Consider the following 72,089-nt stretch of genomic DNA (forward strand, 5'->3'; position numbering starts at 1 on the left):
TGCCTGTTGAGCTAGGTCACACTGCTTCAAGTTGCTCTGGGAAGATACTTGTAGCTTTTAGTTTGTTTGTTTTTACCTGTTGAGCTAGGTCATACTGCTTCAAGTTGCTCTGGGAAGATACTTGTAGCTTTTAGTTTGTTTGTTTTTACCACAGCCTCCCCTAGATGAACATGCCTTTATCTGTTGGAGCCAAAGAGATGGTATTGCTGCCTTTTCTGGAGCCCTGATCTGGCCACTGTGGCTGCTCCCCTGAATGTGTCTTCACAGACACGGCCTTCCATGAGAATGGACTATGTGTTTATTCTCATCTCTGATGTAGCCCTGGCCAGGTGACAACACACAGAAGATACTAGACAGGGAAGCATTTGCTGAATGGATAGATTAATGATTGGATGAGCAAATGAATTGCCACCATTGGCTCTTTCTCAGAACCTTGGCTTCCAGCCTCTTCCCATCTTCTTCCTGTTTCCTGAGCACCAGAAATCTTGCCTGTGTTTCTGGTATTCTGACATAGATAAGACACATGGATAGAAGAGGATTACTGGTGATGCATGGCTCTGTCTTTACCAAGTCTGTGGGGGAGGTTGGAGAACAGTCTTCCTTGTGGCTATGGGCAAGTCTGTGGGGCATTTTCTTGACTGATGATTGACGTGAAAGGGTCCAGCCCACCGTGGGCAGTGCTACTCCCTAGGTAGGTAGCTCTGGGGTGGTATAGGAAAGCAGGCTGAACAGGGCTTCAAGAGCAGACTAATAAGCAGCGTTCCTCTATGGTCTTCATCCACTTCAGTCCCTTCTGACTTTCCTCAGTGACAGACTGCAAGCAATAAAAGGAAATAAACTCTTTCCTCACCAGGTTGCTTTTGGGCAGCGTTATCATCACAGCAGCAGAAAGCAGGCTAAGACATGAGCTTCCCACTGGTAGGAGTTAGAGGTTCAGTGTGTCTGTCACTGCAGACCACGTGATCCAGCCTGTCAGAGCATGAGCAGAGGGGGTGGCCCAGACAGTGACCCAAGAGGCGAGCAGCAGCCACTGGGCACAGTGAGGAGTAAGACCGTCTTCAGAGCCTATCTCAGAACCAGACCCTTTTTCTCGGTACAAAGAGCCAGGCAGATGGAGTCTCGGGTACAGCCGAATATCCCTGGGGATTTCCTCTGGGTCCTTCGAGCACTCAGTGAGTTTTCACTCTTCCCATTAATATTTGATTTCCAACAAAAGAGTAGGTTTTAAGAGGATCTCAACAGAGAAGGGAGCCAGTGTGAGCCCAGATCTGCAGCCTCTTGGTGAGCCTGGTTTATCTTTAACAGATAAATATATTAGGGGGCTGACAAGGGCAGAAAGCCATGAGAGTCTGTGTCCTGTCATGTACACCTGTCCCTCTCTCCCCCTGGCCCCATCTCTACTGTCTACATCTTCCACCCAGAATCCCATGACCAATTCCTACCTGTTATCAAGGAGACCCTCTTCCAAGAAGGCTTCTCTTCTTTTCCATCTTGTCCTAGGTACAGCGAGGCACTTGGGTAATAATTGACTACTTCCGAATCTGTCTCCCCAGCTCTGCCACACCTGCGCTTCTCATGGTGAGCCGGTATGCGGCAGACTTCTCTCAAGTCTCCAGCTACACGTGGTGCTTGGGGCAGAGTGGTTGCTTCCCACGTGGTGGATGGATGAATAAATGAATCAATGGGCGCTGTGATCTCAGCAGAGGGCTAATGGTGGGGAGGTCTGCGGAAATTCGAGGGAAACTGGTGTCTGTTTCTGTGGGTGCAGCAGCGGGGGGGCATCAACAAGAATTCTGAAGACGGCAAAATGTGGCACAAGAGGCAAATTCATGTGTACTCTGCTGAGGCTCCTGAAACAAACAAGGGAGCGTTTAATACACTTAGTCCTCAGAGTTCTGAAGGCCAGGAAGCTGGGCTGCAGCCACTGGTGAATTCAGTGTGGTGAGGGTCCCTTCTGCTGCAATGGTGACTTCCTCAAATGTCTTCACATGGCAGAAGGGACCAGTTCTGCCACCTTTCACCAGGAAACTGATCCCATTCCCTGGCTGTTTCACCTGAATCGAGACCCTCAGATGCCAAGGGCTCCGCATACTCTTTCTGCTTAGACAACATGCCAAGGGCTCTCAGGCAGACTACATAGCACTGGTCAACATGCTTCCCACAAGGCTTTCTTCTCTTGCCAGTCTCACTATGGGGCCTTTTAGCTCTTCTGGAACCCTGGATGAACATGCTTCCATGTGCCGGGTTATTTCTGTTTCTGTAATTCTTGCCCACTTTAGTTGGCATTGTGTGACCACAGCTCAAATCAGTGCCACTCTCAGGGTGTTCTCTCAGGGTTCCCCTTTCCAACTGAGCAGAGCACTAATCACTAATGCCCAGGATTGCTTCCTGTGCTTCCTGTGCTCCTCACTCGGGCTTGCTTTCTTCACCCACCAGATACTCTGCGGACCCCTCTGTTCTCTTTGTCATTGTGCTTATCCCCTTTCTGTGTCAGGGCAGGCTACCCTTCATCTCTTCTTCACACGACATTACAAATCAGTTCCACAATGCTCAGAACTAAAGGTAATCTTTCCCTCTCAGATTCCTAAAAGAGGTATTGATGTACACGCTGGAACATTTGCACCAAGGGAATTGGAAAACGCTGTAGAGTCTCTCTCAGGTTTTAAAATTAGTCCACATGGTCCTCTCTATGAACTATCATCTTGACCATCACCAGCACAACCACCATCATCATTACCACTGCCATCCCCATCATTACTACATCATCACTGTCACTATCACCACCACGACCAATATCAACACAACTACTACCATTACCATCACCTCTGTCACCAGCATCACCACTACGACTATCACCACCGCCATCACTATGACGAATACCATCACCATCAAGATCATCACCCACCACAGACACTACCATCACTGCCGCAACAACTGCCATCACCACTGTTGACACCACAGCCATCACTATGTATGACTCCTGCTGTCACCACCAGCATCACCACCACCATCACCGTCATCCAAACCACAAAGCATCTTCTCTGCCTTCCCTGGGACAGAACAAAAGGCAATGTTGGATACTAGGATGATGCAGATAAGCAAACTCATTCTTGCTGTGCAGGCTCTCCCAGCTTCAAGAGGGGTGTGGCATGAGCCACACTCCCCCCCCCTTCCCGAAACAGTGCAGGTGGTGAGATTTAACTCACTGCACATCTAATTACTATCTCATGTATTTTGAGCATGAACTTTACTCAATGAAATAAAGTTCAACCAGGAAGGAAGTGATGTTGAGCCTCCTCGTGAACCCTTAGCAGAGAACTGTGGATGCCTTTGGACCTGTACAACTGGGCTTCTGCCTCTTCTTCCACCAGAGGCTGCTGACTTGTGAGGAAAGGAGAGTGATTCATGTCTGGTGACAGCGGTTCTCCATAGGGCACAGTTTCAAATGAACCCGATTCAGTAAGGGCTTACTGTGCACCTACCGTGTGACAGCTCCAGGCCGAGCAATGAGAACATGAGAGGGACCTTAGGTAGATGTGTCATGGAGAGGCTGAGTAAGGCCCATAGGTCTCCTGCTCATAAGAAGTAAAGATCCTATTTGGATGTAGAGAGCTGAGCTCTGGCGGCCAGCTCATATTCAGAGCCATGTAATCTCTTGTTAAGTTGCAGCCCCTGCCTTCTGCCCCTGGCTTTCTCCCAGACGCCCTTCCCAAGTGCTCTCCCCAGCTCCCTCCTCACTGTATCTGGCAGGTTACACAGTCCCATGGGGCAGACTGTGCTTCATTTGGAATCACGGCTCATGGGCAGACATTTGGAAGAGTTTATACAAATCTAGGTTTGGGAACAGAAATGCTTATTTATAACCAGACAGCCTACATGGCAGCCTTACAAGGCCCATAAAAACTCTCCATTTGGACAAGATTCCCGGGGCAGAAAATCCAGTGGCCGGCTGTTGGCAAGAAAAATCAACAGCCTACCTGGCAGGCAAGAGGGCCATTCTTCCAAGGGAGGTCAGGACGATGTATTGAGCCCTTCTTCCAATTAGCTGGTGACTGTGTCCTCTGCACAGTTGACTGTACCAGAAGCAGCACCAGGAGTTGAGGTCTACAGCTTCCCGCATGCAGAGGCATTAGTGAAGCAAGTGTCCTCATGGGGATGGACCTCTAGATTGAAGACCTTTCCTGAGCTCGGCTTCCTAACCAAGAAATGCCAGGGATGGGCTGGGGGATGTCAAAGAGGTCCCCATCATAATGGTCTGTTAGTTCACAGATTCGTGCATCGTGAGTGGTAGGGATGCTGGCGTTAAATCCGTTGTGTCAGGTGATGCTGAAGTGTCTGAGATCCTTTTTTTGGTATCTGCCTTAAGGGATATTGAGTTAGGAACACATTCATTTGCCCTGAGTTTTGTGAAACACATTTATGTCATTCACAGTTACCTTCACAGAGAGTTTAGCTCTTTCAAGCAGGAAAAGCTACCAGGAATATTGAATCGCATTTAACTGAGTTAATCACATTATGGACCGAAAGCCCAAAGGCAGAGATGGATTCTGTGTGTGTGTGTGTGTGTGTGTGTGTGTGCGCGCGCGCGCGTGTGTGTGCGTGTGTGATGTACGTGCTTGTGTGATGTGTGCACATGTGTGTGTTGAGATCACTGGTTGCCATCTGGTATATTTCATTGCTTTCCACCTTTTTGTTTTGAGACAGGGTCTCTCACTGAACCTGGAACCCACCAAGTCAGCTAGATCAGCTGGCCAATGATCTCCAAGGGTCCTCCTGTCTTCATCTTTATTGATGATGGGGTTTCGTGTGTGTTGCCATATATGGCTTTTCCATGGGTGCTGGGAATCCAAAATTCAGGTTCTTATGTTTGTGCGGCTTTGTGTATTCCATTGAGGCATTTTTCCAACCACTAAAGACGTGTTCTTTGTATGAACTTTGTGACACCTAGAGCCTAAAGAACACACTAATGGGACGAAAGCAAGTTTGAGATGTGGAAGAATGAATTTGCCCTCAGAAGGTCCCAGTTCATCTAACCCAGAGTTTCATGTTTGGACAGCTTTAAACATGCATGAGAGCTCGAATTGTTCTTTGTGATGACAGTATGCACAGGGAAGATATGCAAGATGCGTTATGAAATTTTAAGCCTTGATCTCTCGGTGACAGCAGACATTCTAAAGGGATTTTGAAGTCACAAACACAAGTAAGTATCTTTATTTAAGTGAGTGTGCCGTTGGCATTTCCCTGACCATAAAAGGTGCCTGCAGCCGATCGTTCGATGTTTGTATGCCTTTCTTTGTTGAATATTTGTTCATGTTTTGCTTATGAAAAAAACTGGGTCATATTATTTTTATGACTGAGTTGTGTATGAGCTTTATGTATTCTGATTACAGGTCCTCTGTTAGATTACTGTATTGCATTTTTTTCGGCTCATGTCTTGATTATTTAGATTTCTAATGGTGGTTTTGTACAAGAGTTCCTTCTCCTCTCTCCCTTCTTTCCCTCCCCTCCCTTTTCCTCTTCTTCCCCTTCTTCTGCTTTTTTCTCTTCCTCCTCACTCTCTTGCTCTTTCTCCTTCTCCTCCCCTCCCTCTTCCTCTCCTTTCACGTCCTCCCCTTCTTTTCTTCTTCCTTCTTAAGTTCTGAGAATCAAATCCAGGGCCTCACATGTGCCAGGCAACTGCTCTTCCTCTGAGCTGCATCCCCCGCCTTAGTGAAGAGAAGTTCTGAGTTTAGTGACGTCTAGATTATCACCTGATGTTTTTCAGGGATCGTTTTCTGTGTCTTATATAGGAAATCTTTTCCTACCCCCAGGTTGGGTGGCTGCTTCCTTGTGTTTCCTTTTAGATTTACCTTTGACATGGTGTTTGTAGTAATTCTGTACCTGGTGAGAGGAAGGGGACCAGGTTCATACACACACGCGCATTCATTTTCTTCAATTGCTTCCACATTGTTGAAAAGATTCTCATTTTACCACCAAATTGCACTGGGATCTTCATTAAAAAAATCAATTGTTCTATTAGTTATGGGTTTATTTTTGGATGTTCCTATTCTATTTCATTGATCTCTTTCTCTTTCCACCAAGCCCGAAACACCTTGATCGTTGTTACTTTAAAGTGAGCCGTGAAATCAAGAGGCGTGGATCCCAAGGCTTTGCTCTTTTTTAACTCTACCTGGCTGTTCTGGAATTCCCACGTAAATTTCAGAATCATCTTGTCAATTTCAACCCAAAAAGGCAGCTGAGGTTTGAAAGGGATTTTACTGCAACTTCACGGTAGCCAGTCCTTTCCTCTGAAGACCTGGAATGCTCTCTCTGGCCTGGCTCCTTCAGAATATTTCTTAGCAGAACTCTGCCATTTTCATTCACAGGACTGACTTATCCGTATTTTAAAAATTTATTCTCAGTCCAGTCATAATTTGACATTGGCATTTGGCTTATAGTTTTGGGAGGGAAAGGATTTAAATTTTTGTCATGAAGAAAATGTTTGAATATACTTTCTCCTGTAGATATGACTCGGGTGTCTAAACTGTCCAATTATGAAGAAGTTGGATATGATTTTAGAAACTCTGAGTGACTGTCCAACTTTTTCAACCACTTTTCTGCACCTCTGTGCTGTCTTCACCTTCCCTGTTAGTCTGTTAATGTGGCAGACGACAGCAACCCTTTTTCAATTGTTAAATTAACCTTGCATTTCTGAGAGAGACCCCATTTTGTCATAATATATTATATTGAAGATTGTGATTTGCTAATTTTAAAGTGATTTTTGTATCTATGCCTATGATAGCCATTGGTGCACTTGGGGGAAAAGGTCACTGTCTGACTTTTGTATCAGGGTAGTATTGGCCTAGTGTGATTAATTGATAATTATTCCCAACTACTTCACTATCTGTGGCCTTTAATGCTCTGTTGGTGATATTTCTACTGCACCCAGAGACCCAGAGTGAGTTCTTCTAGAGGCTGCCGCTCCAACTCTGTCTTTTCTTGCACACGTGACTGGCAAGGACATTGAGATGGCTCAGTGGGTAGCCGTGTTTTACAAGCCTGATGGCCTGAGTTTGATCTCCAGAACCCAAAAGGTAGAAGGAGAAAACCAGCTCCCACGAGCTTTCTTCTGACCTCCACACAGATGCTCTGTGTGTGTGTGTGTGTGTGCGCGCGCGCGTGTGTGCGTATGCACACATGCGCACACACAAGCATAGATAAATAATCAAATAGATAAATGTGTAATGATTTGTTAAGACACAAGGCAGTAGGGCCCTGAACCCTGCCATGGAGCTCGGGAAGTATGTCTCCATCTTCTCTGCCCACCTCACAGAGTTGTTTCTGAAGTTCACTGCGAACAAGGAAGAGTGTGAGGCGCAGAGAAGGGTAAATCTCTACCGAGGTTTCATTTCCCACCCCGCCATGTGATTCAGGATCCCCACACCTCTGCCTTCCCCATAACTCTTTCTTACGCCATTTGTTTCCTTAGTCAGTAGGAGACAGCACAAACTGAGTCTCTGCTGGAGAGAGCTCACTACTCAGCCTCCAACATGGAGCTACCCCCATTGTCTTCACATGTGGGGTTTTCAATCCAGTGACCTGGACACCAGCCCTGGTTCCACTTTGACAGGAGAAAGATTTTGCCACAATAATGAATCTGAATTTAGTATCTTTCCTTAGTATGAACCAAGCTGATATATCTCTATATCATCAATCGTTAATCACTTCGTTAATGGCTAGTTAAAGCATACATTTCTAGCTTCCAAATGCTTTTATAGTGAGATCTAATTCATATGACATTGAGGAAATGAAGGTTCAGAAGCCTTGAGGATTTGGTCCAAGGTCAAGAGCCAATAAATGTTTTAGCCAGAACTTAAATTCAGATTTTTCTTTCCATATTTTATTCCTGTTTCTTGGTGGCTTTTTTGGTATTCAGAAAAAAGAGGGACTGTCTTGGGTGAGGAGGACTAAATGGGCTCTCCATACCCATTCACTGCTCAGACATCCACAGCTCATAGAATTATCCACCACTTTTTCTGTAGAAAAAAGTGAAAAGGGAGAGCTTGGGTGGCTGAGCCAACATCATATCACAGGACAGTTCAATACTGAGGCAACCTCAGAACTTCAGAGCCCAAAGTCCTACTGTGGAGTCTTTAGTATTACAAACACAGAACTGAATGCTTTAGAATCAAAGACAGAATGGGCCCAGCACGGCCAGGTGAGGACCTCAGTGATGGAAATAATGAATCTACAGTGTGGGAAGGGAGTAGGTATAATCCCGAGAAGGATGGTGGTAATGTTGTCATGGGAAGCCAAGAACCATGAGTGTGGATCCTCTCGGAAACAGACTGCAGAGTTAGGGCCCATCTGTGGACTGCAGAAGTCAGCAAAACCGTGAGAGTTTATTGCTGATTACTGAGCTACGGGCAGGGACCTCCAGTCATCTGCCTGATCGGAAGTCACAGGGACTACTAGGTGACTATAGATAGATCAATAGATTTCACTCATGACTAGGTCACGTGGACAGTCCATCTGCGATGTCCTCGGCTTTTATGAGGTGGCCACCCCCCTTCTCAATGAGAGATGAAGAGCAAATGAAGAACAATTTTTAGCTCTTCCCAGAATTAGGACTGACTCAACCTTGTGCTTATTCTAACTTTGATTCCTTTACCGCTAACCAAGTAGATGCTACCAAAAGCCACTAGCAGTAATTATCATCATCATTATTATTACTGACCTACAACATTTAGGGCTATTCTGTCATTGCCCCTCTGTTTTCCGAATTTGGCTAGGTAGGACATAAAGTAGTGTTGGTCATCGGGAGACCAGGACCAATGACAGAGGTGGATACTCAGGTGTGAGGCCAACTCTCAGGGTACCTGGGAGGTATGCTCACCTTTAATAAAAGGCTTTCTTGTTGAGATAACACTTCTTGACTCTGTTTCATTCTTTCACGGAAGTAGAGAAAAGAAGCATGCCTTTCCACAAGAGAATTTACGGAGGCTGTGTGATTCTGCTTCTTAGGGTAAAACAGTCCATCTTCTGGGAAAGCATACATGGATGTGTGTCAAATGTTTATGAACACAAAGCCTGAGCAATCTGTTCCAACCATCTGCTTTCCAGGAGAGGCAAGAATCCTTATACAACAGTTGGAGGATCTTCCCGATCATAAGGTGGTCTTTCTGGAGGACCGCCATGGTAGAAGTCCCATGCATAGTAACCTGAGGCACAGGGTATGTGAAAGGGACTTTCAGAATAGGGGTCAGGAATTTGGTTCCTCAGTTTTTCTGGTCTCTGGATATAGCGGTACCATTACCAGCCTTGGCTTCCGAAGCAGCTGTTTGGAAAGCGCTCGAAAGCCCAATGCATTGTTTCCATGGAGAACAATGGAAGAGAGGTGAGTAGGTTTTCTTGTGCTTGACAGCTAACAAAGCCGACCCTAAGCCACGTCTAGGTGCTGGTTGTGCCTGGCATCTCTGTCCTGGGTTTTAGAGGCAAAGCTGTGGGAGGTATGCTGGATATGTTAGAGAGAGAGCCACACGCAAGCTTTTGAGATTGTCTGTGTTTCAGAGGGTGGAAGGTACTGGAACCAGAGTGTGGGTGCTGGCTGAGGCTGGGCTCAACTGACTCAGCCAATGGGAAGAGAAGGCTGTGTACCTTCCTCTGGGTCCAATATCCCCCCACAAACTTCAGATCAGGTGATGGCTATGAGCCTGCCCGGTGGGTGTTATTATTTTCTACTAAAGAGCCAAAGTGGACACAGGAGCTGGAGCTTTGAAAAGAACGGTCCCAGCTGTGTGTCAGTCACACAAAGGACCAAAAATTGTCCCCACTGTGTGTCATCTGCACAAAGGGCCCAAAATGGTCCCCACTGTGTGTTAGTCACACAAAGGGCAGGGATGGTTCTCACTATGTCAGTCACGCAAAGGGCAGCTTTACTTTCAGATCAGAGCCAGGCAGAAAAATGGCCAGGAAATTATGGTGAAGATCTTAAAGGTGATTTTCCCTACTTCCTCTTCCATGAATTCCTAATCAACACCCTCAAAAGTCCCTGAGGCTTGTCCAGTTCAAACCAGACAGAATTCTATTTAAAACGGAGTCCCGCCGGGCGATGGTGGCACACACCTTTAATCCCAGCACTCGGGAGGCAGAGGCAGGAGGATCTCTGTGAGTTCAAGGCCAGCCTGGTCTAGTTCCAGCTAGTTCCAGGACAGGAACCAAAAGCTACGTACGGAGAAACCCTGTCTCGAAAATCAAAAAAAAAAAAAAAAAACAAAAAAAAAACAAAAATGCCATCGAAGCAGGGCGGTGGTGGTGTATGCCGATAATCCCAGCACTCAGGGCAGGGGGGGCAGAGGCAGGTGGATCTCTGTGAGTTCGAGACCAGCCTGGTCTACAGAGCTAGTTCCAGAACAGGCTCCAAAGCCACAGCGAAACCCTGTCTTGAAAAAAAAAAATGGAGTCCCATTCAGTCAGGCTGTGGCGGCATGTGCCTGTCGCCCTGGTACTGGGGAGGTGAAGGGTCGTTCTCAGCTGCATAGCAAGTTCAAGGTCAGCCTGTGTCAAAGTAAATAAATGAAATTAAATAGATACAGCAACGGTCAAGTTTTATTAAATAAAATGACTACACGAACGCTCACAAGGAAGTCGGCAACACCAGTGGGTTTTTCCCCATTGCACCTTTATTGTCTGCTCAGTTCACTGATCAGAATTACAGATTTCCCAGAATCACACGGCCTGTAGGTGGCGCTCTTTCCTGGGCGCCTCTCACATCTCTACCCAGCCTCTCGCCCCTTTCTGTATTTGTGTCATAATCTGCCAGAGTCCAGGGGATTCTCAGGTTGTTTCCTGTTATGGGGGTGGGGAAGGGAGGTGTGCAAAGCTGGCTCTCTGCAAATCAATAGGCTTTCCATGCTCACCCTGGCTGGGATAAGGAACTGGACAGGCTGGGCTAGGATCTGACTCCACTGTATGCCAGGTAATCTTGGGGAAGATTCCTGGTCTGAGCTCTCCTCCTTCTTCTACAACACAGGTGAGACTCTCCTTTTCCTGGGCTACTAAGAGGGCCCGGTGATTTGTGTACAATGTGTCTTTCCTTCGGGTGGGGAAGGAGACATCTCTGGCCAGAGCCAGGTGCTCACGGGAATTTGATTTATAAAAGAGACTGGTCCCTTAGTGGAGCCTGAGAAGTGACTCCGCCGTGGTGCCGTTTACGGAAGGGGGCAGGCAGAGACCCCATCAGTGTCATTTGAATCCAACCCGGCAGGCTGCTGCCATTTCTGCCAGTGGCGAATGAACACTGACCCTGTCCTTAAGGCGTCCACAGCAGCCAGGCTGGGGCTATGTTAGGAAGCCAGGGAGCAGGGCAAGTCTGTATTTATTCAACCCACCCCTTAGAGAGGAAATAGCTTCATGTGGGTGGGAACCGGCTTTAAAATGTGCAAGGGGTCCTTTACAGAGATCATTGAGCCCCTTCCAACACCCTTGACGGGCCACTAGTCACAGTGGCATCTTTACAGCAGGAGCTGACTGCGCATGGGCTACCCCTGTGGGAAGGCCTCACATCATTCAAATCCCTCCAACTTCTGAAGAGACCTGGCCCCGCCCAGGCATCTCATCAAAGAAGGGGCGGCACACTGAACTTTGAGCTTACCCCGTTTTCATCTCTCACGGTCACAAAGAAAATCAAAATCTGAGAAACAAATGGTTTGCAGGGGTGAATGAGCGACACTGCCAGTGAGCAGCTGACTGCTCCATCCCACGGGTGACCTGCAGGCAGGGCCACACTCCTCTTCCTCAGTGGCAGTCCTTTGAAAACAGGTTGAAAGCTGATCTGTCACTCAGCCCTTGTGCATGCATAATTCTCATTGAAGACAGGGTGCGCTTAAGGTCTGCATGCCCACAATCGGTTTAGATCTCTGACAGAACAACATAAAACCACTTGACAATCTCGAAACATGCACCAGCCAGGACCATGGCTGGTATTACAGGAAAAAAATGTCCTCTGGATGAAAGAGGAGGAGAGGAGAATAGAAGAGAAGAGGGGAGGAGAGAAGAGACGAAGGCAGGGGAAGGGAGAAGAGGAGAGAGAGAAGGGAGAGGAGGGAGTGGGCAGGAGTCAGGAACGAGAGAAGACAGAATGGAGAGGCAGAGATGGGGAGGAGGAGAGCATGAGAGCAAAAGAGACGGACTGGATGAGACACCTGGATGGCTACAGAAAAGACATCCTGCGCTTGATGGAGCAAAGCGATTAAAACCATGAAAAGCTGTGGATCCAGAAGTGCTTCTCCAAATATTTGGTTCATGCTAAAAAATAGAGCACATTTATTAAAAATATATATTTATAAACCTTGTATGTATGAACAGATACACACATCAAGCCAATGAAAAATGAAAAATAAGTTATCTTCCGTATCAAACAGCTGGAAACATTTGATGAATGGGATGCCTGTGAACGGACCACCCCGAGAGCGGGTCCTGGGAGGTGGTCAGCGCTCCAGGGTGAGGCATTTCTTCACCCCTTCGCTCACCACTCATGCCGAAGGCTGGTCTTTCCAGCATCCTGCCAGGTCCCCTGCCAGGGACGCTGAGTTCCTTGTGGCCTGAATGAGTTCCGTTGGATTCATTGTGCTTCAGAGTTGTCTGCTCCTCACAGCAGGATGGGTTCTTTTGGTGACCTGTTAAAAAGTTCGAAGGTGCATTGATGGAGCAGGTGTGGCCCCCTGCAGTGTCTGGTCACCGAGAGGTGGACACACAGGACCCTTGTCTCATGGCCATCCTGAGGCAGCCGAGGCTGCCTGGGGCCATTCACAGTGTGGTATATATGTAGACAAAGATGATGACGATCAGGTTCAGGATGGTCCCAATGATGCCCAGCATGGCCAGAACACTCTCTTCTTTGCTCTCTTTCTCTTGGCCTCCCCGGTCCTCATCATTTCCACCCGTGATTACCATCTTGGTTGCAAATGTCTTTATCTTCCTCGCCAGACTAACCTGGAATGACGAGAAACAGAACAGAGAGAGGTCATTTCTCAGCATCCTAGCTGAGGCCAGGTGGACGGGTGGGGCAACTACAGGATTCAGGACTAGGACCACGGGGCGTAGTGATATCTGCAGCATCAGACATGATCTTGGCACACATCTCTCTTGCTCACTGAGAGATGGCAGAACATGGGGGCTGGACAGACATTTCAGCCAGTCAAGTGCTTGCCTTGCAAATACAAGGACCTGAATTAGATCCCCAGGTCCCACAAAGCCTGGAATCCCAGTGCTGGGGATGGAGACACAGGAGGACCCCTGGGACTCACTGGCCAGTCGGTCTAATCTAATTGGTTAGGATTAGCTTCAGAAAAGTTAGAGATGCAGAGTCTCAAAGGAAACGGACAACTTTCCTAAGGATGACAGCCTGAGGTTGATCACTGGCCTCTACATTTGTGAACACATGTGCAGGTGCAAACACTCATGCCCACCAACCACACACACACGCGCGCACACACACACACACACATGCACACACACACACACACGCACACGTACACACACATACACACAGTGTCAGAACATAAGTTACAAATTTCAAGGATAAGATATTAACAACATAAAGAAGTCTAGGCCTCAGGCCACCCCCTCAGTGTAGCTTGTTCTCCCCTGTCCCATGAAGCAGAGACAGACAGTTATCACAGTCACAGTAGAGCGAGTGGGGAGGTTGTGTATGTTTCCATGCTGGGTCAAAGCCAGGAGAGGAGTGTGAGCTCTGTGCTCAGGAGGGCGTAGGGACACCACCATTGCACACACATGTTCTAAAGCTCTGGCTGAGATAGGAACAGGGAGTAGGGGGCTCCGAGAGGAGGTGATGCTACACCCAGAAAGGCTTTCAGCACTTCCTCCAAGGTGTGAAGGCGGTCCCACTAGAGACTCTCGTGGTCTTTGGTGGGAATACATGCTGGCACGATTGTTCTGGAACACCATTTGGCACGACTTAGGAAAGCAAAGAGACAGTTTGTAGCTGGGCACCTGCTCTCCCAGCTCTGTGTGTGTGTGTGTGTGTGTGTGTGTGTGTGTGTGTGTGTGTGAGAGAGAGAGAGAGAGAGAGAGAGAGAGAGAGAGAGAGAGAGAGACAGGCTTTGTGTACCTGGAGACTGAGGCCAATCATCCAGCTGCAGTAGCAGCTGTCCCAGAGAAGGACTGGAGGCTGCCCAGGTGTGCGTCAGTGACCATGTGGTAACAGAGCCACATGGCTGGAATATTCCATGACAATAAGACAGCATTACTGCAGCTGTCCCTGACAGCGCGGACCAAGCCCAGACTCTGGAGGGGAAAAGCACCTACCCGCAGAATGTGTGCAGCCTAACTATATGTGAAGGCTCCAAACAGCCACTGCTGGGCCATGTGTGTTTTGAATTCTGTAACAAAGAATGATGGACATGAAATCCAGGAGAATGTCTTCCTCTAGCCAACACAGTAAGGAATCCCTGGGGTGCAATGGCCTTCAGAGACTCTGATCACTCTCCGGAAGTTAGGCTGGGCAGTGGACACTGGGCTGTTCACTGTTACCATAGTGAACAATAGGTGTACGTTTCTGCTATTCTCTGAACTCCTTGTGTATTTGTAATAGGCAAGACTAACGTTTATATATTAGGGTAGTTAGTATAGCCATCCAGAGGTCAGCAGTTCAACACTTCCTTGTCTATTTCTACCCCAATTATATTTAAAATATGCTGTCGCATGGGGCCTTTGGGGGATGGGATCTAGGAACAGAACAGATTAGCCTTCCTCCATGAGGAAACTGCATCTTTTGAGCTAAAAGCTTTCCTGTATTCAGGGAATATACGGGTGAGAAACGTATGTACGTGCTGGTTGGTTTTTGTCACCCTGGCACAAACACAGCCATAGCTGGGAAGAGAAACCTCAACCGAGAAAACGCTCCCATCAGATTGCCCGTAGGTGAGTCTATAGAACATTTTTCTTGATTAATGATTGATGTGGGCGGGCCCACTTCATTCGGGGTGCTGGCACTCCTGGGCAGCTGCTCCCGAGTTGTATAAGAAAGCCGGGAAGAACAAGCCAGTGAGCAGTGTTCCTCCATGGCCTCTGCTTCAATTCCTGCCTCTAGGTTCCTGTCCTGACTGTGAGTCTGTGATGGTGGGCTGGAGGCTGAAGGAGGAAATAGACCCTTTACTCCCCAAGTTGCTTTCTGATCACATATTTATTACACTAGAAGTCTAACTAGGACAACACGTGTGAGAAGAAACGTGTGTCGCTCTGTGTGTACAGCTACACATACACTCATACAAACACCACACACACACACACCGCACATACCCACCCAAACGTGCTTCCTCACACACCACTGGTCTTGTTTCTCAGGAGACTCCTAATGTACGGGTCACATGATACCTTAGGAGGACATCCCCAGATCACCATTGGAAATCCAGGTGTTAGGAGGGAGGCCCCCCCATGAATGTCTTCTCACCTCTTCTGTTGTGCATGTGAACCCCGGAAAGGCTCACAGAGCAACTCACTACGCTGAGCACAGGACACTGTCTGTGCGAAGAACAGAGGCCACCAGTGACACCTGGGGAGACTGACTGCATGGAGCCAGGAAGTGAGCGAAGAGGTGCACTCTGGGTGGGTTCTGACCCTGACAACAGTCGGGAAAAGTGGTTTGACTTTTCTTCCTTCCATTTTCAATGCTGAGAAAAGGGACGCGTCCTTAAGTGTAGAGATTAAGTATAGATACACTCTTTAGTGCTAAGACTTCAAAACAACACAAAAACCCAGCCTTCTGCATCCTCGGGGACGTCCTTGGTGACCCACTAAAGCCGCTGTCCCTTACTCCCTCGACTCCTAACACCATAGGCAGCTTTGCCTGGTTTGGAATTTTCACAAATGGATTCCCACAACATTCTCTTTCAGGACTCTGGCTTCATTTCCCTGCATCGCTTTGTAGGGCTCACCTACGGGGCGGGTGTAGCCTAGCTCAAACAGTCTCTCTTAGCAACAATGGTCTCTTGACTCTACATACCGGGGACCGATGGGTCTAGTCTACTATTAACGGAAGGTGGGAAGAGTGGGGCTTGGGGTTGCCATGGCTAGCGCTGCTGGGAGCGCTCTTGTGGCACTCCTCTTCTGGTGCCAGACTGCAACACTGCCTAGGAGAACGGGCCCCATGTGGAAAAGCTGGAGGACCCTTTCAGTGAGCATCCATACACCTGCTCCACAATTCTTGTGTGCAGGCATGTGCTTGCTTCAACACACATCCACGCACCCCCTCTCCCCACCGTCTGTTTCAGAACGTTTCAAAGCAAATTGAAGATCTGATGGCTCTCCCTTTAAATACTGCAGTATGTGTGTTTTAATTCTAGTCCCATATCCACTTATGTTTTTTCTAATGTAAAATTTACATGTATGTAATTTCTTCATAGCTACATGCACTCAGCAGAGGAAAACAGGCATGGGGTATGTATGTGTGTACTTTGGTAGTGTTGTCAAACAGATTTTCAGTGCAGTGGCATCTGCTTGATTGTTGGCAAGTGAGAACTGGCTCCCTTCCCCTTGATTTTGCCCACTCCGTGGTCCAGACATTACGTAAGCCTTAAGAAGGTACATAGAAGCCTACTTCTCGTTCTGCTCTGGGTAAAAGGGTCTCCAAACATCAGACCTTTATGTGCTGGGCGTTGTTGATACTCATTTGCTATCTTCTAGATGCTGAGGATTCTAGAGTACCTGGGCCTCTACGTCAGTGCACAGTGCCCAGGTGAGACATGCTGAACGTATGTGCAGGTCCTGTGAGAAACCTGGTATCTCCTGTCTCTACAGGGGAGGAGCTGACGGCCATGGCTGCTCTCCAGAGATGAGATTAGTGCTGTCCTTATAACCAGAGAGCCATCATGGCAGTCACTCAAGCACAACAACTGCCTGTCATCAAGGCTGCTTGATTTCAAGGCTTATTTTAGCCCCTTTCCTGAGTTAACCCCAAATGGTTCTGACTCAGGAGGAAGTGGAGGGCAAAATCAGGTCGCCTGTGTTTACATCCCGAGGACTCTGCAGCTAACCAGAAAGGTCTTTCTGAGCCACAGGACAGGAGAGAGAGCTGTAATCCTGAAGCTGGTCCCTAGTTGTTGTTGCTAGGACATCAGCCCACCTTTCCCCATAGGAACCACGTCAAAAGGGTGCTGGACTCCCAGGGCTGTAACTGAGGGCCCACTGGAGGGAAGTGCTTAGGACAGTGTTTTCTTATGTAACTGGGTAGGGAACAGGGGACCAACAGTGTTGACTAGAGAGCATGATGCTCTGTCTGGGAGCTCAGCCTAGAAACCCGGGCAGTGACAGAAATGGAGTCAAAACAAGCGCTTCCTCCTTCAGGCTACTTTTTTGACATTATCTGGTCTCTACAATAAAGTATGCAACACACCAAATAAAGAATAACTCATCAATTCCAGATAGAGCTTAGAGGAATGGAGAATGTGAAAACCGTGATCGTCAATAGTCAGGAGAAAGGGGGTGTGTCTGTGACCATGGAGGAGAGACAGCTATCTTAAGACAGAAAGGCTCTAACTAGGAAGACAACTATTAATTAATTCCAAGGAATTATGCCTGAGATGCTTGGTGACCAAATACTACCATAGAAATGAACCACAAAAGCTACCACTTAGGATATAAAGACATATGGTTAGTGAGTGATATGTCATGGCATATGACATATGATATACTATATATCTAACAGGCATTGCATATTAGTATCAAATCAGCAAGAAAGCAATAAGCACACAATAGAAAAGTAGGCAAAATCCTATCTAGGAACTTCTCAAAAGAGAAGCCACAGGGAAACTGGACATGGTTGTCAGACAAATGGAATTTAAAACATTATCAACTACCCTTCAAGAACCATGAGGCTGGTAAGAAAGAAAACTCCAGTCGAGGTAGCAAACACTTAACCAAGGCACAAGGCTTCAGGGACACCAAATACAGGCTTCAGGGAGCATCAGGCCGCCACCTTGGAAAACTGTATGGCCCCTTGTAAAGCAGAGCACACTCAACCCCAATGAGAGACACTTACCGCTCAGGACAAGCCCTGACTACACCTGCATAGGCACACACCAGGACATGTGGACAAGATCTCACATTTGCAGGCAGTAGTGTTCATCTTAACAGGATGCTGAACACCACGCAGATGGCCATAGACCTTCGAGAGTCCTTACACTGATGGTAGGGGGTGAGCAGGAGATGTTAGGATATCACAGGTGCAACGTTGAGAGGTAAAGCACACTGCAGACTACAGAAGGGAGGGTACCATTTAAATGGAAAAAAAAACGCAACATCACACTGTTTGGAGGCATCAACCTGATGCAAAACAAAGCAACGGAATGCCAAGGCAGGAGTAGTGGTTCCCACGGAGTGGATGGGAGGGGTGGCTGCTGACAGATGCTCTGAGGACATCCTAAGCTGTTTCCTAAGCTAGTGGCTGGCACGTGGCGCTTGTGTGTTATAATTTACGTTTCATAAATACGCTCCTTTTATCTACTAATTAACTAATAAATCAATTACTTATGTCCATAAGTGAATTATCCAATTAATGAATTATACTAAAATGAATATAAGAAATTACTAGAAACCACTTGGAGAGTGTATTTGCAGGTGGATGTTCATGAATGGGCAGGGGCAGGCACAGGGGTGCACAAGTTTGTGTATATGCGTGTGGGCCAGCGGTCCCCGGTGTTCATCTTCAGGAGCCATGCATCTTCTTTCTGGTAATAAGGTCTCTCACTGAGACCCAGGGCTTGCATATTAGGCTACACCGAGTGGCCCAGAAGCTCCATCTCTCCCCGCCACTGCGATAATGCACACACCACTATGTCTAGCTTTTAAATATACAAATACTGAGGACTGAATCCAGCTCCTTGTGATTGCACGGCAAGCACTTTACCCACTGAGCCAGCTCCCCAGGCCTCAAATAGAAACAACTTTAAAAACAACAATAGGGTTTTAAGGCCTGCCGTGTTAACTGTCAAAAAAAGCCCTTCCTTGTCACCAGAAAGAGGGTCATGATTCTGCAAAGACAATACTGTTCACAGCCTAGCATCCCCAAGGTGGAGAATTGATGGCCCCTTACTTTTGAGCAGACTCAGCAAGCTGGTCTTCTGCTGGGCTGCTCCTGCTAAACACACTGGAGAGTTTTAATCGCTTGCCTAACTGGGATGCCCGTCTTGGGAAATAAACCTGGAGTACATAGTGATACAGTGTTCCTGTGGTCTGGGTGTGGAGGCTGCAGGAGAACTGGGAGAATAGACCAGAGTGAGCATTCTGTGTGCTTGCTGGAGTCATAGCTGGTCAAGATAGGGGCACCAAGGATGCTCACTGCTGCTCACGGCATTGCCAGCATCCACGCCTTCGTCTATGTATCAGCATCTTGGGTTTCTTCTGGAAAATTACCCTCCATAATGGATGCTATCAGTCATGGAATTGAAGGGATGGCCTGCATCCGGCTAAGCTTACCAAACAGATGGTCTCTTTCTATATTCAACTTTAGGAAGAGAGAAACAGGGTGGGGCCACAGCAAACTGATCCATACATCCTGATAATCAAAGATTCATCCTAGTCACGGTGTCCAGAGGAGATACCACAAACTGCTGCCTCTTGGAATCAGCCAAGCTTGGCTCACCATCTCCTTGTGCATCCGCCCCTCCCCCCAGCAACCTCCATATTCCTCCTATGAAAATACTGAGTTTGCTTAGGCGATTTGGAACCCGTTGTGATCGGTAACTATCCCAGGTAACCAGAGAGCAGTTACTCTTCCAGACGGATATTCCAAGTTACTCTGTTTTTAAGTCTTCATCTGATACCTTCAAGAGGTATCAGATTCCCTGAGAGGAAAGCCTGACCTTTTAACATTGCAAAAACAGCATTATCATCTACAGAGTTCAGACTCGCGAACTAGGCAATGGAGATATTTTAAAAAAAAAAACTGTGGAAAATCTGTTTCTAAGTAAGTTTGCAGCTTCGTGCTGCGTTGTCCCTAGCCATATGCAGCTGCACACAGACTGGAGGCTGAACATGCCTGCTAGAACTCTCTGGAGTGTTCAGTCGTCTCCCACCATCCTGGAATTTCGCACCTCTCAACACAGCTGATTCCACCTCCCGACAGCTTATCCAGGAACACTCTTCTTTGCCTTAAAATAAAATCTCTTTACTAAATCTTGTACCCACTGGGGCCATTTTAAAAACGAGTCGCGAAGCCAAAGTAAGTCCCTATCATCCTCAGCAACAATCCTGCTTTTGAGAAATTACCATCGATCGCTCTGGCTTCAGCTACAGCAGGGGACGCTATCCTGTCTCCATGGCTGAGTGGCTGTGTGATCTGGTCAGGATGCTGCATTCCTCAGAGTCCCAGTTTCCTCTTTGGCATGAGGGGCAGTAGGTAGCTTGTAGGATGAAAGCTAAGGAACGCACTTGCACAGTCAAGCAGGGAGCTGCTCTGATTAGAGGTGACATCGACCGAGACACCTCATGGCTCCACGAGACCCTGTCCTCCATCTAAGCCCCTGCTTGCTTCTTTCTACTCATCCGGAGAGTCTACCTCATCACAGTTCTCTCAGGAAGGCTCAAACAAAAACACAGCACTACTGTAGGATAGGTATCCCAGGCTACACACAGGAGAATCCACCCTCCTTTCTTCTGGAATGTTATGGCATGGTCAAGTCTCTCCCTCTACTCTCCAGGCAGAGTACGAAGGACAGCTAGAACTTCAGCTGGCTCCTCAGTGACTCGATGGGAGAGGAATGGCAGCGGGACAGCCAGCGTCAGGTGTCTGCTGTGGTTTGTTCTAGTTACTTTCCTGTGGCTGTGAGAAAACTCTAACCAAAAGCAACACAGGAAAGGAAGGGCTTATTCATTTCCAGGTCATGGTCCATCACTGAGGGAAATCAGGGCAGGAACTCAGCAGGAACTGAAGCAGAAACCACGGAAGAAGGCTGCTTGCTTTCTTATATAGTCCTGACCCACCTAAGCAGGATGCCACCCATAGTGGACTGCACCCTTCCATACTATCTTTGGTCAAGGTAATATCTCATGGGCATGGCACAGACCAATCCAATCTGAACAACTCCTCACTGAAGTTCCCTCTTCCCCGGTGACTCTAGGTTTTGTCAAGCTGACAATAAACTTACCAGCACATTTACATTTGAATGTAGAATGCCTCCCTCAGGCTCAGGCTCGGGTGTTTGAAAACTTGGGGCCTTGTTGTGGTGCTGTTTGGGAAGACTGTGGAGTCTTTAGGAAGTGGACTGCCTGGAGGCAGTGGATCAAAGCTGATGGGCCTGGAGGTTTTATAGCCCAGCCCTACTTCCCTTTCACTCTCTGCTTCCTGACTGCTGATGCAGTGTAACCAACAGGTCTCCTGCTGGTGCTGCCACCACTGAGAGGAACCTATAAGACCTGGAATCGTACACCAAAGCAAACCCTCCTTTAAGTTGCTTTTGTTGGGTGTTGTATCTCAGCACCAAGAAGCATAATCAATACAGCCCCTACACAGGCTCTAGCATGCTCGGACCCGAGGCAACGAAGTCCCTTCTCTCTACACTTGTTTCTCAGAGGAGCATGCTAAGAACTGGAGAGCAACCCTGGCAAAGCCAGCGCATGACCGACAGGAAACTGAGGACCCAGAGAATGCCGGTGCAGCAGCTAACCACAACCACAACAGTGGCAAAGAGCATGTGGCAAATGAAGTCATGTGCATGAAGGGGAGACAAAGGGCCTTAAAATCCAGGTCCACTTATGATTGTGAATAATTTTAAAAGCCTTACTTGCATAGAAAACAAAAGCATGCTTGGAGGAAAATTCAGAAATTTTCTGCAACACGGTTGATTGTTATTTTACTCGTGTCGTGTTCAAAGCAATCGATAAGTAAGTAAATAAAACAATGAAGACCCCGAGCATGTCTGCTTGATCACACTCTTAGGAGAACCTCAGCTTCCAGAGCAAGGCACCCACTGTCAGCTGCTGCTGGAGAGGCAAGAGAGGGTCAGAGAGGGCCTGGAGTTGGTCGTGGAAACTACAAAAGATAAAGATTCTGGGGCTGCTGAAGTCTTTCTCTTGCAGGTAGGAGGACCCAAGTTCAATCTTCAGGATCCACAGCTTAAGAAATGGCCAGGGGGACCAAGGAGATGGCTCAGTAGATAAGCTTGCTTGCTGCCTAAGCCTGAGGACTCCAGCATGGACAGGAGGGGAAACAGAGTCAGATGGGAACTGCTGGCTATGAGTCTAGCAGGGAAATAGTGAACTCCAGGTCTAGCAAGAGACCCTGTTCCAAAGGAATAAGGCAGAAAGCCACGGAGGACACCTAACATCTTCCTCTAGCCTCTGCATGTTCACATGGGTGTGTACATACACACATGTATAAGTCACGTGTTTATATGTTTATAGTCCCAGCACCGGGACATGGAGACAGGTGGATCTCTGGGTCTCATTGGATAGCCAGATGGCTCCAGGTCAAAAGGAGAATCTACATCAAAAAACAAGGTATATGGCTTCTGAGGTCGAGCCCTCAAGAGGAACACACACGCATACACTCACACACGCACACATGCACTCATGCATGCATGCACACACACATACATACACAGAGATGAAAGTCTCAATACTCTCTGGACGTGCAGAGCTATTTACCTGGAGCAGGCATTGGTGCCAGTGTCCTTTCACCCCAGAAGGTACATCTCAGAATTCAACCTTTGCCCCTCGGCATGGGAAAGGGGAAGGAAGAGACCTCGCACCCTTGCACAGTCCCTGCATTCTTGCTCTGCAGTCAGTCACCCGGCTCAATTGCCATTCCAAGCACTTCCCTCCTAGAACATCTTACATGTTGGGACGAGGCGGGTTCATTCTGGCCCTACTTACAAGGACAAGCTGCTGCCTTTAAATTCAGACTATTCAGTTGATGGGGCTAGTGAATGGTGCTGGAAGGCCGGGGCAGCATCAGCTTTTCCCTCAAGAAAAGACCTCAGCAATCTCCCAAATCACAGGAGCTCCTGGGGACCTGAGGCCAGTCTGCCTTGAGCATCCTCTGAGTATAACAATTAGCCAAATCCTTTACTAAGCGGTGGGGTTACACAAACGGCAGGCAGCATCTGTGTCTCAAGGTCTAAATGCAAGCAGATCACGAAGGCCATGTGAGTCCAGGATACTACAGAAACCCAGAATGGGGTGTCTGACTGCCTGGGATGGCAGGCCAGGAATCACTCTGGCAAGACAGGTAGTCTCAGCCAAAGTGGAAAAGGAGAGTGGGATTAGCCTATGGAGTGCAGGGGAGGCCATCTAGGCGGGAGATTGACAAGCATAAAGGAAAAGGGAATATAAACACACAGGGTGCCATTGCAAGGCTAGGCCATGAAGGTCAAGGGGAGGTAGGAGGGGCTGAGCTGGAAGAAGAAGCAGGGATCATAGCTGGGGCCCTATAAGCTTCAGAAAGCAATTTTTTAATTTATTCGGTAGATACAGCAGTGACATGGATGTTCATTTCATATTTATTTTCTCAGTCGCACACATTCCCTATTTACACTCCCTTGTATGCATGAGATATTTCGTAATAAATTTTTAAAGCTCAATTAGCGCCTCAAATCAAACCACAGTAAGCAAACACCGCTAGCTTGCTCAGTGGGTAAAACATAGCCCCTCGCCTCCGGCTCTGCCATTGCTGCTCACGAGGATCCCACTTCCTGCTTTCCTGCCTCTCAGGGCCTGAGCTGGGAGCCCTGTGCAAGTGGCCAATCCTGTGCTCACCAAGGTCTCCACGGGTCAAACTCTTCTCCCTGGGTCTGTGCACAGCTCAGCTGGCCACAGAATGGCCTGGTGTTATCAGAGTTACCTGAAGGGGGTGGTATCCAGATTGTCCTGCCATTGGCATCCTCCCTATCGCTCCCAGAAGCTTCTAAGACTCACTGAAGACAGAAAACATTTGTAAGACGTTTAGTTTGCTTCACAGAGCGTCAGAGTCATGACTATTAATTAGAGCACTGACTCTCTAATTGTCACAGAGCGGCTGGATCTAGTCTTATACTCAGTACTTCTCATGATGTGCCCAACTACTACTTTCCAGTTACATAAGACGATGATAGTCACAGCTATCTAGTAAGCAAGAGTGTGGAGCAGGCCTTCATGGTCTTCCACCTATCCACTCGGCTTCAGAATTAGAGATGGAAAGAGAGACAAGATATAGACATGGTAAGATTTTGATTCAATTTAGGTTTTTAAATTTAATGACAGTAGTATATACAACTGCATGCAAAGAATCTCTAAAAACTAATTTAGCATCTACCATATGTCAAGACCTGTTCTAGTGTATTTGGATGTACCAGAAGAAGCAGACAGACATTCCTATTTTAGAAACAAGGTCTTCAGACTGAAAACGGATCCCTGAACACCTACACCATGGCAGGCAATGTTTGTATGCACCAGGAATATAACTGTGACTAAAGCAAAGAACTCAGCAGAAACTTGAGTCAGAAACTGTACTGATGCAGCTCGCAGTTACCTATCTCCTTGCCTGTCAAATGCTTCAAATGCCACCTTCCGGGCCTGTGCCTCTCGGTGCAGTTCATGTGCTTGCACACACTTCCTGCCTTATATAACTGCTGATCACCCTCAGAGGTGCAGGCTCAGCAGCATCTCTGGGACCCTTTACTCAGGCTGCATCTGAGCATCTCTTGTCCTGGCATGCAGGCTTCTCTTTACCCTGTTTTTCTGCACTAAGCAATGAGCTTGTTTAAGACGGATGATTCATCTCTGCAACCTCCAACCCCTGGGTCGGGTATGAGGACACCATGGTACTCCAGGAATAAACAAACTAATGGTGGATGATGGATAGACTGATGACAAGCAGATGAATAATGGAAGGATGAGTGATGGATGGATAAATATATATGCAAATGATGAGTGGATGACGAATAGATGGATAGATGGATGAATGGATGACGGATGGATGGATGGATGAATGGATGGATGGATGACAGATGGATGGATGGATGGATGGATGAATGGATGGATGGATGGATGGATGATGGATGGATGGATGGATGATGGATGGATGAATGGATGGATGACAGATGGATGGATGGATGGATAGATGGATACATGGATGGATGATGGACAGATGATGGATGGATGATGGATGGATGGATGATGGATAGAAGGATGGATGGATGGATGGATGGATGGATGGATGGGGGGAGGGGGATGCACAGGCAGAAATATAGTTACAAGGAACAGGATGGTGGAACCAGGTGGTGGAACAAGGCAGCCTGGACTTCTAGCTGGATACCACTATGTATGGATACCCAGTGAAGAAAATCTGTTTCAAAACAACCCTGTTTCCTGGATCACCAGTCAGGGTCAGTCAGGTGGTGTGTGTGTGTGTGTGTGTGCTGGGAGTGGGGCATAGGGGAGACAACAAGAAGTCCTTTGCCTCAGGGCTAAGTGAAAGACTCTGGTTCAGCAACTTCTCAATCAGTTCCCCAGGATGAGTTTGCTTGTGCGTGCGCACTAGAACAATGGGAGATGACACTGGCCAGGAACCCCTGGTGGACCAGTTTACTTTCCTTCTCACCTTGAAGTCTGATGACAAGAAAGGTCAGTTCACTCTGTGGTGAGATTTAAAAAAAAAAAAAGGCTTGAACACCAGTATAAAGAGAACAAACAGCTCCCCGTACCACACTTAAAGGATAAATTAATCAGCGTTTCCCTTACTCAGTGAAAGAACATATTTTTAGGTGTGGGAAAAATTAATTATATCTGACTAAACTTCCCAGAGGAATGCAAGCCATCAGGTAGTCCTGAGGCAAGGGCATGGAAACCAAACACGGGACATGAGTCTCAGTCTTGAGGGACTGTCGTACGTCAGAATGCTGCCACCTCGCCTGCCCGCCTGCCACCTCCTCTGAGCCACAGGCCCTACTGACAAATCAGCGGATTCCATTTCACCCAGAGGACAAACAAGACTCGAGGGCAATGGTGGGGATTTGCATTCATGCTTGGCTCCAGGGAGATGTGCCACAAAGCTCGCACAAGCCTGGGTGGCAATAGCATCGGGAGGCGACACCTTTGTTTTTAACACACGTCTCACTGTTGGTTAAAGTGCTGAGACCCTTCTGAGTGAGACTGTAATTCTCAGCTCTGTCCAGAGATGCCCAGGAGGAGCAAGGCCAGCCCAGCACAGCTGGTACTCAGATCTTGGTCGGCTATGCTATCCTTCAATGGAGAGAACCAGAGCTGCTGGGAGAAGAGCCTGACTCTGGGATGAAAGAAGGGCAAATTCAAGGTGGATTCTGGACACCCTGTGGTATTACAAAGTACGGAGACACTCAAGAAAAGATGGGTGGGGGGTTGGCAGAGTGCCAGCACAAACCCGAGCAGCCCCCAGTGGCTATAGTTGGGACAGTGTGAACAAGGAAACCACCACAGTGTTCGACCGTAACTCATAAAGAAAAATACACACCCACAAGTCTTTATGGATACAAATGTTTACATAAAAGAATAAACATGTGTGTGGGTCAGTTGTTTCTTTCAGGAGAGTCTTAGATATCACATGCAAAAGGAAACAGAGGTAAACAGTCGCCACAGGCAACAGCACTATGCAGTAACTGTGGACCAGATCCTCTGAAGGATGCTAAAACCAGTGAGGAATGTTCGACAGGAAGATTCACACAGATTTACATCCTGTCAACTGTTGCTTTCAGGGTAGTCATAAAGATGGTCGCTCTACTGGTCTGTTAACCAAGCAGTCAAGGTCAACTTCACCATGGAGATACTGACATCACACACCCCAGCATGAGGGACCAAGAAGGACACGACATAGCTCCAGGGGAATTTGTTCTGAAAAGTTCAACCTTATCCAGAACTAAGCTGAGAGACAGACACTGGACACAGTTGCTAAATTCTGAAATGCCAAGGTCGTGAAGACGAGGAACTGTCACAGGTTGGGGAGACTGAACAACAGTGTTCACCACCTGCAAGGACTAACGTACCGGGGTCACGAAAGATGCAAATCTGAGAGTGACCTCGGTAAGATAGTTGCATTGTTTTGTAAATTCAAAGCCCCCCAAAAGAAGTAGTTCAAGAGATGGCAGTGTCCACTTCCTGTGTGGTCAGTAGAGCCCAGACACCAGATACCCGGAGGGAGCCTTCATTGCTCCAGCTTCAACACCATCTGACTCCAGAGCCTGGGGGAGCCATGTGAGAAAAGACCACTGGGGCCAATCAGCACACACCACAGAGCCAAGAGAGAGACTAGCAAGTGTCTGGGTTCACGCCCAGCACTTTAGGATGAATGGCCAGTTACTCAGCAGTGGACACAGAACGGCAGGCTCGGAGAAGCTGTTTGCCGTCCTAAGACAAGTGTTTCCTTCAAGCACGAGCAAGGGATTTTGGTGACATCTGAGAAACAGGCAGGCTGGAGCCAATGTTAGTTAGGTTTCTATTGTTGTGAAGAAATATTGAGACCATGGCAACTCTTATAAATGAAAACATTTAATTGAGGGGGCTCGCTTACAGTTCAAAGGTTCAGTCTGTTATCATCATGATGGAGAGCAGGCAGGTATGGTGCTGGAGCTGAGAGGCCAACATCTTGACTCAGAGGCAACAGAAAATTGACTAACTGCAACATTGAGGGACGCTTGAGCAAAAGAGACCTCAAAACCAGCCCCTCAGTGACGCACTTCGTCCAACAAGGCCACACCTCCTAAAAGTGCCACTCCCTTTGAGGGCCATTTGTTTTCAAACCACCACAGAGCCCTCTGGAGAGCAGAAAAGAATATGAACCTCAATTTTCTCATCTGCAAAGTGGAGAGAACAATTCTCTGGTCATTTGAATAAGAAATGTTAGCTGAACAGCAGACCCAGCTTGCTGAATTTGTAACTGTATCGAAAGTGCATCACTGTGTGTAGGGTGCTGAGGTGTGTGCTTGCTTATTCCAGAACCCCTGTGACTTCATGTCTCCATTCGCACAGATCCAGATGGCCATGGAGTGTCTCTGGATTTGGTTTTCCCTAACAAGGACAGTCCCACCCTGCTATTCTGGCCCTGTCACCACATGCCCCGTCCTGGCTGAGCTACCTTGGACTCACTTTATCAGGTCCATTTTTCTGACTTTCCTAGGGCGCAGGGGATGTTGTTTTTGTACTTCATGTCTGCTGACTTTTATTTGTGCAAGGGGGATGCAAGGAAGCGCGTGTGTGTGGCCAGAGGTCAAGCTCAGATGCCATTCCTCAGGAGGTAGTCACCTTATTTTTTAAGACAGGGTCCTGCCTTGGCCTGGAGCTCACTGATCATGCTATAGACTGGCTGGCCTGCAAGCCTCGGGGAGCTGTTTGCCCGTTTCTGCTTCCCTAGCGCTGGACTTACGAGCGCACACCACCAACCAAGTCCAGACATTGTCACATAACTTCTGGGGCTCAAACTCCAATCATAGCAAGGACTTTATCCTCTGAGCTCCCCCCCGCACTCCCAGTGTTCATACAAGGAAGGGATAACACCACCATCATAGCTCATAAACGAGCAAGCTGAGTTTGCAGGAGGAAGACTGCCCTCAGCAGGTCTCACAGACGGACCCACAGCTGGCAGGGCACAGACAAGCCAGAGACATACCCACACAGTCTGGACCAAGCCCATGGTCTAAGTGCGTCACTCCAGAACATCCCCGTCACACAATGAGATCATATCCTTAGCTGGTCACTGTCGCCCACATTAAATGAGGAACATTCCAAAAGCAGTTGCAAGCATATCTCTCTCTCTCTCTCTTCCCTGTCATCCTTTATGTATCAAAGACACAAATAAATGCTATCTACTTAGAGATGTTCTAACACCCTAAATTCCCCAAAGGAAAAGGCAAAGCTTTTAAAGAAAATCTACTTAGGGGCCCTGTTGAGATCAGAAATCAGAGATGTTGGAGCGTGTGCAAGGGTGTGGAGATTCCAAGCCTTGGCAATATGGAGAGGACACGGTCTCCACTCTTTCCCCTAGGTCCAAGCTGAGCTGGACCAACAGAGGCCGGCAGGATGTGGTTAGACCATGCTAATAGCAAGTAGGCTCTCCACACCACCTCATGACTGACTTGAGGGTTTCTCTTTCCAATCACCTTGAAGAGAACCATGTCTGCACAGAACAGCTACGTAAAAAAGATTTCCAGTGCTCAGCTCCGCCTGTGCGAATGGCTGGGCTGTGCTAGCAGAGGCTAAACAGCATAGACTTATGAATCTCCTCTGGCAGGCTGCTACCCATCCGGATTTCACTTACTCGGGAGCATTTACATTTTAATGTGATTTCTTCCGACAGGACCAGACAGCTGGGTGGGTTTTTACCAGCTCCTGAGATAGAAAAATCTCATCTCTGTATATGAATCCTTGCAATCATTTTGCGTGTGCGTCCAGACTGGAAATGGCACCTTCTGAACTCTCTGGCTGATAACTTCCTGAAGAAACAGCTACGGACAGTCAGGGAAAAGTCAGGCTGACAGTTCTGATCCAATGCTTGTCCGGAACTAATAGGGAGAAAAGGGATTTTCCCAGAAGCCACCATCACTGAAAAGGGTACACTGTGTCATGCCTGCCTACCTATCTTAATTCCTCCCACGCTCTCCCTCAGCCAACCCTACATCAATGGTACTGGCCTTCTTGGCCTTTTGTGAAGGAACAATTTTAGGCCCCCACACTTGCGGTCTCCTCCAGTGGCAAACTTTGTTTAGAGCTTCAAACTGGCCTATTCTACCCTGACTCCCAGAGACCACCTCCTGACCACAGGTCCCCCAGTCCTTCACTCCGCATCACAGTGATGGTTATTGTCAATTCTCAGCTTGGCAGGTGTTAGAGTCACCTCTGAGCATCCCTCTGAGGGTTACCTGAATTGAGGTAGGAAGACTTGCCGGCTGTGGATGCCCCCATTCCCTAGCTGGGATCCTGAACTGTATAAATGGGGAATGGGAACTGAGCAGCAGGGGACATTCGTCACTCTCTGCTGCCTGATTATGGCGACAGTGTGACCAGCTGCTTCAAACTCCTGCCACCTCGAGCTCCTCATCATGACAGACTGTACCGTGACGTGGGAGCCAAAGCAAATGTTTATTTTTATTACAGTAAGTGGGAAAGAAACCAGGACCTTTGGCGTCCCTCCATCTTCCTCAAAGCACCAATCACTTGGGAGCAAGCTCTGCTTTTATCCCTCGGTCCTTCCTTGAAGGTAAGCTGCATCACAACAAAGACCTTCACTGCAGTCCCTGTGTCAAGAGCCCTGTCTGAGCAGACCTTGCACAAACGAGCAAGTGCCAATTCTCCAGAAAGTGAAGTTCTAGCTCCCTGAGGCTACCGTTCAGGATGACATTGGGTATCAGGAGCCTTAATCCTGGGGTTGTCATAAACCCAGTCCTAGTGGATTAACTCCCGTGGGCCACCCTTGCATGCTTGACATTTTCTGTCCCCCTCTCTTCCCTAACATCCTTTTCTGCTGTGCGCATGTGCACACAGGTGTGGATGCATGTTTGTGCACATGCATGCAGAGGCCAGGGGCCACCTCAGTACTGGTCCTCAGGCAATTTCTATCCTTTTTGAGCCAGGGTATCTTACTTGCCCAGACTTTATCTAGTAAGCTTTGCTAGTTGGCCACCAAGCCCCGGAAATCTGTCTGTTTCTACCTCCCCAAGTGCTGGGATTCCAAGCACATACCACCACACCCAATATTGTTGAACATGTTTTCTAGGGGTTACTGTCAGGTCCTCATGCTTACAAAGCAAGCACTTTATTGACTGATTCATCTCCTCAGCCCTCCCTTGAGATCTTTATCTCTGTTTGGAGCCCAGCGCATAAGAGACTTCCAGGAATCCCTGTCTAAGGAGGACATGAGTACAGACATAGAGTCCTGGCCTCTGATTGTCAGAAAAGAAAGCGATATTAAAGTTTTGCGATCTGATCGCCTCCCCCTTCTCTAATAACATAGCCCCCATGTTATCCAGAATTCTCTTGGAGCATCCTAGAGCCTGTGGCTGCATGAGTGGAGACTTCCCAAAGCAGCAAGTAAACCATTGGCTTCCCATGGCTTTGGTGGGTAGAGATCGCACATGGAGCCACACAGAAGGGCTTCCTTCTGTCTCTTTATGCTCCCTCTCCCCCACAGGCTGTTTTCCACATTATCTCTTACCCATCAGAAACATGAGGTTTGAAATCAATAAATAATTATGGGAACTAAAAAGCAGAGAAAATGCACTTTCAAAATATAAGTAAAGAAAGAAAGAAAAAGCAGCCTCCCTCAGCCACAACTTGCTACAATAATTAGCCACACTCTCCTTAGTCTCTCGGCCTGACCATTGGATGAGTGCTCAGCTTAGCTGGCTTTATCCTGTTTGAAGGTGTGAACTGTTTGTTAAGGCTGATAATATGAAATCCAGCATAACTCACAAGTCCTTCTCTGGCTACCTACCTTGTGGTCGGCGCTAGGAGTCACCCCACATTACAGCTTACCTGTACCCAGCCAAGAAGCCAGCACACTGGGCACAGCTCTGTGCCTGAGGTAGACAGACACTGTGTCCTCATCTGCCAAGAGACCCACATATCCAGCCCAGCCCCATTGGCCTCTGTTCATTCTGCCTGGATTCCCTGGAGCAATCCCACTCTCTTCAGTCAGCTCACTGCCTTGGGGGAGCAGCCCTGCCAGGCAGACCCCATTCAGCCTCTGCCCGTCTGTTTACATGTTTGCTTGTCTCTAAGCTACAAGGGTTTCGAGCATGAAGACAAAGACTGGATTGCTCTTGCAGCCCCGAAGCTTCTTGTATTGAAGGAGCAATTTCGCGTTTATAGAGAGATTCCACATATAGCTGCCAAATAAATGGGAGCCTAAGGAAATAAATAAAAGTCCCTGGAAGTGGCTTCCTCTGAGGCACTGGCCCAAGTTTGAAGACTGAAGAACCTCCTGAAAATGTTTGCTTCCTCCTTCCTGTCAGAAACTCTGGAGAAAAAAGCTCTTAGTAGTCGAACTGACAGAATCTGAGCTGAAGTGATTGCTTAACGTTTATGTAAGTAGCGCTTTCCTGATGCTACGTGGTGTGGTCCAGGTTCCATGTCCTCATCACACCCACATGCTGGAATCTTAACTCCCGGGATGATAGTGTTAGAAATAAAGTCTCTGGGGGAGGTGATGAAGTTCTGGAAGGTGAAGCCCTCAGGCATGGGACCAGCGCCTTTATAGGAGGGGCTCTGGAGAAAGCCCTCCTTACAGCTATACTACAGGAACATGGCAAAGACAGAAAAACACAAAACAGCAGTAACAACAAAACCAGGTTAAATTAAAACCCCCCTGTAAGAACCTGTCCCCGCCACCAGGTTAAATTAAAATCCTCCTGTAAGAACCTGGCCCTGGCACCAGATTAAATTAAAATCCCCCTGTAAGAACCTGGCCCTGCTGGCTACTTGAGTTACGATGTCTAACACTGACACCTGGAACCTGACTCAACGGAGCCCAACCCCAATGGCCAGTCTCGAGAAAAAAAGTCTGTGCTGTAACACTTACTACTGAATGAGGTAGCAAAACATCTACCTGCTGATCCAAATATGGACGCCCCACAAATGACCCACTCCTTGGTGGGGTGGTCCCCTCTGTGGGAATTCACAGACTACCTATCATCTTACAGCATATGTCATTAAGTCCTTTCTGCCTATTCATGTCTTGGTAAATTCTTCTACTGTCCACATCACACATAGCCAAGGTGACATCTATGAACTGGGAAGTGGGCCCTCACCAAAGCTGGTGACCCCTGGGTCAAAGACTTCCTGGTACCCACAAGGACTAAGATACCTATCAGTCTGGAGTCAGAACCCTCACTGAATATGTTCCAATGTGGTGGAGATGTCTGTCTGAGTGATCCCTGGGTCCCAAGAGTCATTTCTATGGGTGTGCCCCCAAAGCAGCCAGCAGGCTTACTGGGTTCCCCATGTGGTACCCAGAGTAGTATATTCTGATCCAAAAGGGAGAAGCTGGGGTTTTTAGTGATGCTTGCCAAGCGCCTGGTATGGAATCGAAGGCCTTGCCTTTGGCAAAGGATGTTGGCTCAGCGCAAAGAAACTAATGTGGCAGGATGAAATCACAGTTACTGCAGGCTGGGAACACCTTGGAACTTGGGAAAAGAGAGTGTGTTAATGGCACACTTCCCATAAGCCTATTAGCAGGAAAGGCCAACCTTCAGTCAGTAAAGCGGAAAGAATCTTGGCCCTAAAATCTACTTGAAGTCTATCAACTGCCTTGAATGACAAGTGGTGTAGAGCTCAGAAAGCCTGATCTGATCAACAGATGCCCATTCCACTCTGTGACCCTAGCCAAAGATGCAGACTTTCTGGGCTTTGCTGATGGCATCCTTGGTAGGCAGGTGATTGGCTCCAGGATTCCCATGGTTACAAAACCCCATGAACATGGAAGCCTCACATATAAATGCATAGTATTTTCTTATGACACACACCCTCCCATATATTTTAAATCATCTCTAAATTATTTATAAACCTTATATGATGTGAATGCCATTTAAGTCACTGTTATTCTGAGTGTTCAGCAAATAATAGCTTGAAAAAACAGTGCATATTTGGTATAGATTGTACAAGTGGCCAACCTGCAGTGTGGAATCCATAGATACAGAGGCAGACCCCAAGTACTAAGGAGACTTTTCTCAACCCTAGATGAGTAGGTCTGAAATGAATAGGGATATGTAGAAGACACAGAAGCTGACCTCCGAGGAGGCAGAAATAATTCCCAGCCTGCCACAGGAGCATCTGCACCCAGCCAACAAAAACAGTTTCCAAGAAATAAAGTGATCAGAGAACAAGACAAAGCTCCCAGAAAATAAAAAAGAATCAGCACTGACACAGAGTGGAGAAGAAGGCCAATAAACTCTACAAAAAGTAAAGAATGAGAAAACAGAGAAAAAGGTACACGGAGAAATACAGATCTATTTTGCAAGTTCTTAGAGATGGCAAATAGGTTCAAAAATGAAAGAATGGAAACCAGAATTTTTTTAGTTTTAAAACAAATGTACTAGAATCCCTAAAATAAAGGAGTCCATGCTGTGTCCAAAACTATTCTCAGGGAATATATGCACACGAGGGATGAAAAGAAATTCCTAAAACTTTCTAGAAAAAGAACACAGAGAACAGATTTTCAACAAGGAACTGAGAATCAGAATTTTTATCTGCTGTGAAGTTTTCGAAATTCTGGAGGAAATTCCTGTAGATTCAGTGTGAGCGTAGAGTACTGGCATGCTCAGGTAGCCCCTGGTCCAAGAACTGAGTCCTAAGAGGCTCTCCTGGGAGACAGAGACAGGGAGCCCAGGTTGACCCGTCGGGGTGTTTTTCAGCCAGGTTTTCACTTATTGCAGACTGGCCTCAAACTCACTGGGTAATGAACCTTCAACTTCTGACCCTCCTGCCTCTACCATTATGTCATGTTGCCTGCATGCCTGATTCATGCGATGTTGAGGATGGAACCCAGGGCTCTGTGCATGCTAGGCAAGCACTCCACCCACTGAGCTCCACCACTGGGCTCTCTACCCATCCTGCCAGTCCCATGCCATGCTTTTCATCCTAGACAACGCCCTCCTTCCTGGAATGTGTTCTGTTCTCCTCTGTCTCAGTTAAGGTTTCTATTTCTGTGAAGAGACACCACAACCAAAAGCGAGACGTGGAAGGAGAAGTATTTTGGCTTAGGGGAGGCGCAGCAGCAGGCAACTGGAGAGGGGAACTAAGGGGTCACATTTTCAACCACATCCAGAAAGGAGAGAGAGAGGGAGGAAGAAAGGGAGAGGGAGGGAGAGAGAGAGAGAGAGAGAGAGAGAGAGAGAGAGAGAGATAGAAATGAGGTGACACTATAAACCCCAGAGAGAGAGAGAGAGAGAGAGAGAACCTAGAAGAAGTGAGGTGACACTATAAACCCCAGATCGCGTCCGCAGTGACGCACTTCCTCCAGCAAGCCTCCACCCCCTAAAGGTTCCATAATCTCCCTCCCCAAACAGCACCACCAACAGGGACCAAGTGGTCAAACGTGGGAGCCAGCGGAGGACAGTGGGAGCCAGTGGAGGACATTCTTGTTCAAACCACACGATCCCAGTGAAACATGGCAGGATGCTAAGACACTGATGGAGGACAGACAAGCAAAGAGAACATTTCAGCTCCTTCTGTGTCTCCTGGTTCAGGGCTCCAGATGTTTGCCTCTGGAGAACACATCCCAGTACACGGCTTACCCAGCTTTTCACACTTTTGTAGCAGTAAAAACGATGCCAGTGACACCTGATCCTTTCAAGCCTTTTGCCAAACTACAGGCAATAGCTACTGAGAGAACATGGGACAAAACACTTAAGGGAAGGACCCTGATGGCACATAGGCCCTAATGCAAGGTGAGTGACACGGAGGCTGAGACAGAAGTCAGGAGAAAGTCTGGGACATCAATGGTCTCATCTCACAAAATAGGAAGACAAGGGCATGGCCAAAGGACAATGGCAGATTTGCAAAGTATCTGACAGAAGGGGCTGGAGGAGGTGGCTGAGGCATTAAGAGCACTTTCTGTTCTTGCACCTACATGGCAGCTCACTACCATCCGTGACTCTACTTCCAGGGGATCTGGTGTTCTTTTCTGGCAAATACCAGGTATGCATGTGGTACCCGGACATACATACAGGCACGCACACATAAAATAATAAAATGAATTAAGCTAAAAAAAAAAAAGAACACACTTTCCACAAATAAAAGTAACTAGGAGAAGTGTGTGAAGAAATATAGATGGGTCTGGACCACTAGTATGGGGGCCAAGTCTTCCTGTTTTGAATTAGGATGCCCGTGGCAGGACAGATGGGGCTCTATCAGCCATGTGGACAGGGCTCTTGGTGTCTGCAGAAGGGGACTGGATTGCAGTGAGCGCATGAGTTCATCCGAGAAGCATTTCAGGACAATGTAAGCATTCAATACGTAACAGGAGTTTATTGTATGCCTGTCTGCACAATTTTATTTATCATGTGAATGTGTTAATTAAAAAGTAATTTTAATACAAAGTAAAAAAAATATACGCCAGGCAGAGCTATTTGAAGAAGCAAATGGAGTAGAGTGTGTGGCTGAGGCCCCAGCGAGGGGGAGGATGTCTTGAGCCCAAGGGTTCAAAGCTCAGCCAGGCAACACTGTGAGCCCTGGTCTCAAGGCAACAACAGAAACAGAGGGGCTGGCAATATGGCTCAGCGGGGAAAGGCACTTGCCACAACACCTATGACCCGAGTTCAGTCTCCAGATTGAACTTCCACAGATGGAAGGCGGGAACTGATTCCTCCAAGTCACCCTCTGTCCACTGCCTGCTCCTCCCCAACCCCAATAAATAAATAAAATCTAATTTAAAAATGACAGAAAGCTTGTATTGAGTCACAAACTGCGTGCTGCTGTTTTAGAGGCAGCTAAACAGAATGAGGTTGCAGTGGGGGCGGGTGGACTGCAAGGCAAACATCGGGGAGGGCTGCGAAGAGTAAGCTTCTCAGAGAGGCTCGAGGGGGAGACGCTGCCCCTGTACTGTAGAGTGCAAACTGGAGAGTTCCCTTCACGGTGTGCCAACATAGCAGGGTTTGGGGCTGTTCTGCAAATGGAAAATGAGAGTAATCACCTCTGGGGGACCCCTGCGCATTTCTGCAAACTGCACCAAGTGGAATCCACGCTTCTACTGCACTATAGGAAGGCAAACCCTGCAGAACCTTCCACCCTCAGGGGGTGAGGTGAGGTTACGAATGAGCAAGCTCCTTAGAGTCTGCTCCAGCTCCTGCCCTGTGCCCAGCTCCTCCATGGAACCTTCATTAGGACAGGATTTGTCACGTCCTCTCCCCAGAACAGGGGCTGACAAAAATTTAACTGCCACAAGTAAGGTCTCCTGTGACAGACAATGGCTACCCACAGGCCTTACTCAGTTGCCTTGGGTCTGTCTGCTTCTAGGCTTTTGTTTCAGTTTCCCCAGAGACTGACCAATAAGGCCCTGCCGTGATGCCTGACTCAGTCCACAGTACTCTCTTGCTAGCAAGCGGTTTCTGGGTTGTTTCTCCTGGTGCCAGCTACAGACTTCTCAAGACACAAAAAGGAAGGCTGGTGTTGTATGGAGAGTCGCAACACTGAAGTCTGCCACTCACTCAAGGTATGACATTCCCTGCTTTCTCAATGATTCTATAGTTTCTCTGATAAATGTTTTGATCAAATGCCAGCCTGGGGACAGGTTCCATGTTTAAAGCTGGAGATTCAACAGGTACATGAGCAGGTATTGCATTCTATCGCAGCCCAGAGACCTGGCCTACAGGAGACGGCCACAGGTCAGGGAGAAGGCGGCAACTGAGCTGGGAGATGAAGCGGAGGCAAAGGAGGAACTTGTTCTAGGGAAAGCAACGGCACATGCTGTGTCTCAACCCAAAAGAAGTTCTGAGGGCCAGGGTGCTGGTAGTGAGGAAGTTTCCAGAAAGCCAAATGGATGAGGTAAGAGACACAGAGGTACAACATGGGGAAGAGCCTGAGACACTGAGAAAATTCCAGTTCAATAGGAAAGTTGGGCATTTTAAGAATCCATAATGGCAGAGGGGCTACCCTAGGCAACTCAGCAGTGTCAGGGGTTAGGAACCACCGAGTAAGGCCCAGGTTGACTCCTCTGTCCGCTGCCTGGATTTTGGTTAGCTTCATTCTAAAACTCTTCATAGTCTCTATCCCCTCTCCCCGTGCACATCATGAATATAAAGTATGTGTGCACATCCCCAACACCCGGCACACATAGAGACACAAACACATACACACATACATTCACACAGACACACATAGATACAAACATGTAAACACACACATAGACACACAGGCAGACTGACACACATATACACAGACAAACACATGCATACACAGACATACACATACACAAACACACACATGCATACAGAGACACACAAACACAGAGACGCACACATATATACAAACACAGAGAGACACACAGACATATACAGACACAGAGACACACAGACAAACAGACATAGAGGCACACATATACACACAAACACAGAGACACATACACACATATACAGACATACAGAGACACACAGACACACAGAAACATAGATACAGAAATACATACACAGAGAGATGAACAGAGACACAGACAGACATGGATACACACAGAGACACACAGACACATACACACACAGAGAGACACACACTTGCACACAGACACACATGCACACAGACACACACACGCATGTGCGTGCACACACACACACACACCCTTTGCCAGGACAAACTCTTTGAATGCTAGGATGAGGTCCTGGAACATTACTACCAAATCCATTCTGCATACAAATGAGTCTGTGTGTCTCCCTTCAACCCTGGGCTCCAGCCCACCCTACCAGCCTGAGCCAAATCCAAGCAGGCCTGGTGGAGCACTATTCCCCCAGACTCAAACACAGGTTCTCACATCAGAGCCCTCCCTCACTCCCAAGGCTCACAGCAGCACCCCCTCCAGGAGCAGCTCAGAACCTCCTTCCCAGGATACAGGCAGGCTGTGTACTTCTGGAGGTTTCCTCTGCTACAGCAATGCCCCAGTTCTCCAAGAGCTAGCTGTTTAGCCTGACTCCCCTGTCTGCACTCTCTCTGTGCCCTGGGCTCCAGCCCAGCACCAGCAAAGATGTGCTTGGCAGATACAGGCAGCGGGTGGGCACTTCCCAACATAAATAAGCTGACAGACAGCAAGCAGAGGTCTGCTGAGATGCAGCCCCCACCCCCAGGATCTCTGTCACTTCCCTTCTGTGACTACTCTACCCAACGCCCCCTCAGCCATCTAGATTAGGGCGAGGCTGGCAGACTCACGATCCAAGAAGTACCTCAGTGAGCTCAGAGAAGCAGGTCAACCAGTGGGGCAGCTTGTTCTCTCCAGGTCGGCCCTGGAGACTTTCTGTTTTATGTAAAAACCGAACAATCTATAGACCCACCACTCAGTACCTGCAGAAGGTCATGGGCTTGGTTCCAAATCTCCTTTCTCAGTTGACTGTGAACTGCTTATACCAAAAGGAAAAAATACCTTGATGAGAGTGGAGGTTGCCAGTGGCCATGGGAACCCAAGGTCTAGAGCCCTGGCCCTGAGGGATGAATGCCTCCCTTCCTGCTATTCTCCCTACAAACCTGGTTCTTGCGGGTTAAAGAAAGGGGAACCCCAAACATGCTCAACTCTAGTGGGGCACGACTCTGTCTAATTTGTCGAATTCATTTAGGGTCCCCAAGATGCAGCGCATAGCATGTGTTCAATGTGGGCTCCTTACCAACAGTACTGCCTCTTCCCCAAGGAAAGAAATTTGCTGCAAAATGTCATTTTACTTTATTTTATTTTTTTAATCAAAAAGAGACCAGGGCCGAGGATATGGGTTCTTTTCTTCCAGCCCCTCTCTCCACATCTGGCTAGACGTTAACAGCACACCTGAAGGCAGAGGTCCCAGCGTCTCTGCCGGCCAGGTAACCTGCCTGACCCCACTACTCAGCTGCTTTACTCACTGTAGAGACAAAGGGTTTTAAAGTGGCTTAAAGAAGTGTGTGCTCATTTTAGTTCACATTTCAAGAGCAGAGTCCATCGCGGTGGGGAAGGAGGTCACTTTGCATCTATATTCAGGGAACAGGGTGAGAGAGAGATGGATGCTGAAGCTCACTGTCTCTTTTTTTATACAGTCTGAGACACCACCCATTGAACGGTGCTGCCCAGTCACGGTGGGCATTCCCACTTCCGTCAACTCAGTCTAAAAGTCCCCTCACAGACATGCCTAGAGGTTCGTTTTCATGGTGACTCCAAATCCCACCAAAGCGAGAATCAAAATGATTGATTACAACTACCCCCACTGAGACAGCAGCAGCAGGCTACTCTGACCCCATAGTAGACTAGGGTTTCAGGGTGCCTGGATTTCCTGGAGTCCCCATACTCGTCTTTGCTAGGTGGGGTCTCAAATCATCCACCAATGAAGAAACAGGCCCGTTGAGGCAGGGCTAGTACCTACATGGTGCGTTCATGTCCTAGAGCTGCCAGACATGTTTAACTTTAGATATAGTGCCCATGGGAACTTTGAGATTAGCTGGTCTCTAGACTCTGCCTCAGAACCAGGCCTTCTTTAGTGAGAGCCTAGGTATCAGCACTTTTCAATGGCTGCTTGTTAGAATGTTCTAGAATACTTCTGAATTGAGTGCTCCCGTGCCTGAGCAGGATGCCTACAGTACTGGGGCTCCTTTCTTGCTAACTGAGACTTCTGTCTGCTGAAGGAAGTCCAGGGTTCCTCAGCAGCAGCCACTGTCCTCAGCAAGCCCAGAGACAGCTTTGGAAATCAAGAGAGAGTCAAGCTCCCAGTCCTCAAGTCTCTAAGGACAGCCATTTGGGGCCACCATGGAGTCTACTGTGCAACAACATTTTCCTTAACGAGCCAGGCCATGTGTGGTTTTAGCAAGGCTGCTCCAGGCTCCTGTCTCCTAGAGTCCAGAACTACCCCCTCACCCAGCCACCTCTGCTGCCTCAAGCCATCACAGTTCTTGCCCAGAATCCTGTGCTGCCCCCACTCCTTCTCCCATTCATCTATGCCCACTTCCTTGAGTTTCTTGCAGTTTCTAGAAAACATTGCAAAACTCCAGAGGACCCCTGTTCCCTGTTTCTGGTTCCCCTAAGTGAGAAAACCTCCTTACATTATGGGATGAGCCAATCTAGGCAGACATTGGCTTGAGAACACAGCATCCCCCACAGACATTCGCCTGTAATCGTGACAAGGTTTTTTTCATAGGTCCACCTCCTCCAAACCCACAAGCCCACATGCCTCCAACAAACACATGGGGACACACCATCTTCTACCGTGCTCCTCAGCCAAGCACGTCCCAGCTCTAAGGCAAGGACTGGCATATTCAAGGACAAGAGCAGCAATCCTACAGAGTGAGGAATCTCCCAAGGGAGTCTCACATGGCCCTCAGGAGGCAAGGAAAGTTGAAAACACATGCAAGCTCCCACATGCCTGAAACCGAGGAGAGGACACACACGTGCCACTTGGTGAAGAGAACCAAATGAACGGACAGTCCAAGCTCCTAGTCCATCCCCAAACACAGCTGCCCCTCAGCTACTCCGAGGTCGAAGACACCCTAGCCAGTCAGGGGCTGGCAGAAGCCCTGGGGAAAATGACACAGGCTGCTGAGGGAAGGGTAGCCTTGCAGACACACACTGTGCCCAAGCTTCCACCCACTCACTGTGCCAGGAGTTGGCAGTGGCCCCAAACAGATGCCAAAGCAGCACAAACTGTCTCCGTGGCTCCAAGCTGGCAGTGGCAAGAGCTATGCCTATCCTGGCAGAGGGATGAGGGGGCACAGGGCATTACTGGGACATTCACAAAGCCGACCCAGGCCTCAGGGTGAGACAGCACTGAATACTCATAGAACCTTCCAGCCGAGAGTTATGGGACCTTAGGCATACTGTCTGCTATAACATGAGCGTCAAGCCAAATCCTAGCCAACAGTCCTGCTTGACGACGCAATCAAGATAAAATAGGATCATGCTGGATTAGAGTGGGGCCTGAACCAGACTCATGACATTATAAGGAAAAGAGATGGACGGTTGACCGCGGACACACAGGGAAAACGTGATGACGACAGGAGCAGAATAGCACTTCTATTAATCAAGGGTCAGCGAGGACTGCTGACCACCACCACAAACTGGGAAGAGGCAAAGAGTGGAGGGGGCTGTCCTCCCCTGGATCCAGCATGGAAAGCAGCCTGGCCAGCCTTGCTATGGGCTTCTAACCTCCATACTATGAGGCAGTTCATTGGTGTTCTTTTCAGCTTGGCTAGTGTACTTCTAGGGCGGGCTAGGGAGATAAACCTGGCTCCAGGCCTAAGTGTGTGAGGGCCTGAGTCAGGTCACCAGAACATAAACATAAAGCCGGATACGATGCTGCCCTTGGGTAATCCCAGCGTTCCTGTGGGGAGGTGGAAAGAGGAGACTCCTGAGGCTGAGACCCAGCTAGTTTGGTACATACAACAGTGATCCACAAGGCGGAAAGTGAATATTGACATCTAAGATTGTTTTCTGATGTACATGCCGTGACACGAGCCTGCCCAAACTCATAGATACAAATACACACGCAAGAGTTAAAAAAGAAAAACCTCCCCACGACTGGTAACAAGGGACCGCCAGAGTCGCAGGCGAGCGCTTTCCCTACAACATGGGAGCAGGTGTCCAAAGGTGACAGGTTTCCTACGATGCTGTCACAGGTAACTTGACAAGAGACGGCTCTGATCCTCGTTGTAATCCCACTTCTTAGGAGGTGAGTGACCCAGAACTATCTCCCCATGAGTCCTCAGCCTGTTTCCTCATTTGTCATCTTGGGCCATCGTGAACGGGTTGAAGAAACAAGGTTCATGACAGGAATCCAGCTGAGAGGGGGCAGAATTTCTTCTAAAACACCAGGGGGTTTCTGCAGGAAAGGTCTCAGCACTCAAAGTCACAATGGCGTCACACCTCTGTAGCTCAGATTTTCTACTGTGTGTCTGTTTGGGACAATGTTTTGCTATACAGCCCAGGATGACCTCAGACATGCAGCAATCGTCTTGATTCAGTCTCTTGAGGGCTTAGATTACAGGTGTGCACCACCAAGCCTGGCTCAGCCTGCATTCTCTGACTCAGAGGTGAGTAACGGAGAGAGCATTCCAAACTCACATTGCCAGAGGATATCTTCCTAAACAACACACCGTCGGTGTTGCTTCCCTACAATCCAGCCTTGGCCAGCTCTGGTCAACTCTTCTTTTTGCTGTCAATGGCTGGACTTTAAGCTGAGTGACCTCCAGGACTCTGAAAGCCTTCAGTCTACAAGGCAAGCCCACAAACACAATTCACTTGGGTCTACAACCAAAGCCTTAGCTGGGATTGAAAAAAAAAACAAGAAAAATAAGGGCAGTACTTAATGACTAATTAACTTCAATAACTATTTAAAAAGAATTACTCTGGCAAATCCTAGTATCAGGGTCTTCCTAGTCTTTAAATCATTTATCATATGGTAATATTAAAATCGTAGGCTGGTTTCTCACGAATGCATACAGCAAGCAGTTCAGCAGCTGCCAGGAAGCAGTCCTGAGACAGAGAATATGCCACCTTCAACTCCCCACCCTATATGCCCTTCCTAGGGAACACATCATCTTTACAGCCCCAGGAGATAGCTCTCCCCACCATGGCACCCGGTGACTAGCTGTAGCTTCGTGGACCAGGCAGGCCACCATCTTCTTGTATAGGAACCAATGTGTCTAGGGAGGCTGAATGAGCCATGAGGCCATTAAGATGCAGGGCTAACGCTACTATTAGAGTGACTGTTATTTGCGTATCTGTTCAGAGGAGAGACAGAAAGTCAAAGCTAGGAGAATGGAAGGCATAGGAGACAGCAGTGCCCTGTGGTGGGGACAGAGAGCACCTGATCTTCCTCAGAGGTTACCATTCCGTCCACTCTTATGCAAACAGACTGAACATATTGCTTTGAATTCATGAAATGCCAATTTCATATCAAAACTCCTCTGTCACCTGCAGCCATTGGTCTGTTGGGTTTTCTTGTTTGCCTTTCGGACACCGAGTCTCTGAGGACAGGGTTCAGGCAGCCCCTGTGAAAGACCCTGTCACGGAGCAGCTGTTAGTACAAAACAGATGAGGAGACCATAAAATCAGAACCTGGTTGGGGATGTGTGTCACCAAAGACAGGGAGATCCAACAGAATGCTCATTCTCCATTGTCTTTTAGGGAAAATGAGAGAGGGCCTATTAGGGCTCTGCTCTCAGAGACCAGCCAAAAGCCAAGGGAGACAGTTTTTAGCAAAGGCAGGCCTGTCCCCAGTAAAGGACCTACAGAGAGGAGGCTCTGGGTGCTGGGAACGGATGGGGGCTTGCTCAATGATGCAGAGAAGGACTTAGAAGATTCAGGCTGGAAGAGGAGTATGGCCAGCAGTAGGGACCAGGAGGGCAGAAGGAAGTGGGAGGAGATGGGGGAAGGGGGCAGTTCTGACTCCTCTCTCCATTAGCTGTGGTAGGCACAGTGCCCATTGCCCACACAAACGTACTATTTCTTGCAAATCAAAAGAAAAAAATGTAACACTCCTATGCAAATGTGTATGTGCACACACACACACACACACACACGAGTTTTAGGGTAGAAGAAAGTGTTTTAATATAGCACATTAGAATATTCCTCCTTATATTAATGCATGTGTCACATAAATTAAACATAAATTACAACACACATGGTGGAGGGTGGGGAGAGAGAGAGAACCTGTATGAAGATAAAGTCTTCAGGCCCTAGAAGAGGACAGCTGTGACTGTCGGCTGAGGAAAAAAGAGATGAAGAGCCAGGATAAGGAGGGTGGTTGGTACCAGGGCTGGACCAAGAGCTCTCTCACCTAAAAAGGTAGCACCCTGACGACAATGCAGATGTTTACAGCGCTCCAGTGACATGGTCTGCCACATGCATCACCAAAGCTCTCCGTTGTAGCCCAAAATTGTGTTCCAAGTCCTTCTCCACAGCCCTACTCAAAAGATGGAGTCTAACTGCTCTTTTTTCTCCAAGTACTAGGGACTTGTTTCTAAACATGTGTCAGAGGTGATGGCACACGACTTCTAAGACTATCTTCTGCCCCTACCCCAACCCCACCCCAGCACATCAGCTACCTGTGGGAAGCACAGATATCCTGCCTGCCCCGATGCTAAGGAACATAGAATGGCCACAGAGTGATGGAGGAGGAGGGTCCCCATCCACATGCTGACACCCCACCTCAGCCCTCATCTTGGACTGTGCACCTCTTCCAAGCCCAAGCACCAGGCCAGTGAATGAGGAGGCCTTTCAGATGGTTCCAGCCCCAGCCTCAGCCTGAGTACAATCTCTCACGGGGTCCTAGCAAGAACTACCTATCTGAACAAACCAGGCGCTTACTAGAGGCAAAACCCACCATTTTGGAGACATTTTTTCAGGCAGAAATAAACACTCCCTAAGCCCTAGTTTTTCATCTGTGAAGCAGGAGCACTAGCAAAAATAACCAAGTACTTTGTCAGTGGGGTCCTGTTCTAGTTTCATTTGTGTTGCCATGACAAATACCCCAACAACAAGAGTTTTGAGAAGAAAGGCTTTGAGGTATAATTTCACGTCAGAGCCCATCACTTCAAAGAAGTCAAAACAAGAACCCAAGCAGCTAGTCATACTGCGTCTGATAACTAATAGCAAACAGAGAATAAACACATTTTTGCTTGCTTGCTCTTAGCTAGCCTTCTCTCTGTTCTGGACCCCATGCCTAGGGAATAGCGCTGCCCACAGTGGGCTGGGTATTCCCATATCAATTAACAATCAAGGAAGTTCTCCAAAGACGTGCCCATAGGCCAACCTGATCTTGGTAATTCCTCATGGAGACTCTTCTCTGGTGATTCTAGGCTATGTCAGGTTGACAGTTTAACCAGCACAGCTCTGCACCCATGAGCAGCTATATAGAAAGTCTATGCCTTTCACCCATGGCTGTTATTGCCCTGTTTGCAGAGGAGGAAACAATGCTTGTAACAGCTATGGAGGTTGTCCAGGAAACGGACAGAGAGCGAGAGGATGGAGTTGGACTTAAACCCAGATCTGTGCAAGGCTTCAGCTTTCTCCCTGGGAACAGCTGCAGGCAACAGGTGCAGAGCCATGGAAGGGGTTGTGACAGCGTGAAGAATCTTGCTGGGGAGCTGTCACTCCGAATGTGGGACTTCAGGTAGAGGAGCCGCCAGCCAAATGGAAGGGAATCTAGGGAGTGGCTGGGAGCTTCTTGCCCAGAAAAAGCAGCTTATGAAAGACATTCAAAATGTCCTTTCTATTTTCTTGCTCATTTATTTATTTAATTTTTCTGAGACAGAGTCTCATATATCCCAGACTGCCTTTAAACTCACTCTGTAGTCATAAGTGACCTTGAACTCCTAACCCTCCTCCCTCCACCTCCCCCACACTGAGACTGAAGTCATGTTCCATCATGTGTAGCTAAAATAATCTTAACCATAGCCACCCTAAAAGCCTGCCTGACAATAACATGGTTTTTGCAACTGCCTTACTACCCTTAATTCTCTCAGGGTTTCTACCCCAAGAGGATAGGATTTCAGTAACTCCGCTCTCCTTTCTCTAAAACAGGAATCGATAACATTGGCAAACCGGCACCACTCAGAGACATGCAAACTGGTGCGCAGAACTGCAGCAGCCGACGGGCCCACCACAGAGATTGGCCAAGTTTGGGGATCATGGCCTGAGAAAGCTTTACCAACAATCCCTTCACGTTCTGAAGCACTGGGGATGGACACTGGGTGGGCAGAAGCTGTAGGTACAGCCGTGCCTGGTGAAGCCATGAGCTTTGACTGTAGTCAGCTGTCGGTACAGACACCCACTGCTCCCACACTCGGGAGGATGTACCTGAGAAGGTACAAGGCAGTACAGAGATCCAGGCCACTGAGAAATCCCAGCTGAGATGCTACAAAGCCTAGCTAGCACCTTTTGCTCAGTCATACGCTGTGTGCAACAATTGCTGAAGGCATGATTCAAATTTGTCCCAGGTACTGGGAACCCAGAGAACAGGGACTCGGAGAAGGAAGGTAGCCTTTGAGGGTGATTCCCAGAAATAATTCAGGCAGATATCAAGGTTGGTGTAGGGGCTCTGACAGCCAGGGTGCAAGGCTGCACCAAAACCCAATGATGCAACCTGAGACACTCCCCACCCCCAGATCTACAACACAGGGCACAAACCCATCTTTTCTCAGACATAGGGATTCTGGCATCCAGTTCTGATTTGATAACTGATTCTTCTCTTTGCTCTCATTAAAGATCCATATGAGCTTCAAAAACCAAGGGGCAAATAAGGGGTCAGCGAGCCCGAGATTTGGGGTAAGTTCCACGAGGAAGGAAAGGAATGGGAGTTTCAGAACGCATGGGCAGCATGGTCACGTGAGCACAGCTGCCTATTTTCAGGAGGACACAAATGAGCTCTGTATCCTAGCCACCCTCAACAACCATGGCGGCTGCAGAGTGACTGGGTCCTCTCCTATTCATAGTAAACTTGAGCTGGTTTCTCCCTATCTCTGGTCTTTAGCTTGTTGAGCGCCTGTGGTTGATTATGGCCGTATTCCTTTCTCTAGGTTGACAGCAGGGGTGGGAACCCTTCAGAGGGCACCTCTGTACACGCCTGCTATTCTTGGCATGGCAAGGTTGTCAGCCTGTCTTGAAGAAGCCTCTCTTCCAGGGCCCTACTCCCCAGAAAATGCCAAGTGATTTGTACACTGGCTAGTAGGGGAGACTTTTGGGGGGAGATGAAAATAATAGAGGTAGTTGAGTGTAACCACCTGTGATCCTGGGACGTAATTCTCCCTGTCCCAACTTTTCAGCCAGCTCTGCGAAAGTCACCCACCCTGCTGAGCACGGTCTACTTCAAATCATCTGCTTACTTAATAGCTGTGGACACTGACCCTCTCTTTGCACTGTCCGTAGCCACCGCCAGTGCAAAGCTCCGGGATGCTGGTGGCCTGGATTCTCTCAACTGTGGATGTGGGTCCGGGAGGCCGTTTTCAGGCCAGAAGCATCCTGAATGCATTTGCAAAGACACGGGGAGCCCCATGGCTCAGTGAATCAGGCTGGGACACTGCCCACTCCATTTCCTGCTGGCCAATGTCCACAAGAGTTGGGCAGTCAGGGCTGCAGCCAGCGTCTACCTGGCTTTCGCTGCAAACCCCAGCAAGGTCAATGGAGGCAGAGTCTGGACAGCAGGACCTTCCTGGAAGATCAGCCAATGGGAACAAACAGTGCAAGAGAGGAGCAGTGCTAATGATCACAGCTGACAGGCAAGTCCACTGCTGTGTGATGGATTTCCTTCAACATTCCACACGTCTTTTCTGTTCTGTACTTAGATTGCAGAAGATCAAGGATTGGGAACATCATACATTGTTTTAAAACCCACACTCTTCCTCAAAAACCTCTTATGGCTCCCTGTCACCTATAAGATAGCGAATACCCTTTAAATTGGCATTCAAGACCCACTTCCTTGAACGCAGGACTGGCCCCTCCCCCAGCCCGGAGGCCTCACTATTTCCACTCTCACCTTTCTTCCAACCAGAAACGCCCTTTCCGCCTCCTTTCTGCCTGACAGACTTGAGCTCATCTCTCATCCTCCCCAGACAGCCTATACTCCCCAGCTCGGCCCGCTCCAGGCATCCCAGCCATTCAAGCTACAGGTAATTACATATCAGGTTTTTCCAAACGGTCCCTGAGTTTGTTGAAAGGAGACATCACCTCATTTGCCTTCATTTTTCATAGCATTGGGCCTCTGGCCTTTCAGCACAAGCAAGGAGAATGCACCCGGACAAGACCAGTGCTAGCAATGTCCATCCGATGCAGCTCCACTCGTCCTGGGTGTGTCGACAAAGGATTCTAATTTGACATACCACAGAGACACACGTCCACCCCTGCTTTCTGCACCACCACACATAACAGCCAGGATACAGAACCAGCTCAGATGCCTCTCACCTAAGGGAAGGGTCAAGAAATCAGAATTCTATTCCACCATAAAGAATGAAATTGCATCATTTGCAGGAAAATGGATGGAACTGGAGATCATTAAGTTAAGGGGAATAAGCCAGACTCAGGAAGACAAATCTCACACACTTTCTTTCTTATGCGGAATCTCGAGATAAGTGCATACACACACACATAACATCAAAGTATAAATGGGACTACTGTGAGGAGAGGTGGGGTGAGAGAGAAAGAAGAAAGACAAGAGAAGGAACTGGGAGTTAAGACTATGAACAGAACACATGATGTACATGCATGAAACTGTCATAATAAAACCCAGCAATATATTCAATAAATAAATACAAATTAAGGGGTTGAGGTAATGACTCAGTCAGCGAAGTACTTGTTGAGCTGGTATGAGGACACAGCTGGATCCCTCGCAGTCATAGAAAAGCCAGCGTGATGACACAGGCCTGTAATCCCTGTGTTGGGGATGCAGAGACAGGTAGCTTCCTGGAGCTCACTGGTCAGCCAGACTAGCCTAGTGAGCAAGTAAGTCCCAGTTTCCTCATGAGAGAGATATGTCCCAAAACACAAGGTGGACAGCTTCTGAAGAAAGAGTCCTGAGGCTGTCGTCTGGCCTCCACTCACACATACACACACACACACACACACACACACACACACCCCACACATTCTTAAGTTAAGGAAAAGCATGGGCATGAGGTGGAGTGGAAGGGTCAGATGTGTCTGTGGCCTTTTGGGGGATGGTCCGCTGCTGAATGGGTAGGCTAGCTTCCAGGCTCCAAACCCTAGTTCCATGTGATAGCAACACGCTCCATCCCAAAGACTCCACCTTCCCAATCACAAGCTCAGATCACCTCTGAGTTCAGTCTCTGAGAGGGTCACCAAGTAGTGAGTCTGAGTGTTGACTAGTTGCTCAGTCAAGGCCCCAGAGGGTCCCTGGTGACGAATGGACTGTGGGAGTTCGTTCTTCGTCAGAGAAGACAAAAGAAGCCAGAGAGGTACCCTACTGACCTGTATGAAAACCAGAGACGGCTGACTTAAAACTTCAGACTATATCCAGGCCAACGCAATATCACGGCTATAACAAGTGATCTGTGAGTGTGGGAAGGAGAGCGAGGATGGGACCGCCGGGGTCTAAGGTAGCTGAAGAGACAGTCTAGCCCAAGAGAGACACAATCTATTTCTAGAAACTCCTTCTGAAAGACACTGCTAGAACCACATTGGCAATCCAGCCCTGTACCCAGTACCGATGAGTCATCCTATAACACCATGCCGGAAATTAGAGGGCCACTTTGAAGTCAGCTTCAGCTGGGATGATGACCCCAGAAGTTGAGGCTCATCCCCAGGGTGGAAGAGAAAAGGTTCTGTGGATTTTCCAGCAGTGGGGTAGAAGATGGCACTTCTTGTAAGATAAGCCTATCGCCCAGGCCCAAGGTTCTCAGAGGGCACACCTGGGCAAATGGGTAGATTGAAGCCTGGCCGAGAGGCCAAGAGGCTAGAAAGGAGTGGGAGAGCAGCTGAGACCCAAGACCAGATGGTGCAGGGATCTACGGGGACACAGCCAGCACTGGCACTCCCTGAGTCGGCTGAGAGGAGAACACAAGTCCACCGAGTGCCCCACAGATGTCTGTAGTGGGCAGAGAGAGAGAGCAGTGAGAATGGCTGCGAGGGAACCAGCGCAAGGGTCGCAGAGGTGTGGCGGGATGATCCCATGCAGGGGAGGTTGTCCTTGGAGAAACATTTGGGGCAGAAATGGCCTCTAGTGACCACTCCTGTGACAGGCAACAGCCTGGAGTTTCATAGCGCCCAAGATGACACTGACCTGGAAACTGTGTTAGAAACAACACAGTCGGTCCCTCAGAGGTTCCGATTCAACAGATGGGCGGCAAAGCCAAATAATCTGCATTTTCATAAGCACTCCGGAGCCTGCATAGACCGGATACCTGATCCCATTTGGAAAACGACTGGGCAGGGACAGCCTGCTGGCCTAGATGGCTAGAGAAGAAAGTGGAGAACCAGAGTGGAGTGCTGGCTCTTCCCGGGGCACCTAGGGGAGAGAAGCAGGGCTCACAAGCACACCACTGACTGCCCCCAGGGTCACTTGCTCTCACCAACCTGCCTCCAGGTCCTGTGTGACAGCTAAGCCCTCCAGGCTTTAGATGGCTTCCCTGACGAAGGGGAGGGGCGATGTCCCAGGCTCACAGGGGCAGTAGCAGGACACAGCACACAGAAGCTCTATGTGTCTACCATGGTAGCCTCGGCATCGAACAAGGTCTGTGCATACTAAGTGATGGTGAAACCACTGACAACTGGCAAGTGTCTGAGAGGAAGAAGATGGCGTGGTCCAGACTTCAGGCTGGAGTGGGGCACATCACTGGTGAGGCAATGGTGCCAGGCCCACACAGATGGACACTGTAGCTCCAGGAGGTGCCACGGGGGTGTCCTCCAGCAGCCCTGAGTGTCAAAACTGCACCCACAGGGACTTTCTGGACAGAGGCGATGTTGATCTTGCCGGTAAGAGTGACGGAGGAACAGCCTCCAGCTCTCCCTTTCAGAAAGCAGGTGGATTTTTCCACTCTTGCTCTCAGACGGAAGGCCCGGGATGTCGGTTTTTCACGTCTCTGTCTCCGTTCAGATTTTAGCACCAAAGAGCAGGGCTTACTGTTTTAGAAGTAGTCAATAAAGCAAGCGAAAGGGAAGACCCTACATTCACAAATCATTTTAAGCTCGCGTGTGATGCTTCCCTTAAAAATCCAAGCACTGTCATTTTTCCACCATTAGAAGACAATGACCATCATGATCATCCACTTTCTGAATTAAGGAAGTCAGAGAACCCCAAGTGGGCGGAGATGTGTCAAAGCCAATCTGGACCCCACTGGCTTCTCTGCAGCTGGGTGGAGCATGTGGCATCGGTGAGATCCCCAGATTATATTAGCAGATCCAGGCCGAGAATGGGGGCTGATGGGAAAACGCTCTGGGCATTCCCTGCTTGCTTCTTAGCTTCCTGATGCTAAATGAGGCGCACACAGCAGCTCGTGGCAGATCAAATTATTAAGAAACAAAACCCACTAGGGAATCCATTGACCCTCATAAACACCACCACCTCCTGACCTTGAGATTCAGTTTTCCATCACACCAATGCATCAAGTACTAATACACACCTCTCTAACAGGAGGTGCTTGAACAGATACAGCCTTTAACCCCAGAAAGCCACCGTCATCTGTCTTAATAGTCACACATACTAGAAATCTCACTGCGGCTACCAAGCACCCATCTGCTCTCTCAAAGTTTGGACTCTCTGGGTCTTACTGAAAACAAGCCCTGGGAAGCCTCACTTATGAATAAGAACTCCATGCTGAGCACCAGGAGGCTGCTGGTATGGTACAGATCACAGATGAATCACCACCAAGTTTTCTAACTCATTCTGTTGCCTCCCCCACCTACCCCCATGAATCACCTTATCATGAAACTTAAGGCTTTTGGCACCAGAGATTGGCAGTGCAAAGAGGTGGAAGGGGCGGGGATTCTATTTGCTAAGACATCACTAGGAAGACATAAGCAAAGCTGACATCGGAACTGGACATTCAGCTGCTAGAGAAAATAACCAGGACAAGTTTCATTCCTAGAATGTGAAGCCATGTAGCCAGCTACTACGTGTTCAATGACCTCTCTTTATTCTCCATAAATTGTGGGCTGCAAATGCAACCTGGAAGTCTTGGGTCCTGGGAGGGCTGATCTGAAGAAGTTCTGCAAACCCAGGAGCAAAGAGCGTTAGGACCATAGCCTGGCTGAGCCTCCAAGGCCATCTTAGACTTCCACCCCACAGGCATCCTGAACCCCTTCAGAACCCACACACTCTTAAGTCCTGAGCCTCCTCAGCACTGGGAGTGAACTTTAAAATCCTCACATCTATCCCCTGCTTGTGCTATTTGGGAGGATTAGCTCGCTGGCACCCTGGGGTGGGGGAGGAAAAACCGACCTTTGAAAGTGTCTGTTATGCAACTTTGATTCTGTGTCCCTTGTCAGCAGGTATGGGCTTGAGGTGTCTTTTAAAGGGACTGGGGTGTCATCCTGCCTATCACTTCCCACGGCACCCCAGGGGCATATGGAACCTGATGGAGTTATTTTAGCTCTCCCCGAAGAACGGCTAACACCAACCTTTTTCAGGTCACACCTGGCTTAGTTCTGACCCTCTTTGGGGACACATGTATTCGATTTTATGTGCTTAAAAGAAATCTGATGTCCTTTTTCTTTCTTTTTTTTTTTTTAAAAAAAAGTACAATTCAAGAGTTCTATCAATAGCTGAATCACTCCATATGGTCTCCACGTCAAATCTTCCATAAGCTTTTTTTAGTACAGTGGCATTATTTAAAAATTTGGGAGGAAGGACGCACTTTGGTTAGCAGACACTCTGCGGCAGCAGAGGACAGAAGTGTCGGTGTGGGGTGGCTTAAACCCTTGCAGGGCGCTCAGTATCACGCCCGGCTGCGCCATTTTGATACCTCTGTAAGTTCTGAAGGGTCATCAGCTCTTAGAGCGCAGCTTCCTCAACTAACACACAAGGTGAACAATAACCACTCCGTAAGGGACAAGATGCTTCGGGTCAGGTGGCTGCTTTCTCTCGCTCTAGGTGAAAGTGACTTCACAGGAGGCCTTGACCCTCCCTCTCCCCTGCCCCAGGCAACATGCTACCTACCTACCAGACACAGGAGGACTGACTGCGTGAAGAAGCTGGCGGAGGTCCCCAGCTACTGTTCCCTGCCACTTTGAACCTTCCACTGAGTTCAGGGCTCTAATTAAGTACTTTCCAGTTTCAAAACAAACGCAAGCAGTAATTACAATCATCCCTCCTTACCTTCCAGGAATAGCCTGAGAACGAGGCAAAATCCCTAAGTCCCTTGACTTTGAAGCTCTGCAGCTAGGACGTCATGTTCTTCCTACCCCACTGACCCAAATTATATAACTCTTCTTGTGTCTCCTGCCACATGGATCCCAGAGGGGGGTCATGGCTCATTCCAATGTTCTCGGATGTGTTCAAGCGAAGCCCCTGAGGGAAACAGGCACGTGTCTTTCAGGATGGGAGTTCCTTCGTGTACTGGGGCACTGAGGCTTGACCTAAGCCAACAAAACACGTCTTTCAAAGTGACTGGGTCTTCATTGTATCTATGGATGTCTAATTGAATGTGTTACATAATCTGGGTGTACACAGCATTCTGGATCTATTAATAACCAGCTGTGGGCAAACTCTAAGGATTCTTCGAGTTCAGAGTTGAAAGATACCGGTTGTTACTAACCATACACATTTATATGCAAACATAAAGCCCCGTCATACAGAGTGGAGCCCAGACCTAGAGAGTGGGAGTAAACTGTCCCAACGCACGAAGTCATGTTAACAAGCAGGAGAGCTAGTTTCCCAGCCACTTCCTTTTCTCGAACACCTTCTATGCTCTGTCCATGCAACTATCCTTAGTGACAATCACTGTGTAGAATGGAACACCTCAGAGACCCCACCGTGCTGAACATGTCCCACCATCAAAGCCAACAGCCTCACTCCCAATCCAACAGGGTAAGCCCACAGAGGAATCACCTTTTCCTTGTTATTTATTTATGCACCCTTCATAGCCTTCGCCCTCCCACAGAAATCTAGGCACCTCAGATGCATCTTAGCCAGAGGCCAGCCTAGGTACTGTGTGGAAGAATTCAGGTTTTGAGACCTTCTAGAGAGAGAGTGGGTTTCACCAAGCAAAACTGAAAAGGAGGAAATCTATTCTGCATCGTTCATTTTCAGGGCGTTGTGCATGTGTGTGCAGGGGAAAGCCCCAAAGATGTGAGAAAACTGATGGATTAAAAATTAAATATCAGAATGGGGATCAATGGTGTATCGTGTAACCCAGTTTCGGGTGCTAGCAGTATGATATATGATCCAAAAATCGTTATTTCATAATTACGTTGTCATCTTCAGGAGCAACTTAATGAAGATAGTTTCTCTGTATTCATTTTTTATTCAAAACTGTACCCATTAATCACGAGGACCTAAAACACACAATTCTGGGAGATTAATACCACCACCAAGAAGCATTGTTTTCTCTTCAACAACCCCACGAGCATGCCAAAAAGAAAGGAAGCTTCTTTTCTGGCTTCGTGAGTTTCAAATGGCCACCAAACCCTGCTGGGCACAGAGTTTCCGGGAAAAGGTGACATGTGTCCGTTTGACTTGGGATTCGGTACTGCTTTAAAAGGCTCATTAATCTACAACTTTAAAAGAATGGCGACAACCCATTAACAGCCCATAGGTCAACTTGAGGCATTCAGCTCTAATAAGAGGCCCCAAATAAAATAAAATTTAGTGAGGGTCTGAACACCCTCGCTGGCCACCTTTCTCCTCACAGCCTCTATGAGTGCACTCGGTGGACTCTGCCTGGCACTAACATAATCGGCAGAGAGAAGAGGCAGGAGACCAAACCATTCCCGACTGGTTACTCGCTGATGGCTCAGGCTTGGATTCACTTACAAAATGTAGCTGATTTTTTTTCAGAGGGCAGCAAGGCTTGTTAGCCATGCTGCTTCCCAGCCCGCTGTGTGTCAAGGTGATACATTGAATTTGATCAGTTCAAGCGGCCAAAGCCATCTCTCCAATTGAAATGCCTAACCTATTCCATAACCCCAGTCTGGCAACTTGGAACGTTTTATAGCCACTATGTTTTGGCCCAATAAATAATCCACTGAAGCAGGGGCATCACCTCCTTTGGCTGAACCTGACTGGCATTGCTCTTTGAGCACCAAATCCTCTTCTTGGAAATCAACAATCTATTCAGTCCCTATGTCTGTGACATATGGGCCTCCCAAAGCCTAGTTTAGGCTTGTGACCCGCTAGTTCTCGGACCCAGAGTCCTGAACCTTGGAGGGATCTGAGACATCATTCAACCCAGCCCAGATCCTTCTGTTAACACAGACACTGAGGTCCCTGGGGCAAAGGGTCTTCCCCTGCGCAACACCATCACTTTCCACATGGAGGTGAAAGGTGACTTAAATACTCAACACCTAAACAGATGTTCAGACAAAGACCAAACGATTTCCCATGGCCTCCGTGGTTAGGATTACCTACATGCACTTAGGGAAAGAGTCACAGGCTGCATGTCAGGGAGGCTGGGCGAGCAGAGAGCCTCATGTCTGTGTCAAGGCCTGTCCCATCTCCCTCTGGGCCCAGAAGTGTAAAGTTCTGCTGACACACAGAGCCACGGCAACTATGAGTCAGGACCCAGGTGGCCTCTGCCTTCTGGCCATACGGAATCAGCCCCCAGCTCCTGCGAATTCGCTATCTCTAATACTTGCACAACCAACCCAGGTGCTGCTGCTGCTGGGGCTTGCCGAGGAGAAAAGTCTAAGGATGCCCAGTGAGGCTGAACTTGCTTGCGCACCCAGCACAGAAAAACACGCATAGGAATAACTGAAACCCCTCTCCATCCTTCAAGAGCCCTGGAAAACAGCCAGGGAAGAAAGCACAAGGAAATGTATTGATTCCCCCCCACACCCCCCGGAGACACACACACAACATACCCCCAACTGAACTAAGAGGACGCTTCACAGTTACCACACGTCATGATTGGCAGCATTAGATGAAGGGGTGAATGGAAAATGCATTCTACTAGCAATTTATCCCGTCTCAGCCGTCATTGGAAGGCGTCTTTTCACACACATGCAGAGGCTCTTGAGGCGGGAGCAGCTAGTGGAGGGAATGAGACAGGCGTGTTTGTGACAAAAGGATCAGTGTGATGAGGTGGTGAGCACCTTGCTTTCCACCTCGTGACCTTGATTAGCATATCCAATCACTCTGGGCCTCAGTTTCCTGATCTGAAATACTGAGAATGAGAACCTGTTTTCCTTGGAGCGGTTTGAAGATACACCATCCAGCAATGCCTGGACACCTACCAAACATCAGGGTCCCCCAAGTGACTAAGTCCGAATCTAGGTTTCACACATAGATGCTTATCTAGACCAAACAGGTCTCTTGCTTGCCTGCGTGTCAAGCCCGCTGCTGTCTCCCAGATAGCCCAGGAAAACATCGGGTCTTGAAGGCACCTTGGCAGTTCAGACTCAAGTAGGGTTTGGGGACAAATTCCAGGCACTGGGTGGTGAATGGAGAGGGGGCTTGGAGGCTGCTTCCGAGCCCTGCGAAGGGGCTTTGTTCCCGAGGCTAAGGGCCTGGCTTACCGAGAAGAGCATCCGGAGGCAGGTGGGGGGCGCGCAGGGCACGCAGCAGAGCCACAGCCTGGCCCGGGCCCGGGGCGCGGGAGCCAGAGGAAGGCGAGAAGGAGGAGAGAGAGGTGGCCGCGGGTTCCTTCCTCATTCTCCCAGGCAGCAAGGACCCATTGGCCGCTGCCGGCTGAGGCTGGCCACCAGGCACCAGAGCTGGATCGAACTGCTCATGTCCCCGTCAGCGGCTGGCGAGGTGTGCGCGTGGCTGGGTTGTCTGCAGGCGATACTTGGGGGCTCCTCATGCCCCGCGCCTGGGCTCGGAGGAAGATCTCTGAGGACAGCAGCGCCCGGGAAAGGAGAGAAAGAAAGCGTGAGAGCGCACAGAGCTGCGCCCTGCTGGGCCAGGGGCGGGCAGCACCGCGCGCCCCACCCACCGCGCTCTGCGCCCCGCGCCGTGCACCCGCTGGCCAGTCGAGCCCCAGAAACTTTAGCACATGGCCGGTCTGCCGGCCGCGGTGGCCCGAGACGCCCCGATAGTGGCGTAGTCCCACCCGGCCCCAGATCGCAGCTTACTGGCCACCACCGCAACCGCAGCCGAGGGTCGCCCACCTGGCCGCACTGAGAGTGGTGCACACCAGCTAGGAAGTCGGAGGGGGCGGCGACGTCGGGGTCCCCGCAGGAGAGGGGTAGCTCAACAACAGTGATCAGCACCCTTAAGGCATCCAGGGAGGGGACCGCTAGCCAGCCCGGGGGGGGTCTGCAGACCCCGACAGGGGAGGTTCAGTGAGTCCCCCACCCCGCTGATGCTGACGACGCGCGCGGGCTTCCCTGGCCCGGGTCTGCGGAGCCAGCCCTGTTACCTAGCGACTCGCTCCGGGAAGCCCACGCTGACGCGCTAGGAGCTAGGCTGCGGCAGAGGGGAGGGGAAGAGTAGGGAGGGGAACGAAGAGGGAGAGGAGGGGAGCTTCGGTGGGGGAGGGGGCAGGGGAAGGCTGGTGTTGCCGGCCAGAGCTCCTCCCTCTACCTCTACGTCGCTGCTGGGGAGTGGGTCGGGGAAGACCTGGCCTCAGCCTGGTCCGGTGTATCAAGGACCTCCTGGGTGAGGGTGGATGGAGGGAAAATGATAATAATGCACGTTCCCAAGTGCTGGGTTTACAGCAGCAGGTGGCGGCGACGTGGCCCGTGGAGGCCTGACGCCTATAGGAATGCAGAGATGAGCCAGCGAATGTGGCTGGGGGCGCGTGGTGTGTGTGAGACGCCCCCACCCACGTGGAGTACTTGTGGACCTAGGGACTTGGGTAAGAGAGGTGCCTCCCCTTTCCTGGCCTCCTTCTCTCCTTTCTGGACATCTGCTCTTGCTCTGTCCTCATCATGGAAGCTCTGGTCGCTATCTCTTGGTTCTGAGCTCCTCCTACCTCTCGGAGAACCGGAGGATGTCTGCTAGGTTAGTAACCGCTCTGTCTCCAGCCCCATGACTCCCTGCCAACGCATCTGGTGTCTAGTTACAGGAACTCAAAAATCTGCCTCCAGGTGCCTTCCTCTTTGTAGATTCGCTGCCTCTCAGGCTAGAATGGGTGCGTCCCAGTTGTTTACAGTTTATAGGACGCGGCAAAGTAACTTAACATCCTCACTAAAATGGAGTCTTCGTACCAAAAGGCCACAGTTAAACAGGTCCTTGGGGTACATGAATGTGAGCACACATTTTCTGTAAGGTGTACAGTACATCTTCTGGTTCTCCAGAACCGATCCAAAATACACCCCCACGGCTCAAAAAGAGTCCTTGCAAAAGCAGGCTGGGACCACGGTCTCTGAGGTTCAGGGGACAAACAGCCAAATGCAGTGGGTACCTTCGAAGTAGAACCTAGACCCTGTGGTTAGCAGATTCTCAGATCTCACCACCACCACCACCACCACCTCCACCACCAGGGCATATCTGAAAGGCACGCACACGTGGGGACATCCTTTCCCTTTCCACCAGCCCCACGACAGGCGCTCCTGCCACCTCTCCAGAGGAACAGTCCCAGCTCCATCCCTCACTCTTTCCAGACTGCTGTTCTCTTCCTGGCTGATGAGAAGACAGACCTTATAGAGAGTCACACCTTCTCAGGACCCACATGGTGTCCGGTATCTCCGGAGCATGGAGACACTCCCTCTTGGAAGACTTTGAGAGTGTGGGATGGAGGAGGGATCTCTGAGGCTTTCCTTGGTAGTGATGGTCTGCAAATTTGGCCTTTTCTCCATTTATTTATTCATCTATATTGTCGAACCCCCTGCTAGGTCTTCCAAGCAGAAGCCAGGCAGAAGCCAGGCAGGGACCTCAGACGGCATTGTTATTTTTTTCCCTAGAGAAAGCTGCTGTCATTCCTAAGCTGGTGCTGAAGGTCCCAAAGGTTTCTGGAGGGTTGACCTTTAGTCCATACTGGGAGCCAAAGCTGGGTCCTAATATCAGTGAAGGATGTGGCAGAGCCAGCAATAAAGTAGATGAACTTGCCAACAAGAGAGAAGGCAAGTCAGGCAAGTGGTTAAAAAGCAAAAAACAACAAAACAAACAAGCTCAGAACAATAAAAGCAGAATGGGCCACTAATGTTTAGAATAGATCTTTCCACTTCAAATAATCAGATTGGGAAAATTCCTCGCAGGACGACCCAGAGGCCTACCTTTTAGTTGAGTCCAGATTCAATCAACCACCACACATAGCTAGTCACACACTGTGTAGCATCTAGAGATGCTGATCTCATAGGAATAGAGAATGCAGGAGCGCATAGCAGACAGGAGCAGGAGAGGACAGGCTGAGGAAAGTCTCCAGGTTCAAAGCTACAGTCAGGAGGAATCATTGCCAGGGTTCTGCCACACAGCTGAGTGGTTACGCATAACAATATCACGATGCATATCTCAAAATATGAGGAAAAGAATGTGAACTGATCCTTCCTTCTCTCCTTCCTTCCTTTCTTTTTTCTTTCATTTGACAGGGTCTTTCTATATATTCCAGACTGGCCTAAAACTCTCAAACCTCCCATCTCAGTCTGCTGAGCATGTGTGCCTTGAGAAAGAATTTCAAACATGTTTTAACACACACACACACACACACACAAATGTTTGATGTAGTGGATATTCTTATTAGATGCCGATGTCACGCATGCAAGCATCAAAAATCACCCTAGGTACTATATGTGTGTGTAATGATCATAAATAATTAAAACAAACATGCAAGATTATAATATCCACCTGTTAACGACTTTCTCCAGTGCTCATAAATCTTGAAGCTTTCGTGTCCCTGTTGCACTGGCTTCTGTCACACATGTAAGAGGATGAATCAGTATGTGAGTCTCAGACAGCCAGTCCCAGGGCAGAGTCCAAACTTGATTCCGTGCTTCTTCCCAGGTAGTGCGGGACCGCCCTTTCCAAATGATCTTCCTGTGTCTTCCTTGCTGTCCCCACAACTTCAGCTTCTGTGGGATAAAGGCTACAGGGAGATGAACAGAGCATGTGCTAGCCAGAAATGTAGGGTGACCAGCAGGGCCCGTCCACACAGCTGCAGCACCTTGACTCATAGAACGTGGACCAGTGTGGGAAGTGATGAGACTTGACCAGGAGGAGGAGAGGAAGCAGAAAGACACCAGCGTTTCATAGGAAAGGAAGTGGTGGGTTCTATGTCCTTCCTTTGCAGTTAAGCAATTAACCGCTAGACTTCATTGCAGAGGTAAGAAAGACCTGGAACGGATACTGGGACCAGCCAAGGCAGTAGGTGAAAGGAAAGATGCTCAGAAAGAGGTGCCACCAACTTCCAGGGACTGTCTTGCCAGATCTACGTGACCCCTGCAGGTCAATCCAGAACACCAAAGACATAGTTGCATTTCTTCAGAACAAGGAAGAGCACTTTCATACTAGATCAGTGATGGGCAAATTATATTTTACGGACAAAATCCAGCTCGGCAAGCAACCTTTGTTAACCATTATATGGGTTCACAGCTGCCTGTTTGCTTATGTGATAAAGCAGGGTACGGAGACTTATTACTACCTAGCCCCAGGTAAGAGAAGCCCAACACCAGATGGGCTGTCTTGGTAGGTAGTGAGTTTCCTGTCACCTGCGATTTTGCGAACAAAGACAGATCTAATATATTGTGACATATTGAGAAGGCACCAAGAGAACAGCCATAGAGACTGCGAGAGTCCAGCTTCATTTCAGGTGTTCAGGTGTTCTTGCTCTCTGGTCATCATGAGAGCTAAAACTAAAGGTAAGTAGCCCCGCTACAGAGCACCCTCAGGAGGGCCTATTGCTTCCCAAACCAGTATCTGATGTCTAACGGCAAGTGCACTGGCTCTTGCTTCCTGCTTTCTGGGCCATCGTTATACCCAGGTGGCTCAGGTGATGGTCCATGTGAAACTCTAAAACATGACACTTAAATAGCTTAGGGTTCTGACGTGAGACACGACTGCTCCTGGCATCACCCATCTATTCCCGAGAGAACGTTAAGCACCAAAGACACTCTACCTGGAGCTTGTTTTCTTCTATGCAAAACTAGCCAGTGGGCAAGGAACTGACCATGCCTTGATCACTGACAAAATGCACGGTGCCCAGACTGGACAAGCAGGATACGAGAAAAAAGACTGCCAAGCTTTGCTAAGACAGGGAAAGACAGTTTTGAAATTTTTTCCTGCCTCTGAAAATGGTCTGTCAGTTACTTTAGGCCTTAGCCAAAGTTGGTTGCTTGAACATTGCAAATGAGACTTTGGGTGATTGCCCGGGTAGTCAGTTGTCTCTGTCATCTACTGTACATTTTGGAAGCTGCTTGATTGCACTTCCTGCTTACTCAAGTAATATCATCTCCCTTCTCGGGCCTTCGATGGGGTTGAAGATTAGATTGTCGTAGTTACCTTCTTCTTATGATTTAGCCAAGCCATTTCTAATACAAGACTTAGACTCTTTAAGGATAAAATGATTATTGAGACATTTAGCATATGTTCTTTGTTTAATATTGTTTATGCTGGTTGCAATTCTAATTTTTATACTTGATATCTGTTCTTATTGTATATAGTTTTGTATTGGGTTTGGAACTCTCTCATTTAGACAAAAGGGGGAAGTGATGGGGAACCTCCAGTAGCTAATGGCCTTTGAGAGGCTGGACCAGGTTGAGGCGTGGCTTTGGGTAGCAAAAGCCACAGCCTGTCCACTCACTCCCTCTCTTCCTACGCTCCACACCTGGATGTTGGACCCCCATTCCTGTTCCAGGAGTTTCCCTTTTAATAAAGAAAAACCTTAATATACTCTATTTGGAGCTAGTGTGGGATTATTTAATTCGCATTCCCCCCTCCTGATGTGTTCCACTTTACATGTGTTTACAAGGGGTTAGATTTTGTGTTGGGGAAGTCAGTTCATTGGGCTTCTGTTGGGATTTTCAGGACATCATTCAGCAAACTACCGGACTCTGCACTGGACAGAGCATTTGCCCTTGAAGGCTTGGCTCTCTGGACCCCGGACAGCTTGAACAGATTTCAATGGTGATTTGGAAATGTCAAAAACAAATGCAATACACAGCCAGGCTCATTGATTCAGGGAGGCTGACTCCCAATGCTATTAATGGGATCTCTCGGAGGAGAACCCAAACTCCATGGTCATTTTGCTCCCCGCTTAGCTAGATTGAATACGAGATAGGTCAAGTCTCTCCGTCTCAGACAGGCCGGAAAACAGTGTGGTGTGATGGTGGCAAGGGCAAATGTCTCCTCCCATAATCTATGGTGGGTGCAGAGACTTCCCAACCAGCAATGGAGAATGTCCCTCCATGAAGAACATTGGCACAGGCTGAATTGATTAGATTTGCTCATGCTGTCTCTGTGTGCACAGACCTGCCTTCCGGTCCCTAAGCGGCTCTATCCCATCCACGCTGCAGCGCATTCGAGGTACCAATATTTCTACAGTCCTCGCTACTTTGAGAATTGATTCCTCTCCCTCATCAAACTGAAGCGGCAGCAGGAATGAGCTTAGTCTGCGTTGTAGCTTGCGTTATTCTTGCCATGCTATTTCCAGGTGCTGGCAAGGTGTTTGGTCCTCCGGATGCCCCCAGGTGGGGTTTTCCTTCTATTCAGAAACAAAGGCGTCCATTCTCAGGCCTTTGTACCTACTCATACTCAGTACCTACTTAAGCCAAAGGTATGGCTTGTTCTCTAGCTAGGAGAAATCTTAATGTTATCTAAGGCATTGTTAGAATTGTGCACGACCACAAAGACGACCAGGGGCTTCCACCCAGAGCGACTCAGATCAAGTGCCGAGAAAAGCATCTCCAAATGTCTTTGCAGAGGCTCGCTAGGTCAGACACACCAGTATTTTCTATTCCCCATTCTTCTGTGACAGCGATTATCTCATCTCAGAGCTGGCACGTCACCTCTAGCTTCTCCTTCCTCTCTGGCTTCTGCCAGCTTCGTTACACGACACATCCCCTTTCTGCCTTCTTCATGGCTACATCTCCCAAAACCAGAGATCGGACAACCTTACATTCCTAAATGAAAGTTGCTTCTTATTTGTTTCTGCTTTTTTCTCTCTCTCATGATAACGTGTGGTGTGAGGGACCAAAGAACAATAGCCTTGTTGCCACTTACAAACTTACTTTCAAACAAAGCCCCTTCCTTGGGACTTTATTTATGATTCCCCAAAGCTGACTTGTTGGGTTTGGGCTCTTGAAGTTAAATTGTAAAAAAAAAAAAAAAAAAAAAAATTGTGAAATTAATTACTGTGTACACACCACACTCATTATTCCATTCCAGGGAATAATATTACCATAGTAAATGCAGGTCGGCTGGGAGATTGTTTCATAAAATGGGCATTTCCGTAAAATTGCTAGAAATGTGAAGGCCGTCACACTCCCTGGTCTTTCCTATCAGACTCAGCTGTCCATAATGTTGATTGCTCCAAAACCTGACTCATGCTCTCCGATGATGGGGGGGGGGGTCATTGTTACAACAAGACAACATGCCATGAGCTGACATATGACCTGAAGCCACTCAGCAGAGCTGTCTGCTCCCTCCACCACACATGCCCAGCTGACCATGCCATCTGGGGCCACTGACAGGAACTTCCAGCCATCACCTTACTTGTGCTTACAGAAGAGATGTCTTGAGTACTGGGAAGGCAATGTTTCTTTATCCTGGTTTTATATTTATGGTCTTTACAATGGCTTTATTTATTCTAACCAGTTAGCAACCAGCTTACCCCATTAGAGGCTCTGCATACACATTCATTCCACCTTGAGATCCCAGGGACAGATTCCTTGAGTGATAACAGAGGGAGGAAATTTGGATTGCTACGAAAGCTGATGTCTCAGGAGACACAGGAAGAACATTGGGCAGTGAGGGTGATTATACAGTTAACCTGTTCTAAAAAACTGCCAAAGATACATCACCAAGGAAAGAAGGCTGTGGCCTAAGATCAGGATGTGAGTCCCCTGCTGGGGTCCCTCATCAGTTACCCTCATCATCATCACCATCACCGTCATCAAACATCAGCTACCTTCATCATCATCACCATCACCATCATCTCCATCATCAGTTACCTTCATCATCATCACCATCATCTCCATCATCAGTTACCTTCATCATCATCGCCATCACCATCATCTCCATCATCAGTTACCTTCATCATCATCGCCATCACCGTTCATCTCCAACATCAGTTTCCATCATCATCACCATCACCATCATCTCTATCATCAGTTACCCTCATCATCATCACCATCACCATCATCTCCATCATCAGCTACCTTTATCATCACCATCACTGTCATCTCCAATATCAGTTACCCTCACCATCATCTCCATCATCAGTTACCTTCACCATCACCATCACCGTCATCTCCAACATGAATTGAGCTACAGTTCTGTGGCAGCAGCCCCTTTCACCTCAGCCTACAGTTCACAAGCAGGTACATTCCATGAGCTGTTTGAGAGATGGAAATATGGCAATCTCTAGAGCCCAAGACCATCTCATCTACCATATCCTAATGTATCAGAGGCCTATGTCAGACACTATGTTATCAATTGCACGCTAATAGCAAACATCTTATACCATTGCCCTACAAGTCGGGGTATCATCTATAAAATCCTGCACCTTCCACCACTCAGGTGTAAATGAAGACCTTTGGAGAAGAACCTCTCTTTTTTCTGAGGAAAACAACAACAACAGAGTAAACCACAACAATGGAAAGCAAACAAAAACCCTGAGGCTGAAAGTCCATCCTTCTGTCCTGTCCAATCTCTGTCACTTCAGAGCTCTCCCGCTCAGAACACTGTGTCATCACAGCTGCTTTTGGACAAAAAATAATTTTTTTTCCATTTCTTCTCCATCCTTATTTCCTCTACCATCAGTTTTAATTGTAAGGAAGGTTGGTAGATGCATCAATGGAATGTACTATGTTTCAGAGACCATTTAGGTTCATGTCAGGAGCTCACAAGATGGTTCAGTGGGTGAAGGCACTTGCTGCCGAGTCTGACAATCTGGCTTTGATTCCAAGCCCCACATGGTAAAAGGAGAGAACTGATTCCTACAGACTATCCTGTGACCTCAACATGTGTACTGCGGTACATGCCCGTGTGTGTGTGTGTGTGTGTGTGTGTGTGTGTGTGTGTGTATGTGTGTAAGTGCGCACACAAATAAAATAAATAGGTAAATAGTTGTGAATTTTTTTTTAAAGACAATACATGTCCAAAGCAGCACTGGGGAAATGGCTCCATAGATAAGGTACTTTCTCTACAAACATGGAAACCCGAGTTCGGATTCCCAGGACACATAAAAATGATGGGGCAATCCTGCAGTCCCAAACAAGTGGGGAGGTAGGGCAGAGGCAGGAGGATCCCAGGGGCTCAGTGGCCAGATAGTCTAGCTGAATCAGTGATCTTTGGGTCAGTGAGAAACCCTGCCTAAAAAGTAAGGTGGAGAGAAAGTGAGGAAGGCACTCAATTTCTGCACCCCCTAATATGAACTCACACACACACAAATACATGGAGAGAGAGAGAGAGAGAGAGAGAGAGAGAGAGAAGGGAGGGAGGGAGGAGGGAGAGAGGGAAGGAAGGAAGGAAGGAAGGAAGGAAGGAAAGAAGGAAAGAAGGAAAGAAGGAAAGAAGGAAAGAAGGAAGGAGAGAGAGAGCATACCAGAATGGTATGTTTCCATCAGTTTCTTCTTCGTGCCAGTCATTCAAAGTCCTTCTGGGGACCCCTTGCTAACCATGTGTCACAGAAGCTTGTCTGACAGTGTACAGTCCTTGAGAACAGAAAAGGTAGATGAACAGGAAACTCACAAAAGTGTGTGATGGGCTCTCTACTTTTCTGTCACAGTGTTACTAATTCAGAAACAGGGTGGGGGTATATCTGTGCAGGGGTGTGCATACACACTCATCCATGCTCAGTCACTAGTTCAGAAGGGGACAATCATGCAGTGTGTGAATGCACGCTCATCCATGCTCAGTCACTAATTCAGAAGGGGGCAATCGTGCAGTGTGTGAATGCACACTCATCCATGCTCAGTCACTAATTCAGAAGGGGGAAATCGTGCTGTGTGTGCATGCATGCTCACCCATGCTTGCTCAGATGGCTGGGGAAACTATAGAAGGAGAGGAATGTGAGACGCAACAGGCAGTGATGGGTGATGGCTGAATTAATACAGAGCAAAAAAGAGAAAGAAAACAGACAGCACGAATACAAGGAAATCTGTCCCAAAGACTCCAACTCTGTTGGCTCAGCCAAACTTCTCTGGAAACGCAGTAGAGAATATGCTCACCCTCCTCATTCTGTCTCGCAACTTCGAAGTGACTAGCATCCACCAGCTGCTGTGTTGAAAGCTGAGTAGGATAGAGGCATGAAAAAAAGTGCAGTGTTCTAAACAAAGACATTGACTTGGGAATGCTGACTTGAGAACCAACTCAGAGCCGCCCTTCTCTTCCCTGACAAAGGCTGAATTGTCCTGTCTTACAAGGACCCTGGGATTCTTTGGAGGATGGGGTTAGATTGTGACTGGTGCAGAGTCAGAGCCTGTGAGATGCTACAGCATTTAGCGATGATTCCCCCTGTCCTGGAGTGTAATATCTAGGAGGAGTCAATAAAGCCATGAGTATCCCCCAATTGGTGGCAGAACATACACAACTTATTTTAAAACCTATTGCAATTGCTTTTCCTTTATTTGGGGTGGGGGTGACAATAGCTGTAGTGACCATAGATTGAACACCTGCCATAAACTTTGCAAAATGTTGACACTCCCCGACTTGTTTTATTGAATTCCTTAACCAAACCCAAGAGGTGGTCCACATGTACACTACTTACAGAGAAGAACGTTCAGTCAGAGGTGGTCAGGACACATCTGAAGTCAATGTATCGGTTAGCTTTTGCTGGTAGCCACAACACACATTTTCTGTGCAGGTATGGGGGTGCACGTGTGTACATGAACAGGAAGGCCAAATGCTGATGTGAGTCTTGTTCAAACTCACTCCACCTCATTTGTGGAGATAGGGTCTCTAATGAACCTGGAGGTCAACAATTAGGCTGACCTGCCTGTGTATTGCAGGGGTCCACCTTTCTCTACTTCCCCAGGCTGGGATAATAGGGTTTTTCATATGGATATTGAGGATTAACTTTTGGTCCTCATGCTCACACAGCCATTTCTCTGGTTTGTCTCTCAATACACACTTTATTATCACACAGTTATTGTGTTAGAAACACAGACCCATCTTTGTTGGGTTTTCTGTCAAGCAAGCCAGCCAGGGCTGGGACCCCAGCAGAGGGCTCACTGGGCTCATATCCACCTCAACTAATTGCTCATGCCACCATTGGCACAGTGGAGTTCCCTGAGGGAAGCTGAACTTGCTTCAGCATTTCCCAGCTGACTTTTGGCTAGAGGCCACTTTCAGTGCCTTGCCATGTGGGCCTCTCCATCGGCTTGCAAACTGTGCAAGTTGAGAAGGCAATAAAAAGAGTCTGCTGGGAAGATGAAGCCATAATCTTACATAATCTGATCTCCAGCATGGCACCCTCTCACCTTTGCTATGCGTTATTGGTTAAGAGCAAACCACAGATCGTGACTGCAATCGAGAGAAGAGGGTCTGACAAAAAAAATGAAGCCTGAGAATCTGGGTCCTTGGGGACATCTCAGAGTCTCTCCAGCATCCCACCATTTGGTTCTAGCAAATGACCCTACTGTCGTCCTGCCTTGCAGCTGTCCCTCTGGTTTTCACCTTGCTGGGGTAATCTTTCTATTCTTAGAGGCACACAGCTCCAGCCACGCCCTCCTCCAGAAGGCACCCGTGATCATTTCAGCCTCCTTCCTCTGGTCTTTCCTGTGGACCCTCTAACCTCTACAGCAGCAGACATGGAAACTGTGAAACATCACTGTGAATGACCTTTTCCTATGGAACCTGCTTTGTGGGCTCTCAAAACGTATTTTGTGGGATACATTTCATGCCATAAACCATGCAGTTTCACGATTCTGCATGGATCCGTTAGGGCTCGTTTACCGGGTGGAAAAGAAGGGGACAGTTATGACCTCAAGGTCACCATACCCACAGGAACAAGACCCTGATCAGCTTCATGATGGAGTTTAGGCCTCCATACTCAGCAGAAGAGTAAAAGCTGTACTAGAGGAACATAGTTACACACCTTCATTAGGTTCCTTCATTTATTCTACTATTTCCTTGGGGAAATGCACTTGAAAAATTAAATTTGACCTTATGGACCAAAGAGGAGCCTCGGTAGATGCTAAAATGAGGACTAGGGAAGGCAGGGAAGTATATTGAATATTCTCCCTTCTTCAGTGAGTGTCCTTGTTTGTGTGCCTTCTAGACTTCACCCAGAGGCAACCCTCATCCCATTCTCATTGCCCCAACTTAATCTCAGACACTCGGGCTTCCTCGTCTGATGCTTCAGCATCTGGCCTCTTGGCCTCCAATCCATTCTCCATTGTGCTAGCCTAGTGATCTTCTGTTATGCAACACACACACACACACATACACACACACACGTACACTCACAGGTATATAAATCTACTCTCTTCAGATAGGGAGCCTACAACAGACCAAAGTACATATATCACCAAAGTCGAACTTGATAAAACAATGAATTTCATAGGTATTTTATTACTTACAGGAACACAGGTGCAGTGATTTGAATAAGAATGGCCCAATAGGCTCATATATTTGAATGCTTAATCACCAGGGAATAACACTATTTGAAAAGACTAAAAGAATTAGGAGATGAGGCTTTATTGGAGGAAGTGTGTCACCGGCAGTAGGCTTTGAGGTTTCAAATGCTCAAGCCAGACACCGTCTCTTCCTGCTGCCTGTGGATCTAGATGTAGAGCTCTCATTGTAGAGCTCTCCAGTACCATGTCTGCTTGTGTGCCCCTCCCGCATACCATGATGATAATGGAATAAACCTCTCAAACTGTAAGCAAGCCCCAATTAAATGGTTTCTTTTATAAGTGTTACCTTGGTCATGGTAATTCTTTACAGCAATAGAACACTAAGAAAATAGGTGAGGGGTTACTTGCAGGAGTAGAAATGACTCAAAGACTGCTGTATCACCAAAGTCCACCCCAAGATAGTGACAGCTCACTGTAGTAATAGGGGCGGTGGGGCTGCGTCCCCAATATGTAGTAATAGGGGTGGCGGGGCTGCGTCCCCAACACCCCAGTCACCTGCCCGGCTAGCTTATGCCCCGAAATAATTACACGGACACTGTATTCTTTTAAACACTGCTTGGCCCTTTAGCTCTAGCACTTACAGGCTAATTCTCACATCCCGATCAACCCATCTCTAATAATCTGTGAGAACCTGTCTTACCAGGAAGATTCTAGCCTAGTCCATCCTGGGTTGGAGCTTCATGCCGGGAGCGGGGCATGGCGTCTCTCTCAGGTGTCTGCTCCAGAGAGGAGAGATGTCGAGACTCTGACCTCACTTCCTCTTCCTCCCAGCGTTCTGTCCTGTTTTCTCCTCCCACCTATCCTCTAACCAATAAAATGGGCCAGGGCAGTTCCTTTATTAGCCAATGACCTTCCTCCATCAGCTCACAAACGCTGGAAATGTGGAACACATGACCTGCAGGCAGCTCTGTAGGTTAGAGAATGGCTTTTCCAGGTGGCTCAGTTTATCTGAGCCTCTTTAGACAGCTCAGCAGGCTCAACTTCTAGGCAAACTGGCTGTTTGAGACTCTTTGTTGCAACTTGGCTTATCTGAGTGATGCTCAGCCATCTTTACTTTCTTTATACTCTTGAGGAAGGAGGAGCCTAGGGAGTCTGGCCAGTTTCAGGGACTTCCTAATGCTATTTGGAGTTGTTTACTTCCTTTCATAATGAGCTTCCCTGCTGGATGGAATGTTCTAACCTGAAGGAAATGGCTTTACAGCCTACCAAGTCATAAAAGTAGCTATGTTATTCCTTGCCCTAAGACTTTCCACTGGGGCCACCCATGAATAATAAAACCTCTGGCTGGTTCATAAAGTCTACAAAGACAGCCGTCACTCAGTGATGCCTTATACTTTTTAAACAACCTCTCCACACTGACAGTGTCTGCACACAATTTCCCACATTTCCTTGGTGAGTATGGTGGTTTGAATAAAACGTCCCCCATAGGCTCATAGGGAGTGCTGCTATTAGGAAGTGTGGACTTGAGAGAGGAAGTGTGCCACTGGGAGTAGACTTTGGGGTTGCAAATACTCAAGCCAGGCCCAGAGTCTCTCCTGCTGCCGGAGAATCTGGATGTTAAACTCTTAACTACTTCTCCAGCACCATGCCTGCCTGCTTGCTGCCCTGCTCCACTCCATGATGACAATGGACTAAACCTCTGAACTCTGAGCCAACTCGAATTAAATGCTTTCCTTTATAAGAGTTTCTGTGGACATGGTGTCTCTTTACAGCAATAGAAATCATAACTAAGAAAGTGGGTATGAAAAACAACATTAGCAAAACTTCCCGATCTCCTATAGGTAGGATGCAGGTGTGCCCTGTGGGTCTTTCTAATAATATCCCTCCAGCACAAAGCAGATGGTGAGTCAGGATGAAAAGCACATGCCCCAGTAGACCCCAGAAGGTCCTCCTTTGTCAGGTACACAGAGTACTGCTTCCCCTGCAGTAACTTCTGGGGTCCAAATCAGGATTATTGGGTCCATGCTGTGTGTCGGTCATGACAGCATCATTTCTGACTACATATGCCTGACTCACGGTGGAGCCTGCAATGTCATCAGGAACCATGACTACATACAAGGTCTTTCATGTCCCTGTTTCTAACAAATGTCTTCAGCCTCTCTCTTGGTGCTTCTCTACATGTTCCATAGTGTGAGTTCACCATATTATAAATATTTCAGATCCACCAAATATCTCAGTTTCCCACCAGCTCTTGGGGTTTTCTACAGCATGCCCCCTGTGTCTAAACACTCAGCTCTTCCTTGTTCTTCTAGATTACTCCTGTTCAGTTTTCAGTCTTAAAAGTCCTTGCAAAGTTCCCTCTTTGAATCACACTTCCTGCAGCCCAAGGTGATTGCATTTTAATCTGCAATTAACTCATCTGCATCTATAGGTGAGAAACGTTTGGGCTTTGTTGACCATTGCTGTGGAAAGCTCATGCTTTGCTTGAATATAAGCCTGCTTGGTTTTCTGCTAGGAAATGGCCTATCTAATTTAGTTAGCTGTCTTGAGAGCTGCTAGCCTACTAACTATACTCACCCACTATCCTCGTTGGTTTGTGGGAGAGAGTGCCTGACATCAGCTGAGCCCATCAATTTCTCATTAAATCCCTAAGTCTAATATGTGGGCCCAAGAACTTTGGGAACCATGTTTATCATGCTGCTTATTTGCTCTTTGACAAGTTAGTACAAGATTAATTATTTAAAACAAACACCTCCCTCCTTCTTTGAGTCAGGAATCTGATGCAGCTTTCCTGGGACCTCTGCTTCCAGGTATCATCAGAAAACTGTAATCAAGAAGTCAGCTGGTGTTCCCAATTCATCTCAAGGCTCAGATGGGGAAGGTTGTCCTGCCAAGTCCACATGAACAGGCCATATGATCTTTGTGCATTGGCTACTGTTGGCAACGGGGTGCCTCCAGTTCCTTACCTGACTGTGGGCCAGAGGCTGCCCTCAGTTCCTCACCTCATGAACACCCTTAATGTGCCCACTGGTTTCATTCAAGCCAACAAAGGGAAACTGTCATAGTTTTTTTTTAAATATACTACAGATATATACTGTGTGCTGAGCACAGTCCTCCAGCCCTGTTAATTCTGTTTGTTCCCTAGACAATTTCACTTCGACATTGATCTCTGTCTCTGTCTCTGTCTCTGTCTCTCTCTCTCTCTCTCTCTCTCTCTCACACACAC

General features: G+C 48.2%; 1 long non-coding RNA gene across 1 annotated transcript; it reads right to left on the reverse strand.

Moving 5' to 3' along the window:
- Nucleotides 1–10,612: 10,612 nt before the first annotated feature.
- LOC121434270 lies at nt 10,613–57,612 on the reverse strand. The gene is made up of 3 exons (XR_005972412.1): nt 57,359–57,612; nt 56,765–57,080; nt 10,613–12,972 (listed from the first exon to the last, which is right to left on the reverse strand). It is a non-coding gene; the product is annotated as an uncharacterized LOC121434270 (long non-coding RNA).
- Nucleotides 57,613–72,089: the final 14,477 nt, after the last annotated feature.

Source organism: Microtus oregoni, unplaced genomic scaffold (assembly GCF_018167655.1).
Source record: "Microtus oregoni isolate MIOR12 unplaced genomic scaffold, Mior012 000043F_ref0000047, whole genome shotgun sequence".
In the NCBI taxonomy this organism is placed as follows: domain Eukaryota; kingdom Metazoa; phylum Chordata; class Mammalia; order Rodentia; family Cricetidae; genus Microtus; species Microtus oregoni.